Below are 72,089 nucleotides of genomic sequence, written 5' to 3' on the forward strand. Positions count from 1 at the left end.
ATCCCGATGGGGATTGGGGTTGGGGACAAGGATTTATTTAAGAATTGGGGTCGAGAATGGAGAATATGATCACTGCCCCATTGCCATTCCTAATTAAGAATCTAGAGATTTCTAGGGTTTATCACTTTGTAGTAAATTGTTAATGGATGCACTGTCCTATTTCTTGATCTAAGTGAATTAAGTTAACTTGAGAATATGCTTTCTGGGATTTTTGAAATTTGAATTAAGTTTTTTGATAGCTATGATTATAACCCTAGCAAGTGCACTAGTTATCAAGTAGTATAAAAATATCATTACCACGGGGATTTAACAAAATAAGTATTAAAACCCTAGTCTTCCCTAATTATTTGGACATTCGAAATTCAGATTTGAGGGAGCAAGAACTACTGAAAATAAAACTAGGAAAAGAAGATAAAAGCAAGGACAATCAACAACCGAATATGCAAAGGATGAAATCGCTAGGGCTTTAGGTCCGCCCAACCAATCTAATGAAATATTGATGAATATGATTAACCAAGATTAATTGTTATTCCCATAAGCTGAAGTTTTTCCCAATTTTATTTAATATTTTTTCCCAAGATATACTAAACCTATTTCTATCAAGTAACCCCTCGATCCCTCGACTAGAGTTCTCAATAATAGAAATGCATAAAGTGCAAGAAAAACTCATATATTCAAATGAATAATGTGTATATATCCCTATATACCATTCAATTCACACCATGAACTATGTGGTCGAGTATATAAATTCCTTTCCCGATTCATTCATATACACCGAATCAATTAAGAGATGACCACTCCTAATCGCATTAAGCAAATAATTCATAGACTATATGGAAATCACAATCTTGGATAAATCATAATAATAAAAATATATTCATTATCATGGTTCGGCTTTCCACAGCCCTAGCTAAAAACAAATTAATTCATAATAAAGGAAATAAAGCAAACAAGATGAAAGAAAGAACTCATGAATTCGCCCGGGGTGCTGAGATCTCCTCTTTTTCTTGCCGCCACCTCCTTCTTGAAGCTTTCTTGATCTCCTTCTTGAAGTTCTTGAAGACCTTCTTGATTCACTTCAGAGGGACTTCAGGAATTCCTCCAATTGTTGATTGATGATCCCTCTAGTCCGCCCCCTACTTCTTTATATAGCCAAAAGGGGAGGGGGTGGTTTCCTACTCTCTCTTGAAGTTAATCTTTTAAGATTAGAAAGTCTTAGTCTAATCCTATTCTTATCTCTTTATCTTTATGGGATTACATCATAAATTTAGATCTGGTAAGACTCTTCTCAGTTTCTTGTTATTGGATTCGTATTAGACATCCTCTGCGAATTGGGCTTCAGCTGCGGATTGGGCTTTCCTACGAATTTGCCCCGACTTTGGGCCCAGATTTGACTTCGATGTAGGCCGAATCTGCGAAAGCCTAAAACACGAAAGTTGTGGCTTTTTCTTTTATCTTTCTAGTGGGTCTTGAATCAGCCCCATTGGAATTCGGATACACGAGTTAAGCCCAAATTACTGAACGGTGCCGAAACTGTGAAAAATCATCCGAATTGCCTTTCTTTGCTCTTGATTCCTTCTTTTCATGTCCTGAACCGAAATACAAGACATATGAGTCCAATTAAGTACTAATTAGGTATGAAAGACATAAAAAAAATGATAAATTCTACTCTCATCATCTTTTATTGGAATTCTTGTTTATACAACGATTCCAAGTTCTAGTTCAGGATCAAGATCAAGTTAGAATTTTAGGTTTCAGTTCTTGATTTCCTTTTTAGGAGATACCACTTACACCAAGGTCTTTTTCGGAAAATTGGAATTGTAGAAGCAAAACAAGACTACACATTGTTACTTTTAGCAGTTCGAAGAGTTTCTCAAGTTAATCATGTTCACTAGCAAGAATATAGACCGTTCGAAAGGATACTTCTTTGTGATATTTCTTGTTTTGGATTGTTAGTCTCGTGCTAATTGATAATCTTGCTGTAACTATAAAAATGAGAATTTTGTTTTACTTATTCCCTCTTTTTTTCCTCTCTACTTGATATCACAAAAAGATAAAAATGCATAAACTTCCAAGGTGTAGATGTAATCAAATGTCCACATTTTTTGGCCTTAGGTAACTAGAAGTTTGGTGGAAAAAGGATTTGTGAGTGTAATTTTGATACTTAAGCAAGAAATTAAATAAAATTCGTACATAAAACTAAACGTGTAGCTTATTTCTTATTTATATTTCAGTGATTTTCTTTTATATATTGACTTAGAAGATGAGTTTTGTTTTCTTTTGTGTTTATTTGTATGGGGGATTTAGGTAACCTTCCATGATCCATAATCTACAAGGAGGGTCTATGCTGATCCAAGCCCAATTTTATTGGTGGTAGAAAGGCAAACTGTAATTTGGCTTTACTTAGGAAACCTACCCAAGTAATTTTTCCTTTTTGGTGTCTTTCTTTTTTTTCCTTTTATTTATTTGAATATACATTTGATATGTGGTGATTGTTGGGACTTTGATTTTTTAGTCACATTAATTTGCTTTTATAAACATTATTTATTCTATGAATTGAACACTTGTTATCTAGGATGAGTCACCACCCAAACTGAAAAGATATGTCTTTGTTCTTCCAACTGTGCCTACAACCAAGGGAGCATCTTTCACCAAATTTCATAAATGCTCTCGAGTGTCATCAAGATGTAAGGGCAGGAACTATGAATGAAAAATGTAGCATGTTTATTTATTTATTTTTCATAAAGACTGTAGAAATAGGAATGTCTAATGGACCGATCACTAAAGAATTCAAACCTACTCTTATGTGGCTGGAAGAAATTCCATATAAATCTTCTTGGAGACCTTTCGAAAGGATAAATGAGAAACATTTGCAAAGATGGGCAAGTTTGAGCAATGCTTCGGGAGATAACATTGGTTGCCTGCAAGCTACATTGCTCGGTGAAGCTTTACCCTTAGCTATTTCAATGTAATTATTTCTTGTTACTTTTTCTAATTTTCCCTTTTAATCCTCTCTCTCTCTCTCTCTCTCTCCAACATTGATATATATCTTTACGAAGTTTTCTTTCAAAGCCCCCAAAAAGCATTAATTTTAGGCTTTGTGCTTTGGGACTTATAAGTGTTTTGGCTTTAGAATGTGATGTTTTCAGAAGTAATTCTTATGAAATGCTCAAACATGTTTGGATCAACTTTGTTTTTCACAGCCCAAAGCTCAAAATGAAACACTTATACAAACAAAACCTATATTTTTTTTATGTTTATCTAATTTATGTTGATTTTATTTTACATTATTATTTTGTATATAAATATTTGTTCGCATTTTTTTGTTTAAAATTTCTTAGTTCTTATTTAACATCTCTTTGTTGTATTATTTAATGGAAATTTAGTTGTTGGTTGGATGAATACAAACATTAGAAGGATGCTCTCCCTTTATGGATAAGTTAAAGACTTTACCATCAAAGTTGGGCAACTTGTTCAGGTTAAAGGCATGCTAAGACCTTTTCCTTTTTTTTTTTTTTGCAACAGGGGGGGTGGGGGGGGCACAAGCCCAAGTGCTAAAACTAAAAGCCTAATATCTAAGACCTTATGTTAGTCTTTTGACATGATGATATCATCTCTTTAATGTTTGTATGCCATGTATATCAAATTTTTAAGACCTTATGGCACCGTGTTTTAATATTTTAACCATGTATATCAAATTTTTAGTTGTCATAGAGAGAGAGAGAGAGAGAGAGAGAGAGAGAACATCGAAACATTACACAAAAGGGGAATAGTTCTCATTATATCTGAAAGTTACTTGTACAATGATCATGTTATATCCTATCCAAAATAAAAATCTATACCAATAATAAAAATTAATTTCATGTTCAAAAAAGGAAATGATCATGATACAATATAGGCTTAAACTTAGAACAAATATCAAAGCTAGAGGGAGAGGAAGTGGAAGCTCCACTCCAGCCACCCTAAGTAGGGCCTCTAGTTGAGCAACCCACTAATCCATGTTCACTAGGAAGGCAGTTGTTGTTGCATACGTGGGAATGTGCTCCTTGTATCCCTCATATTCTTCGTGAACCTATGTGGCGTGCTTGAACCTATTGCAACTACCTTTCTAGGGCGGTGTTTTGAACTCTGGTCTCTATAAGGGTTCTCCTTGTATCTTGCTGCTTGTTATGTGCCTCTTGGAGCTTTTCTCTTTGAGATATTCTTCTTTGACCTCTCCTTTCTTTACTTCTTTTTTGAGCCTAATACTCTTTGCCTCTGCATGCCGGTTCTTCTTAATCGCATACCTAGCTATCTCCCTCATCTTATCTTCATGCTTTCCGATCCTCTCTTCCCTTTCTTGATTAAGTAGATACCCTCTTGATCAATCGCCTCCTGAAACATTTAGCACCACCTCTAAAAGAAAGGATGTTTCCCTGATTTACTTCTTTACCTACACCTACCATCCTAAGATCATCATCAGCCATAAAGGCTTGCACCCCATTCTTAAATTCAATCCAACTATAGCCTGGATACTTTGAGACCTGTTGACCACTCATCTTTTCCCGTACAGCTGATGCATCATCCCATCTTCCTAAAGATGCATAAATGTTGGACAGAAGCACATAGGGGGCTGGATTCTGTGGGTCAATGCGGAATAGCTGCTCTGCTGCTAGTTTCCCAAGGTTGATATTAGCATGAACTCTGCATGAACTAAGCAAAACTTCCCAGACAATTGGATCATCTATATAAGGCATCTTATTTATAAGAATTTCTGCTTCATTGAACCGACCAGCTCGACCAAGAGAGTCTATAATGCATGTGTAATGGTCTGCCAATGGTTTTACCCCATGTTCTTGCTCCATGGAATTGAAGATCCTGAGGGCTACATCAGCCAAATCAGTATGGCTGCAAGCAGTAAGAACAGAAATGAAAGTTATGCCATCAGGTTTTCCACCTGATTGGATCATATTGTCAAAGAGGTCAACAGCCTCATTCCCACATCCATTTTGTGCATACCCATGTATCATCTCATTCCAAGAAACGATATTCTTATTGGGCATCTCATCAAAAAACTGGCGAGCCAAACTTACATCGCCACATCTTGAATACATATCAATCAGAGCACTCCCAACAAAAACATCATTTATATATCCATCTTTTATTATCTGAGCATGTAATTGTCTCCCATGAGACAAAGAAGCTAGTCTAGCACATGAACTCAGAATAGTAGCATAAGAGAATTGAGTAGGGCTCACACCATTCTCTTGCATTTCTTTAAATAAGATACAAGCTTCCCGATTTAGAGAATGGAGTGCAAAACCTGCAATCATTGAATTCCAACAGACGTCATCTCTCTCATGCATCCTGTCAAAAACGTGCCTAGCCATGTCAATGTTTCCACACTTAGAGTACATGTCAATTAGTGCACTGGCAACAAACATGTCAGCATCAAGAACAGACTTTATTGACACTGCATGGACCTGTTTTCCACCATTTAAAAAACCAATTCCTGCACATGAGTTGAGAATAACAGCCAAAGTAGTATGATCAGGATGGACATTCACAAACTGCATCTTCTTGAAGAATTCTACTGCTTCCGTGTGATTCCCAATTTGGGAGTACCCAGACAATAGGGCATTCCATGAACTTACGCTTGGGCATGCAATCTGGTCAAACATCTGAATGCCAGTTTCCATATCCCCAGACTTGACGCAGGCTCCTAGCATACTCAAATATGTGACTTCATCTGGTTCAAAACCATGCTGTTGCATCATTTGCAGCAAATCTATGGCTCTTTCACTTGTGCCCTGCTGACCATAACCAGCTATCAAAATATTCCAAGAAACAACATTAACATCAGGCATATTTGCAAAAATTATCTCAGCAACATCCATACTCCCACTCTTTGCATACATGTCAAGTAATGAATTATTCACATGAAGATCCATTTCAAAACCGAATTTAATTATGAAGCCATGTACTTGTAGGCCATGGATGTTACACTGAATCCCATATCTTGGACTAGGACCATTTGGTTCTCCACTCCCTCCTCTGGCACAAACACTGAGAATACTTGATATGGAGACAGAGTCGATTTGAATTCCAATTTGATGCATCTTTGTGAACATTCTCAGAGCCTCTTCAATGCGGTTTGCTTGCAACAATCCACCCATAATTGCTGTGAATGCAACTTCATTTGGTTGAGACATTTCACCAAATGCTTCAATTGCATCCTCCATAATCCCACACTTTGCATACATACCTACCAAAGCATTTTCCACATACATGTTACTATCTAGACCAACTTTAATAGAAAGGGCATGACAGCTCATGCCATGTTCTAATTCCATCAAGCCACCGCAGGCACTGAGAACACTCGCAAAAGTAAACTGGGTAGGCCTGAATCCTTCTTTATTCATCATATAATATAAATGCAATGCCTTTTCTTCCAGCTTATTCCTGACTAATGTACTGATAATTGTATTCCACGAGACAGTATTCCTCTCGGGCATTTCAAGGAACAAATGTTCTGCTTCTTGTAATTCACCAGCTTTGCAAAACGAACTAACAATAGCGTTCCATGAATAAATATTCTTTCCAGGCATTTTTTCAAACACGTGACGCGCGAAATCTAACTTACCACACTTCGCATAAAACTCAATTAGCCTGTTGGATAAAAAAATGTCCGAGAATAAACCATTAACGATTACCTGAGCATGAATAACTTTACCCGCTAAGTGGACTTTCTTGTCTATGCAAGTTTGCAACAACTTGGAGAATAGGGTCACCTTGCTTTCCATCGTCACACCGAAACGAGCGCATAAAACTTGCAAAAACGGAGGCTTTGAAGACCAACCGCCATTCATTACCAACAACAGTGAGAAGAAAAAACAAATGTGAAGGGAATAAACTATACGTTTAAGCGGTTCAATCCCGACCTCGTGGGCCCAAGAATGTGGACGCCGAAGCATTCAATTTCAGGGGCATAAACGTCATTGTAACCGGAAAATTAACATTGATATCATTGCTGATCCTTCACACCCTTCTCTGTTCCGTTTTCCGTCATGGAGGCTGGTGGGTCGGATACCGATGGCCGGGAATTCAAGAATGCTGAAGAGATGTGGAGAGAAGAGGTCGGAGAAGGAGACGATCAAAAGAAGACTGAATGGTATCGGAAAGGCGTCGGTTACTGGGAAGTAAGCTTGCTGACGCCTAAAACCCTAAACCCTCGATGCTCATATTTCAGTTATTTATTTATGTTGTATGGGTTATTGCTGTTTCAGGGTGTTGAAGCGTCTGTTGATGGAGTATTGGGTGGATACGGGCATGTTGATGAGGCAGACGTGAAGGGTAGCGAAGCTTTTCTAAAGAATCTTTTGGTCGACCGCTTTGGTTCTGGCTTAAGAAATCGCCATCTCGTCGCTCTCGGTACAAAAAAATGCACACACACACACACTCTCTCTCTCTCGTTCCTCTTGGGGTTTCAGTTTCCTGCATTCTGAATCTCTCTCTCTCGTTCCTCTTGGGGTTTCAGTTTCCTGCATTCTGAATTTTGGTTTAGAAAAGGGTTTGTCATTTGTTGAGTCGCCTTTTTACGGTCACTGGTTTGGAATAAGTTTAGTGGTGGGTTTGCACCACTTGTTCCAACAGGATAAGGAAGTTATACGGTTACGTACTTGACCCATATGCCAAAAGCCATAAGGCTGTTGGAATGCGTGAAGCCAAGCTGTTTAACGTCCTTTGGTTCAGGGAGCTCTCAATTTAGGGTGCTTTAGTTGTAGCACTAAGACTGTGGAGACGCGTCAAACATACCTGTTTAACCCTTATGACCGTAACATGAACCAGTCTCATGGAATCAGTATACTGCATATGATTTCATAATCAAGCAAAATACATGTGCGGAATTGCGGATTCATGTTATGTATATGGGTCCATTCCAAGATTACACCTTCAGAACTAGTGTAACTAATATGTAAGTGTTTTATTTATTTATTTATTTTTGATGGGTAGCTATTGGCTAATTTGTACGCACAGGCCATTGTAATTTCCAGACTGGGCTAGTCAACTTATTGCCCTTCTTTTTCTTTCCCCTAGTAGTACTAAGGGTGGGAACTTTGACAACATCAGTAGCATCCATATCAGTGTTGATACTCTCATACTGTGACTGGACATTAAAAAAATAAAAATTAATTTAATTGCAACTTATCGGGATTGTCGGTTCGAAATCTCAATTTGATTTCAACGGTTGAAGCCTTCAAGCCTCCCAAATTGCTAACTTGAGATACTTGAGAAAGCCTTTTTCTTGTTGAAACTTGAATAAAGTTGAGAATTATAGAATGGAGTATGATAGTGTGTATAAAAGAGTATGAGAATTGGTGTGATGCGAATGGTGGAGGATATGGGTATTTATAGGAATTGAAAATAAATCAATTGCACAAAATACCCTGAAAAACTAGTCATTTTTAGTTATTGGGAGGGGTATTTTGGTCATTACAAAGCCATTTATCACTTTACCCAAATGCCCCCCAAACTAGCTGTTATATAGTTGTTCAGAGGCATTATTGTCATTTTTCTACCCTTCAAAGCCAAAATACATAAATACCCCCTAAAGAACAGTTTATAGTTGTTTCCTTGGGCGGGCTGCGCTTGGCCTGCTACAGGCTTGCAAGCCAGGTCATGCTGTGTGCTGGCAGCACAGCCCACTCGGTCTTGCCGTGCCTGGTGATGGAGAAAAAGGAAAAGAGAAGAAGCGTGGATTTGAAGAGTTTAGTTGATAGAGAAGTAGAAGTTGGAAAGTCCCTAGGTTTATTCTTCTTGGGAGGAGAAAGTCTTGTTAAGAAAGCCTTTGGAGCCTTTGAAAGGAAGAGGAAAGAAGAAAGTTTGAGGAGAGTTGCAAATGTGTTATGTGCCTTAGGCTCAGTTTGGAAAGAGTACAAATGCAAATATGTACAGTGCAAATACATACAAAATAATACAAAATATAAGGTTTTGCACTCTACATATTTGCATTTGTACTCCTTCCAAACTAAGCCTTAGGAGAACTCACCCCTAAAAGCTAGCTGTTAGAGGGAGGGAACCTAAGCGCATATATACCCCACAACAGCATCCCATACTACTGATGTGGGATACCTCACATTAGCATCCCATACTACCAACATGGGACAAATGGATCGTAACAAAATGCTCTTGAAGGAGAAAGTTAGGACTTGGGACGAGGAGGGATTCTACGAATGGTTTGGACTTTGGAGAGAAGGTTGTGATCCACTACCACATTTAGCATATGATATATCAATGCCTTTTATTTTCTTTTGAACTTGTCTTTTGGAGTTGTTGTCTTAGTATGGTTGGAGGTCTTGTAGGGGGGCTTGTGTAGTGTTATCTTAACACCTGTTTCAGATGTATCCAGTTTTGTTTTCTTTAATAAAATGTCTTTTACTTATAAAAAAAAATATAGGATATGAATAAATGGTAATAGTCCTTACAATGAGATCTGCAAAGAGTACACCAGTTGGGAGAAATACAGAATAAGGGTCTTCTCTATTGTAGGTTATCCAAGGTGTTTACTTTCCCATGGAACACTTCCCAACAAAAGGTCATAATCTTAGGGGAAACTAGCCTATACTAGACTTACTTGAAGGGAAAAACCTATTAAAGGGAGGTATAGCAAAGGAGCTTGAAAAAGGAAACATAAGATAAAAATCCCTTTTGCTTGAGGGTCCCAAATCCTCTTATCTGGCTTCAAAGGGTCTAACCAAACCTTATCAAGGAGGCTGAGTAGATTAGATGGAAACTCAACTTCCTCATTCCTTAACCCTCTACAAAAACTAAAATCCCAGTCAAAGCTGAAAGGTTTAACATAGAAGGAAGAAATTTTGAGATCACGGTCACCTCTTTTTTATACAAAATACAGAGAACAAGGACGGAAAGTGGTCTTTTATAGGAAGATCTTCAACCCAAGTGTCCTAGAACCAAACAGAATTTCCAGAACAAACATCATACCTGACACAACTGAGAAACTACGGAAGAAGTCTATGAATTGCCTTCCAAGGTATTGCCAAGTTAGCCTTTGTGATTTACCAACACCCCACCCATTCTCTGAACATCCATGAATACTCTTCACCACTTCATGCCAAAGCCTCTCTCGCTCCAAGGGCCACCACTACAACCACTTCCCCAACAATGCCAAATTCTTTTTAACCACATTTCCTAGACATAATCCCCCTTCCTCTTTAATTCTTACCACAACCTCCCATCTGATTAAATGATCTTTTTTACCTTCTCCTGGTTCCCAGAGAAAGTCTCTCATCATTTTCTCCAACTTCTTCGCTTCCCTAGGCGGTATCCTAAAGACAGAAAGGTAGTAAGTAGGTAGGTTCGCCAAGGTAGCATTAAAGTGATCCTACCACCTAGAGAGATATAAGTCCTCTTCCACAAGGCTAATCTCTTTTCAAACTTCTATATGTTTAGATTCCCAAAACCTATTTTCCCTAGGATTTTCCCCTAAGGCTATGTTTGGTTTGAAGGAAAAGGTAGGGAAAGGAAGGGAAAGACAGGGAAGCCTATACAAGGTTTGTTAAGGTTTCCCTACCTTTCCTTTCCTTTCCTTTCCCTACTCTTTCCTTTAAACCAAACACAGCCTAATAAAATCCCTAAATAAGAGAAAGGCCAAGAGGAGATAGAACACTCAAGACAATCTGCAACAGCCTCAACCTCCTCAATCCCACTATGTGGATCTTTTCTAGATTGATTTTTAAATTGGAAATTCCTTCAAAGCCAAGAACCAATTCCTTTAGGTTTCCTACTTTCTCATTACAACATCCATCACAAAATCATTAAATCATTTGCAAATTGGAGATGACTGACTAGAACTTGGTTTCTGTCTGTTCTCCATCTCCTTATAACATCTTCCCTATCAGCCATAGTGATGATTTGACTGAGCACATCAGCTACTAGGGTAAAAAGGAAAAGTGAAAGTGGATCCCCTTGAATAATATCCCTACAAGTTGGAAAAAAATCCCTTACCACCCCATTAACTAGGATGGAATAATGACAAGTACTAACCCAACCAAACATCCAACTACACCACCTTTGCCCAAACCCACACTTCTTCAAAACCTATTTTAAAAACTGCCAATGCACCGAATCATATGCCTTCTCAAGATCTAGCTTACAAACAGGACCTCTTTGCCTAGATCTCTTCATCTCCTTCACTCGTTCATTGGTAATCAAGATCTGATCAGTTATTTGTTGTCCTTGAATGAAGGTCCCTTGGGCCTGACTAATGATAGAGGGGAGGACTTATTTAATCCTCAAAGAAAGAACTTTGGCTTGGATTTTATAAATACTTAACATCAGACTTCTTTGGGATTAGATCCAAGAACGTAGCATTGATGTCGCGGCTAACTATGTGCTTATCTCCAAATTCCTTAAAGACATCACAGAAATCATCTTTTCGCACCTCCCAACAATCTGGGTCTGGAGCTTTAGATCTATATTAAGAAAACCACCTGTCTAATCTCTTCGTCCTCAATGTTCCTTTCAACCACATAATCTTTTCTTCACCCAGCCTTTGCCAATCCGGGCTTTCCATTTCTAGCCTTTCATTCAGCATGTTGTTTTTGGAGAATGCCCTAATATGAGAATGCAAAAAGACAAATCAGGATCCATATCATCCTTTCAATATCCCATCCCTTAATAGTTGTTATTTGGAAACATTTCATGATAGACAATATATTGTATAAATAATATGTTTCAGGTTTCTTGAAGTTGCCATGTCAAACTCCATATGTCTGTGTTCTATAGGTTGGTGTCCTCATTATAAAGCTTTTATTAAGTCATGCATATGAGTATATGACCTTTTATATATTCGAACAAATCTTTCATGCCGGTGTTTACTAAATTTTGATGGATGCTTGATTCATAATCCAGGGCAATCAGTTTGAGGGTGCCTTTAGGAGGCATGATGATGGGATAATTCTGGTGCGTTGGGGTCCCATTGAACATGGGAATTCTATTAGAGATGATATTGATGTATTCAATGTGTTTTAATCTTGTGGAGGTAAAGGAGACCTTTAGATGGTGATTGGCTAGATGTGTAGAGTAGGAGATGGTGCATAAGTCTTTTATTACCATATTAAGACAGCTCGATCTTTGGCATCTAGAGTGAAGTTCTTGTTCAGGTGGATTCCAAGGAAGACTTTTTCTTGGAACTAGGGATAAGATTGAAGGAAGTATTGGGATGCTAATTATTTTGGGTTTATATTGTGCATAGAGTTTTAGTTGTTTACTTGTTTTTAGTGGCTACTCCTATTGGGATATTGTTCTGTTTTTTTTTTTTTTGTTGAATGTTTTGTTTCTTCTGCTTGGTGTTCCTATTTGCCTGTGGGTTTATCTTTAGTTGTTTCCACTTTTGTTTTATTTAATGAAATCTTAATTGTTCATTCAAAGAGAAAAATTGATATATTGGCAAGGTTAGTGCAGGTGGAAACTGATATATACTTTTATTTTCTTATTTTTGATGAGGTGAGCCTGGATAAAGATAGAAAATTGCAAATGCACCTGTTGGAAGTATGGTTCTTTTGTTTAAGATGTTTTATGGGTCAATGTTATTTTAGGGTACTAATTATGCTATTTTTTGTGAGCTAAAGAGTTCATATTTGTTCTAATGTAAGTAAAAATATGCACTATACCACTTCAAGGTTCTCTACTCAAAGCAACCCATTAAAGATTTTGATATTCAACACTGGATAGAATATATTCAAATTAGAGCATCTGTAGTCACATCATTTTCCTTTTTAACATATTTACTTTGTCTATTGAATGTAATGGGTTTCTTAATTCTTATAGAGGGCATAACTGTTGCAGATTGTGGTTCTGGCATAGGAAGAATCACTAAGAATCTTCTTCTCAGATATTTCAATGAGGTACAGATTGATTTCTACTTTTTGGAGTTTATGCCTTGATTTCTTAGCATATAAAGTTTCCAAATATATAATTTTAGCTCTTAAGGACTTATAAATAAAAAATTCTTTGGGAGGTCAATAGGATCTGTTCTCACTCTCATGTATATAGTTAAGGCAGTTTGGCAACTTTAGCAAAACCTAGGAATTTTGGCCTGTGATGGTGAGTTGATGTTTTTATTTTTATTTTTATTTTTTTTAGTTCTTCAGATCAGTAAATGACTAGATACGTAGCAAGTTAGCAACCAGGCACACACCACTTATAATATAGACATACATGCATACAGCCATATATAATATACACAAACACAGAAGCACATTTGGTCATGTACAGAGACCATCTACAGCAACAGTGCAGAGATGCATTTCATAGGTGGAGAGGATTTCACTAGGACCATTGCCTTTAAGGAAGTCTGATGCGGATTCTGAAGATATATTTCAAAATTCAAAGGTTGAAGACAGTCATGAAGGCCAGGGATCAGCTGGACTTGTAGGGATGTCAATGGAAACCGTGAAGATTTGGGTGCAGGTCAGTTGTTTGAGAAGACACTATGTTGAGTTGGGAACGATTAATGAGGAATGCAAGGATATGATAGAGTTCAGGAAGGATACTCTTGTTGTAAGAAGATTCCAAAGTCAGAGAAAGCACAAAAATATTTTGGTTTCAAAAGTTTTTGGTAGACTAAAGTTTTATTTTATGGGGTAAGTACAGGATTTAGGCCCTATGGAGACTGCGCTGTAGACGCAATAACCACAACATGCTCATATCCTTTTTTTAGAAGCAACATAAAAATTAATTCATTAAATTAGAAAAGAGATAAACAAGTTGTGGTAAGAAACAACATACCCAAGGAATTAAACCGTCCCAATTATTACAAATAAGCAAAACATGGATTGTCTATAAATCCCTTGTTTAGCTAAACCATCATCCATATATATATATACAAAATGAGTAATTTATTAATGCTTGAAAAAAGTTTACAGATCCTTGCTACACAGTAGCCCAAATACAGCAGAAACCAGATTAGCCACCCTGATTACCCTGCCCCTTTTTACTATTAAAGATACAGCATTGCTCAAAATAGAGTGGATCTGTCCACTCCCTGTTTTGCGAGAATACCTGCCAGTCCATTTGCTGTTCTTTTTACCCATCCAAAGCTAGTGTTACAACTTTTTGCAAGGTAGTCAATTTCTCTTAAGGCAAATTTATATTTCCAACGAGCTGAGCTAATTTGTTTTGCCCAAGAAATAACCAATAAAGAATCTCCTTCCACTTCAAGCTCTCTAACACCCATCTGTGTTTCCAGTTTTAGTCCACCTTGTAAGAGAGCCATTGTCTCGGCCTTAACCGAGTTGCCAATTCCAATTGGCCCAGAGAATAAGGCCACAACTGCACCTAGATGGTTTCTGAAAACTCCCCCTATACCTGCCCTCCCCGGATTACCAAAGGAGCTCCCATCAAAATTTAATTTCAATTTGTTTGGCCTTGGAGGTTTCCATTCCATTATCACACTACTTCTTTGTGTGTATCTGTTTGTACCACTTCAGACCATTTCCATAATAAGTCATTTGTGGAAACATCTCTAAACAATTCCAAAATTTTAGCCCAATGTGCAGATCTGATCCTTATGGATTCAATCAGTTTCTCCATTGACCTATTCTTTTCTTGGAAGATTCTTGTGTTTCTCTCCTCCCAAATGATACCAAGGCTGCTCTTGTGATTTTCCATAGAGATCTTCCCCTTTTCTTCTGTTTCCTTAAGAAACTAGAGTTAAATAGGCTAGCCACATCTTGAGGGGGTACCCATCTGCAACCAAAAAGAGAGCAGCAGCCCAAATACAAGTTACAAACAAATAGGAAAGTAGTAAACGAGGAAGGGTTTCACCACTGGCCTTGCAAAGGAGACACATGAGAGAGACAATTATTTGGCCTTCTTTTCTGTAGCACATCACAAGTATTTAACTTCTCGAGGAAACTTTCCCAACAAAGAGCCTGCACATAGGAGGGATTGGTTTTCACCAAATTTATATCATTGGGAGAGATGTAAATCAGTCCTCAAAAATAGGTGTAAACTTGAAAAATTAGAGAGAAAAAGGAGGAAGAAAAGTAAGAGCAACAAAACAAGAGAAGAAGATGGAGAAAAGAGGAGGAAGAAAAAGAAAGGTTCGAATAATCCTTCCCTCCCTTCTCTAATCCTTTTTACTAAAAATTAATGTTAAAATAATTACAAGTATGCCCTTAAGTGGGCGGCCAGCTAGGCAATAACATAAAGAGATCAAACAAAAAGAAATAACAGGCCCATTAAGAGAGGCCCATTAGCTAACAGGAAAATAGAAAAAATATTACAAGAGAAGATACTAGGACCCATTCGAACCAGTCTCTTTACACTCCCCCTCAAGCTGAGCATAGATGTCAATCATGCCCAACTTGCTTATATAGTGTGTCATTTTCCCTCTCGGAACTCCCTTGGTCAAGATATCAGCCAAGTTCTGATGTGATGAATGGAAAACAAACTTCTCCTGAGGAAACTCTTTCCCTTATAAAATGTCTATCAACCTCAATGTGCTTAGTTCTGTCATGTTGAACAGGATTGTGTGCAATATTGATAGCTGCTTGGTTGTCACAGTAGAGCATCATTGGCTTCTCATAGTTAACCCCCAATTCTTCTAAAAGGGATCGTAGCCATAGTAATTTTGACACATCATGTGCCATTGCCCTGTATTTTACTTCAGCTGAGGATCTAGCAACTACAGACTGTTTCTTACTTCTCCATGAAACAATGTTCCCAACGACTAGAGCACAATAACCCGAGGTGGATCTCCTATCATCAATACATCCTGCCGAATCAGCATTAGTGAAAGCTTCTAGCTTCATGTGTCCATGTTTGGAAAATAGAATACCTTTCCCTGGAGTACCTTTTAAGTAACACAGAGCCCTTTCTGCAACAACTAAATGAGCATCTCTGGGAGAATGCATAAATTGACTAATAACACTTACTGCATAGGAAATGTCCTACCGAGTCATGCAAAGATATAACAACTTCCCAAGTAGTCTCTGAAACACTCCCTTATTAGATAGAAGTTCACCATCTGTAGCAGAAAGCTTATGATTGGGATCAATAGGAGTGGAGATTGGTTGAGCTCCAAGTTTACCAGTCTCAGCAAGGAGGTCAAGGACATATTTACGCTGAGAAATGAAGATACCATCCTTAGATCTAGCAACTTCAATGCCCAAAAAATACCGAAGATCTCCCAAATCCTTGATCTCAAATTCAGAGTTAAGAATTCTTTTGATTTTACTGACCTCTTGGGTGTCATTACTCGTGACCACAATATCATCAACATAAACTATCAAAAAGGTCACCAGAGAGCCATTTCTCTTCAATGACAGAGTATGATCAGATTGAGTTTATGTGTAACCAAAGGAGACAAGAGCAGCTCTGAACCTCTCAAACCAAGCCCGAGGAGACTATTTGAGACCATAAATAGATTTCTGCAGTTTACACACCTTACCTTGCATTTCCTTCCCATGCACCCCTAGAGGCAAAGACATATAGACCTCTTCATGTAGGTCTCCATTCAAGAAGGCATTTTTAACATCAAACTGGTGTAGGGGCCAATCAAAAGTAGCAGGTAGAGATAACAAAACCCGGACTGAGGTCATCTTAGCTATAGGAGCAATTGTCTCAAGATAATCAATACCAGACATCTGAGTGTAGCCTTTAACAACCAGCCTAGCCTTAAACCTCTCAATAGATCCATTAGAGTGATATTTAATGGTAAACACCCATTTACAACCCACTGGTTCCTTCCCTTCAGGCAAATCGACAATATCCCAGGTATGGTTCTTATGCAAAGCATCCAGTTCAGCCACCATAGCATCCCTCCATTCAGGTTTAGATAAGGCTTCCGGTACGGACCTGGGTATCACATAGGAAGAAACAGAAGCAAGGAAAGAGTAGTGGGAAGGAGATAGAAGGCTATAAGACAAGTGTTTGGAGATATAATGGGCTGTACACTTCCGCTTGCCCTTGTGGAGAGCAATAGGAATGTCAAGGTTTGGGAAAGATGTAGATGGGTCAGAGGAAGGCTGACCTGTTACCTCAGTAATGATGGGAGGAGCAAGAGGCTCTTCTGTAGGGGTGGAAACAACTTGCCCATGTCTGAATCTGTGCCTTTCGTACCACCTTTAGAGAACAGGATGAGGAGGAATTATAGGAGAATGAGGTGGAGGAGGAGGAACAGGAATATTGGAGGTAGGTCCAGTGGGAGAAGTGGACACCTCATGAGAGGACTCAAGAGGAATGGGAAGAGGAACAGCTGGAGACATAGCAAAGGGTTCTTCAGATTTCTCCCCCTTAGGAGAAATACTAAAGAAAGGAATTGACTCAGCAAATGTGACATCCCGAGATACAAAGTGGGTGCCACTAACTGGATCAAAACAGCAATATCCCTTCTGTGTGGAGGCATATCCCAAAAAAACACATTTACGAGCCTTAGGTTCAAATTTGTGCCTTTGATGGATGTGAACATGCACATAGCAAGTGCACCCAAAAACATGGAGAGGACTAGAAAAAAGATCCTCATCCGGGAAGAGAAGGCTAATGGGGGTTTTGAAGTTAAGAACTCGGGAGGGCATACGGTTGATCAAAAAGGTAGCAGTAAGAACAACATCTCCCCAAAATTTTATAGGAACATGGGATGCAAACAGGAGGGATCTGGCAACTTCAACCACATGTTGGTTCTTCCTTTCCGCCACTCCATTTTGTTGTGGAGTGTAGGAACAAGAACTTTGATGAATAACCCCAAAAGTTTCAAGATAGGCGGAGAGGGTTTTCTCAAAATACACCTTAGCATTATCAGAACGAAATATTTTGATCCGAGTGTTAAGCTGGGTGAGGACAAGTTCATGAAATTTTTGCACAATTGTTGGTACTTCATCCCTGGATTTCATGACATAAATCCAAGTGTAACGAGAGTAGTCATCAATAAAAAGGATAAAGTACCTGTAACCCCTCATAGTTGGCAAATGATATGGCCCCCACACATCCGAGTGAACAATATGAAAAGGAGAAATAGATCTTTTATTGCTTACTGAATAAGATTGTCTACAATGTTTTGCCAGTTCACACGACTCACAATGAAGACTCGATAAAGACACTCCCTTAAAACATATCTGGAAACAAATGACCCAAAGCAGAAAAAGACAAATGACCAAACCGAAAGTGACATAACAAGACTTTGTCAATAGACTCTGACAAGACTGACTCTAAGGCAACTCCATGAGGTGGTCCAAGAGCTCTATCCGGTGTGTCCAACAAGTATATTCCATTCGCCTCATGGCCACTCCCAATCATCCTCTGAGATTGCAGGTCTTGAAAAACACAATGAGTGGGAAAAAAGGTTATGCTACAATTCATGGATTTAGTTAAGCTGCTAACAGATAAAAGGTTTGTATTAAGTTTAGGGACATGAAGGACAGAGGATAAATAAAGGGTGTCAGAGGTCTTTATATCCCCTTTACCAGAAATGGGAGCAAGAGACCCATCAACAAGGGATATTTTCTCTTTACCAGAGAGAAGGTGGTATGAGCAGAAGAGATTAGACAGGCTGGTCATATGGTCTGATGCACCGGAATCAATAATCCAAGGGATTTTATGATTACCTGAAACTGAAGCATGATTTGCAGGAGCACGAATACCTGAGTGAGCAAATGCTGCTGATGATGATGTGTTGCCGGAAGAGTGAGATGAAGAAACAATAGCCTCCAAGTGATTTAGCAGCCTCCCATACTTTTCAAAATCCGCCTTCATTGCTGCCAATTGCTCAATGGTTGATTTTTCTTCACTCTCCTTATTTCCTCCTCCAGGTACTGTAGCAACATTAGATGTCTTAGGCTTTCCTGTCTAATTGCCCTTCTTAGAACTGTTGTTATTCTTAAACCTATCGGGTAGAAGCTCAGGATGAAGCTTCCAGCAAGTGTCCTTTGTATGCCTCGGTTTCTTGCAATATTCACATATCTACTCCTTTTTCTCAATAGGACCCTTTGGCTTTATTCTAGCATGTGTAAAGTGTTCTGTAGGTGGACTCTGTAACTGAACTTGTCGCCTACTCTCCTCACTGCTTATCATAGCATATGCCTGGGAAAGAGTTACCTCATCTTTGGCCAGGATATTTTGCCTAATGATGTCAAACTCAGGGTTGAGTCCAGTAAGAAATTCAAACACTCTATTTCTCTCCACCAACTTCCTATACATTTCAGCATCATTCTTACTCTCCCATACAACTGTCTCCGTAACATCAATTTCTTGCCATAGGGATTTTAGTATATAATAGTAGATTGCTACACTCTTCTCCCCCTGTCTTAAGTTTTTCACGTCACTTTTCAACTTGTAGACTTTGGCTATATTCAACTTCTGTGAATAGGTCTCAGTAACACTGTCCCATATCTGTTTGGCCAAGGACATCCAGAGGTAATGCTGACTTTATGAAGTTGCATAGAATTGACCAACCATCCAATGATTATATAGTTCTCCTACATCCATTTCTCAAATTCAGGGTCTGTCTCTTCGGGTTTCACTTTACTACCTATGAGATACCCGAGTTTTCCTCTACTATAGACATAAATTCTTATAGACTGTGCCCAAGCAAGATTACACCACTTTCTTTGGTGCGCTGTTGTTGTCAAGAATGTCCATCGCACCACACCAGCAGGCATATTCAGCCTTTCGTGCATGTCTGTCTTCATAACCAACAAAAAACTCTTTTTCTCATCTCCTCTTCTTTGGTCATTACACCAATACATACATCACGTACGTTATCCACATCGAATGCATATGGGCGCTATTCAAAGAAATCTGTAGTACGTATAAATGTCTCTATCGCCGCCATGGTGAATTTCTTTCTTATCCACACTGCAGTTTATTCAGCGCTTTCCGTGACAAGGTAAGAACTTATCTTTTTTTAGAAGATAAATAAAAAAATTTTATTGCTAAAAGGGAAAAACATTACAACATAACTAGGTGACAAGATGTCACCCCTCTTGAGTACATCAATAAAAGCCACAAAACAAAGAACAACTTCCAAAGTCTCTTTTCCGCAGTCCTTGAAACTCTGGAAGCAATTGCACCCAGCCAATAACTGTTGAACTAATAACAGCTACCAATTCTTCCATTCTTTTTTCTTTCCCCTCAAAGCACCTTCTGTTTCTTTCCTTCATATTTCCCAGCATACAGCAAAAGGAATACATGTCCATAGGATCTTAACTTTGATTCCACCTTGAATTCTTGGCCAGCTGCTGAAAATCTCAGTTGGATCAGCCAAAGTACTCCTGCTCACCTTGAACTTAACTTGCCTTTCCCCTTCCTCTTCTTGACCTGCAATCCTGACAGTGAAGGGCACCACAACGTGTGGGATCACGAAATCCAATGATCTCTTATAGAACTGTATGAAAAATAAAAGGCATGAAAATCTAACAATTCACCCTCTTCATGTTAGGGTCCAATATCTGATGGATGGTTGCATTGGACTGATCATAGAGGTACCCTAAAAACATGGACAAATATGTAAGCTTGTACCCGACCACCATTAGAACCGCCATTAGTAGCAGGGTCTCCCTCACACCGAAGTCAGGCTTTCCATCTAATAGAAAACGACATAGGAAATACAAGATGAAGGCCACTAAATGTTTCTGTCCCCCATCATTCCTAATACAAGTTTCTCCCTTCTCTATGCTGTACCAAAATTTAGACCATTTGTTGAAGGGAAGCTTTCCCCGCACACCTGTATTGGTGAAAGAAAGACGGAATGCGCTGATCACCCCTTGCATCTCCTCGAATACTGGAACTAACTCTTGGGGTTGACACCCTACATTAGCCAATTGCAATGGAGTGAAAGTCCCCCTTGGAGTTCAGTGCAAGGAGTGAAGGAACATCTTCCAAGGAGATACCAAAATCCCCAAAATCTCTAAGAAAAGTGTGGGTCCTTGGACTCAAATGAGCAAAGAGGGGCTCCGTGTATTCCAGCCCCCTCCTATTGGCCATCCACCTAAAGCAATCCATGGCAACCAACAAACCAATGGATTACAAAAACTTGTAGAAAATAGGGCTGCTCAAAACCCAATCGGCCCAATTAGTATACTCAGTGATTTAAAAGGCATGCCTAGGCGCACAGGCGAGGCGCATACTAGGCACAGGCGAGGCGCATTTCAGGGTATGCGCCTCGCCTAGGTCCTAGGCGCAGCCCTTTCCAAAGGCGTCTGCCTTTTGAAAATTTGGCGCTTTTTTGCTTTTTTTGCTCGCTCACCGAAGCTCCAAGAGACCCCAATTTGTTAATGTTGTTGTTCATTCATTCATCCTAATAAAATGTCTTCTTAAAAAGCAATTAAAACTATAAAATCATTATTTTTTTGTGTGAAAACTAAGAATTTAAGACCTAACGTGAACTTGTTTGGTCTTGCTTTGAGGGGCATGGCTCAAAGGTGGCTCGTAGAATCAGGAATGTAATATGTTTTACATTACATTAGCTATGTGAAGTATTGCAATTGAGTGAAAAAAGAGATTAGAGGTTTTACATGCTTGAAAATGTTTTATATGTTTGATTTTATTTTTAAATTCTCATTTGAATATGCTTTACATCCTATGTTTATGTATTTTAATTTTAGATTATAGGTTTTTTAAACATTACTTTAAAATTTTAGTTTATATTTTTTATTAATATTATGTTTTATATATTTTTTTATTTTTTGGCTTTTTTTGAATTTTCTGACATTTTTTTTATTTTTAGCTTTTTTTTTTTAAATTTTTGTGCCTTGCTTCAAAAAGGCGTGCGCCTCACCTTGTGCCTTGCGCCTCAGGTGCAAATTGACCTCTGCGCCTTGTGCTTTTAAAACACCAAGTATACTCTTCATCGTCAAACTCACAGCATTGGATTCCTTACCAAATATATCAAAGCAGAGAAAAGAGTCACATGATATGATATCGTACTTGCCATTCTCTCCTAGTGAAACCAGCACAGGAGGGTGAAACCCTCACCCCATCTCCTTGTTCTCTAAGGCCATGGATTTGGGACACTCTAGACAGGGCTAGTCTATTGGTGAAAAGAGGATTTCAGATGTTCCAAACAAAATGAGTTTAAAGTTTGCAAGGGAACTTTATGAGCTAAGGCTCATGATGAAAGGGTTCTTATGGCACGATGTTGAGCCTTGTTCAGGGGAGCAAAAAGAAAGAAGTGGTTGAGGGAGAGGAGGAAGGAGAAAGTGAAGCTGGTTCTATAGAGTTTAGAGAAGAGGGTGGAAAGTTGAACATATGAACAAAGGAAGAAGATGATGAGATGGGGGTGGAGAAGGGATGAAATTAAGGAGAAGGAAAATCAAGAGATTCATTTCAGAGTTAAAGATGTACAGACATAGGTGGTGGGGAAAGGTGGAGGGGATTCGAATGAGTGGGGCCCACTTGGTAGCGACAGTTTGAACAAAGCCAACATGGACTTTCAGTCAAATTGGCTGAAAATTTGGAGGGACAAGGGCTTTATTTGTAAAATACCAGTAAAATTTGGAGAAAGTGAAGCTGGTTCTATAGAGTTTAGAGAAGAGGGTGGAAAGTTGAACATATGAACAAAGGAAGAAGAAGATGATGAGATGGGGGTGGAGAAGGGATGAAATTAAGGAGAAGGAAAATCAAGAATTCATTTCAGAGTTAAAGCTGTACAGACATAGGTGGTGGGGAAAGGTGGAGGGGATTTGAATGAGTGGGGCCCACTTGGTAGAGAGCAGGAAAAAGGGGTTGGAAAGGATTGCTAGGCTTGATAGGGTGGAAGAAGAAGAGTGGCTGATGAGGGAGGACCAACTGGAAAGGGATGGATTGAAAAGAGAGTTGAAAAGGATTATTTTAAGAGAAGAAATAAGCTGGAGGCAGAAATCAAGGGCTATTTGGCTAAAAGAAGGGGACAAAATTCAGCATATTTCCATGCTTTTGCGAGTGCTAGGAGGAGAAACCTCATTACAAGAATTCTGGTGGGGGAGGATTTGGTGGATACTTGGGATGAGATACAAAGGAAGGTTGAGGAATTTTACAAGGGTCTGTATAGAGAGAAGTGCTAGAGTTGGGTGGGCCTAGGACATTGGAGCCTAGGAAACTAGGCAGTTTTTCTGCAAATTAGTTGGAGAGGGAGATTGAGATCGAGGAAATAAGGGAAGCCTTGAAGAAGATAGATGGGGATAAAGCCCCAGGGCTGGATGGGTTTAATTTCAATCTTATTAAGGCTGGTTGGAGCTTTCTGGAAGAAGACTTTCCAAAGATGATTAAAGAATTCTGTGGTTTGAAAGAGCTTGATAGGAGAAATAATATTACTTTTAATTTCTACCCACCAAAGACAGGTACTTTGCGTTCCAGCTCTCTAACCTCTTCTCCACACTCGCAATTATTGGTCTGCAAATCCCAGTTTTAGAGGCTTTAGACCCCACTGGCAAATCTAAATAAAGGAAAGCTAGCTCCCCAGTTTAGCATTCAAACATGACAACAAATTGATCCAGATCCTCCCTTCCTACCTCCCCCATCCCATTTATCATGCTCTTAGATAAATTAACTTTCAACCCTTTGAACATTCAAAGTTAGCCAAAATGGACCTTAGATTTAACACTTGTTCCACTAAAGCATCCGGAAAGATGAGAGTGTCATCAGCATACTGGAGATGAGAAATGCAAGGTCCCTCTAAGCCCACTTTGAAGCCTTCAATCCAACCCAACTAAGTAGCCTTAACCAAAAGCAAATTCAGCACTTCCATAACTAGAACAAACAACAATGGGGAAACTGGGTCCCCCTGCCAAAATCCCCTAGAGGCCTGAAAGAACTCCAATGAGACTCCATTAATCAGCAAAGAGAAGGAAACAGATGAAACACAGGCATACATCCAGCCCCTCCACCTCTCCCTGAACCTCATTATGCTTTGCAACTCTTCCAGGAAACCCCATTCCACATGGTCATAAGCTTTCACAATATCAATTTTGCACATCTACTCTGGTCTCCCACTCCTTAGCCTAGAGTCAATACATTCACCAGCCATCAATACCCCATCCAAAATCTGCCTGCCTTCCACAGAGCCTATTTGAGTTTCTCCCACCACCTCACATAGTTTTCAAGGTGCCAAGGCGAGGCTAGGCGACTGGGGGGCGCCTTGTCGCCTAGTCGCCTAGGCGTTGCCTAGGCGATGGATTTTTTATGTTAAAAATATAGATCCTAGGGTAGTTCCCTAGGTGTACCATAACCATATTTCTTTAATAATTATTCATGATTTTCATAAGAAAAGTATAAATTTCATATTAAAGTATAGAAAATCAACATATTCATGAGAAGAAAAGGAAGAAGGAAAATAAAATTCCAAAAATATAGGGGCTGAACCCTTATTGGTAGAAGAAGAAGAAGAAGAAGAAGAAGAAGAAGAAGAAGAAGAAGAATATATGGAAGAGGAAATTGTGCTGATTTGATAAAATTTTAAGTTCTTCCTTACTTATTGGTTCAGGTTTTAAGTCTTTGAGGGTTCAATACAGCATTTAGCAATGTTTGTGTTGATTAAACCCTAATAAATAAGAAAATAATAAAAAGAAATTAGTATATAAACACACAAAATGATTATTTTAGTTTAATAGTGTTAATTATAATCTCAAAAAAGAATGAATAAGGTAGTATTTTATAGTAGGAAGTAGAAAACTGCTAGGCGATTAGGCGAGGCGAGCCTCAAAGGGCGCCTTGTTGCCTAGGCATCGCCTTGACAACTATGCCTCCCCATGAATTACACCTCTCAACCTCCTGGATAACACCTTGGCCAAGAGCTTGTAAGGGCTGCAAATTAGACTTATTGGCCTGAACCCTTTTAACTTCACTGCTCCATCTTTCTTCTGAATCAAAGTAATAGAACTTATATTTGAATCACTTTTTAAACATTCTTGAGGATAAAGAGACACAAAATGCAAACCCGGTTGCAATGTGAATTTACCATCACCAAGAAATCAGTATACTATTTGAAAAGTAATTGAAATTGAAATAAAAACATGCTAAGGGTTGCCAGTGGACTGACAGATGAATGATGTGGACGCGTATTGGGAGCAGCAGCAGCAATTATCCGGTGTTTTCATCCTATCCAATTCGGCAGCAACAGTCTTATCCATTCGGCAGATTAGATTAGACTATCTTGTTATTCTTATCTTATCTTATTAAGTTAGTAGATTAGATTATCTTATCTTATTAGATTAGGATTAAGAGAGACTTATCTTATCTTATCTTATCTTATTAGATTAGGATTAAGGGAGACTTATCTTATCTTATCCTATCATATTAGATTAGGATTAAGAGATACTTATCTTATCTTATCAGTCTTATCTTATCAAGATAGAGCTGGAGGTCTCCCTATTCAGCAAGGAGTCTCCCTAAGAGCAGGACTCTTGTAATCTTCTATTTAAGGAGCCACTATTATTGAATGAAGGCATCGAAAATTTCAGTCAAGAAAGAGAGCAAGGAGAGTTAGGTGATCTATTGGACAAATCACCATTAAGGCGCCAAGATAGGTTCATCAAGAGCAGGGAGGAACAAGGGAAAACAGGAGGTTTTCCCCGTGGACCGACCCGTGACGAGATCCTATTCTCGGGCCCATAACAATTTGGTATCAGAGCAAGGCGTCATGGGTGATCTGGAGCAGCTGCCGCCCAGGGTCCATGAACTCGAGCACCGGCTTGTGGAGACCAGCTTGGAAGTACGGGAAATCAAGGATGAAGTCAGGGAGCTACGGCGTCTGATGGAGTTATTCCATTCTAGCAAGGAGAGGAACATAGAAGGGGCGGCAGCCACTAGTGGCCGCCGACCGGATCTGTCGGAGTCTTCCGGCGAGCAGCAGATCGTCAACCAAGGGGCCGCGGTCATTCCCAAGTACAACAGGTTGGAATTTCCGTCGTACAACGGCAACGGAGATCCCTTGGGTTGGCTGTACCGGTGCGAGCAGTTTTTTTGCAATCAACGGACAGACGACTGAGACAAGGTAAGCCTAGCCGCCTTTCACCTAACGGAGGAAGCGCAACTCTGGTTCTATCGATTGGAACAGGAAGAACCTGGACTCAGTTGGACCCAGTTGAAATCCTACTGCTTTCTTAGGTTTGGGCCCCCACTGACAAGCAACCCCTTAGGTAAACTGATCAACCTCAAACAGACGGGAACGGTGGCTGAATACCAGCACCAATTCCAGACCCTCCTTGCCAGAGCAGCTTCGGTATGACCGGACCAGCAGGTAGACATGTTCACCCCAGGGTTAGCAGAACCCTTGAGGGTGGATGTGGAGATGCAACACCCCCCTAACCTGGTCACAGCCATGAATATAGCTCGTGCTTTCGAACGCAAGCTACAACTCAGCCGCAGAACCGTCAGTATGGGGCGGCCTCCATCAGCATGGGCATCCCCGGAACCACTCGGAATGGCTCCATATTCAGCAGCCAGCCAAGAACGGAAGCCACAGACGAGCAACAATTCCAGATCAGTATCCAGTGTGGGGATCAGCGTCGTTGCACCCCCTATTAAGCACTTGTCCAGGGCTGAGATGGCGGAACGCAGGGCAAGGGGACAATGTTTTAATTGTGATGAACTCTACCCTGCAGGGCACAAGTGCAAGAGACTTTTCTGCCTCTTGGTAGAACAAGAGGAAGATGAGGATGAACCCTCTTCATTGGAACCCGATCCAGGAGGGCAAAGTCATTCCACCTATCCGGGATTCCTTTGACTATGTTTCAAGACACCCATCCTAAATTCGAGCAGGACAAGCTCGTAGTCCAGGAGGGGAGTAATGATGTGGACGCGTATTGGGAGCAGCAGCAGCAATGATCCGGTGTTCTCATCCTATCCAATTCGGCAGCATTAGTCTTATCCGTTCGGCAAATTAGATTAGACTATCTTGTTATTCTCATCTTATCTTATTAAGTTAGTAGATTAGATTATCTTATCTTATTAGATTAGGATTAAGAGAGACTTATCTTATCTTATTAGATTAGGATTAAGAGAGACTTATCTTATCTTATCTTATCTTATTAGATTAGGATTAAGAGAGACTTATCTTATCTTATCAAGATAGAGCTGGAGGTCTCCCTATTCAGCAAGGAGTCTCCCTAAGAGCAGGACTCTTGTAATCTCCTATTTAAGGAGCCACTATTATTGAATGAAGGCATCGAAAATTTCAGTCAAGAAAGAGAGCAAGGAGAGTTGGGTAATCTCTTGGACAAATCACCATTAGGGCGCCAAGATAGGTTCATCAAGAGTAGGGTGGAACAAGGGAAAACAGGAGGTTTTCCCCGTGGACCGACCCGTGACGAGATCCTATTCTCGGGCCCATAACAATGAATTAGCAAATCAAGGGGAAGTAAGGGATCAGTTAAATTGGGGCCAAGCTGGATAGGAGCTAATGTATTTTCTTTGTATGGAGGTTTGCTGAGGCGCCTTCTATTTGGGTTTTCAGCTTTGCTGTATTCACATTTTATTTCTGATTAATAAAACTCAGTACTGTTATTCATGAGAAAAAGTAGTAAGCATAAAAATAAATTTATTAAATGCATTGATTTGTTAAAAATATTAAGTATTTTAATAAGTAGAACATTGGAAAGAGTGTTGTTTGAAATGAACTGAGCATATTAGCAAAAGGCTTCCACTTATTGTGAAGGAAAAATCAGATACATAAGGAGAGAGCTTCCATGTCTTACCTTTCCATTGGATCAGAAGTTTGCTACATTGGCAATTAAATATTGTTGTTGGACTACAATGATCACTTATTGTGTTTTTATTTTTCAATGTTGAGATATTGGACTACAATGTTTTTATTCTTTGTGGGCTTTAGTTATTATGGGCCTCAGGCCCCTTTTGTTGTTTTTATTTCTTTGTTTCTCTCATTCTTATTAACAGCCACCCTACTAGGTGCATTGATGTAATCTCCACTTTATTTTATGATAGATTGAATAAAAGAGAGAAAGTGGCTGGGAGAAAGCTACAATCTCTTCTTCCAAAACCTTCTTTTCTTCTTCTCTCTTCTTCTTCATTGGTGTTTTAGATCTGTTTTCTACTGTTTTTACTTTGATTAAACATACTGTTTTACAGCATTAACTGTCAACTGTCAATAAATTTTGTCCCAAAAATAATGATAAAGAATCTAAAAAAAGGCATTGAGGTGATCTTTGGCTTTCTAGGAAAACTAAAGAATACATTATTTTTTTTATCAAGTTAAATGCCTTATCATCTCAAATAACACTTAAAATTCTAATGATCCTCTCGACCTGCTATGTTTCTCCACACAATATAAAATAAATTGTTACTGTTTACATTTTGTCTGCTTTATTGTTAATTTGCAATGTCTGGAATTAGGTTGATCTTGTTGAGCCAGTATCACATTTTCTGGAGGCTGCCCGTGAAAGCTTGGTTCCTGAGAACAGTACAATTTCAGATATGCACAAGGCAGTAAATTTTTATCTACTTCCACTTCAGGTAAACACTATGCAAGTTCAATCATGCTCCCCCTTCCAAAAGGCAGTCATGGACACCTCAAAAGAAGTGCCATGAGCACACATGCAGGAAGCGAATATGTAATTAATATAAGATGATTACCAAGAATTCCTCGATGTTTTACAAAATGCAGCATTATTTTATCTGTCATAAAACTGACTGATGGTGCCCAATATTTTAAATCCCAGCATAGAGGTTGAACTGCTTTTCTCTCCGGTCAATGGGTCAGCAATTCAACCATTTGGGTCAAGAGGTCAATTCGTGATATCATTATTATAAAATTTTCAAAAATTTGAAAAGATCAATAATCCATTGAACTGGTCAGATGGGTCAGCAGTCAATTGTCTGGGTCAATGGTTCATTGACTGAGTCAATAGCTTTTTTAAAACAGCAAATTAGAGGATGACAAAAACTGGGTCTTGTGAACCATTTCGACCCCAAAAATGATCTGATTTTTTTTTTTCTTTTGAGAAAGAAATGATCTCAATGTTCAATCCTCACTCTGCTTACTATATCAGAAGATAGCAGAACAGGAGAGAAAGATGGGTGCACAGCAAGGGTTTGAGAAGAAAATCCTAGCTGCCAATTGGTAGAAAAGATTAGTCTCCCAGTTGGTCAGCAGGTATTTATACTTATATATGATTTAAGGACAAAATTACAAGAGTAACCCTGTTTAGTAAAGAGTACATAGACTGACTAAACCACCCCTACTTAAGTTAAAACATTAAAAGACTCAAATAACCCTGTTCCACACAACTGAAATAAAAGAATCAAACAAATGAATAAGGTAGAAACAAGACAAAACACAAACTAATAGAAAGACATGGCCAATCACAATTAAAATGAAAAGTAACTACATTAAGAGGTTTCACCTTGAATATCAACGTTTACAAATTAAATAGAAACAGAAAAAGAAAATCAAAATCCACCTTTACAAAGATAAAGTGACCCTCAATAAAGCTATTCAAATTCCAGATTAGTGTTCTTGGATGCATATGATGCATACACCTTGATGTGTGCATTGAGATGAGATTTCCTCAAAATGTTACAAAGTGCAGCATGTGCTTACGTTGTGCCAAATGAATGCTTTGTAGCTCAAAGCATATATGAAGAATACACATCAGAGATGCTCCAACCCTGAAGTATACACACTGCCAATACTGCCCTTCTTTATGAAAGATATGAAATTGAAAAGAAAAAGAAATTGAATGTAGTGAGACATACACACACACAGAGAATTATCAGAAAAATGAGACAGATTTTTACTATTTTCATCTTTTGTAAAAGGGTGTTGAACAGAGAGGGGAGAGTGATTCAGTGATAACAATGGAGAAAAGGAAAGGAAACTAAGAAATTATATACCTTTTCTTTTCTCCTTTTCATCTTTTGTAATTATATTCCTTTAATTTTATTAGTACTAGGATCTTACTTTTTCAAAAAAGTGTTAGCACTTGGATAGATGATAACATATTGCTCTACTGATGCTTGTCATAATTACATATTAATTCTATGGGACTGTAAAATTGCATCTTTGCCCCTAGAACCATACAAAAACTAATTAAACATGAATTGTGAATAAAGTTTATCTATTTATTCACATTTAAGGGATGGTATCCAAAAGATGCTAAAAATAAAGCAATAATTATCAAGTACTAAAAACTGTAAATTACAGGAATAAAAACTGTGCATGTTTAAATCAAATAAAGGAGGTAACTACTCATTTATTTATTCATGAAATATATTCATACTAGGCAGGCTTGCACTGAACACCTTAATCCTTGTGCCTTAGGCTAGTGAAGCACCTCGCGCCATGCTTCATCATATGAAAAAAGTGTTCAGGATGGATGAACAGTCAATCCACAATCAGCACACAATTATCAGGCACTAATCCTCTACTAGAGTGCCTTTTCCTTCAAACATGCTTCTTTCTTTTCAAATGCTTCAATGAATTAGAAATGAAACCATACTCCAATAAAAAGGATAGATCAATTTGCTGTGTTCAACCATCCCATATCGTTTTTTAATGATTGATCAGAAGAATTTTATTAGATCTCATGATAAATAGTACAAAGTGTTGCGAAATATAGAGGGAGAGAAGAGGAAAATTTTCTTTGTTGATCAAAAACATATTGAGCATACAACTTAAATAAGAAAAGATAGGAAAGACAAACCCCCAGAATCTCTCTCAATCAGGGATTGACTAAATCTTTCCCTTAATCCTAGGATATGACTTTCCTAAATTTATTCAAATCTAATCTTTCCTAAATTTATTCAAATCTCTTAATCAATCAAATCATATCTTTCTTAATTTGCCACAAATCATATCTTTCTTAATTTTCCGACACTCCCCCTCAAGTTGGTGCAAAGATATCTATCATGCCCAACTTGCTAACTTAAAGTTCAAATGGCTGTCTCAACAAGCCCTTAATCAAAACATCTGTAACTTGCTGCGTGGTTGGTACAAACGGAGTGCAGATTATTCCTTCTTCAAGCTTCTCCTTTATATCAACATGTTTAGTCCTGTCATGTAGAACCGGATTATGAGCAATGCTGATAGCTGTCTTGTTATCACAATACAGTTTCATAGAAAAACTCACTGGTCTCTTAAGATCAGCACCCTCTTTAGCCAAAGAACCTCACACACACCTTGAGTCATTGATCTGAATTCAGCCTCAGCACTACTTCTAGCAACTGCACTTTGCTTCTTGCTTCTCCAAGTAACTAAATTGCCCCAAAGAAATGTGCAGTACCCCGAAGTTGACCTTCTATCTGTGATCGATCCTACCCAGTCCGCATCTGTATACACCTCAACCCCTCTCTTCTCATTTTTCTTGAAGAAGAGTCATTTTCCTGGTGTGCCTTTTAGATGCTTAAGAATTCGATACACAACTTCAAGATGTTCTTCGTACCGGGAGTGCATAAATTGACTCACCATGCTCACAGCGAAGGCAATATCAGGACATGTATGTGATAAGTAAACCAATCGTCCTACCAGCCTTTGGTATCTACCCGTATCTACTAGAACCCCATCTGTAACTTCTCCAAGTTTAGCATTAACTTCTGTCGGAGTGTCTGAAGGTTTGCATCCACTCATTCCAGTTTCTTTCAAGAGATCTAGAATATATTTTTGTTGTGAAACCACATTGCCCTTCTTTGATCTTGCCACTTCCATTCCAAGAAAGTACCTTACTTGGCCCAAGTCTTTAATCTCGAATTCCTTGGCTAAGCTCTGCTTTAGTCTGCTCATCTCTTCAATATCATCTCCAGTCAAGATTATGTCATCAACATAGACAATCAGAACCGAAACCTTGTCTTTGGTGGATCTTTTTGTGAAAAGAGTATGATCAGGTTGTTCTTGACTATATCCTTGACTTTTGAGGAACCTCGTGAATCTTTCAAACCAAGCTCTGGGAGACTGTTTAAGTCTATATAGAGACTTTTTTAGATTGCATACCTTAGTTCCAAACTTCTCAGTGAAACCAGGTAGAGGCTCTATATATACTTCTTCTTCCAAGTCTCCATTCAAAAAGGCATTCTTCACATCCAGCTGATTCAGTGGCCAGTCAAGATTAGCTGCAACAGATAAGAGTATTCGAACTTTATTTAGCTTCGCCACTAGAGAAAAGGTCTCAGAGTAATCCACTCCATATGTCTGAGTAAAGCCTTTAGCTACTAGGTGAGCCTTGTATCTCTCCAAGGATCCATCTGAGTTGTACTTCAGAGTGAACACCCATTTACAACCAACAACTGTCTTTCCATATGGCAGATCCACTTTCTCCCAAGTAGCATTCTTTTCCAAAGCTCTCATCTCCTCAAAAACAACTTCTTTCCACTCAGGAACATTTAGAGCCTCCTGGATACTGTTAGGAATGGATACACTAGACACTTGTGAAATAAAGGCACAATATGAAGATGAAATATTTTTGTAAGATACAAAATTTGACAGAGGATGTTTTGTACAAGACCTAACACCTTTCCTAAGAGCAATGGAAAGATCAAGCTGACTGGAAGAATTAGAATTACTTGGAGGAATATTTTCAGGAATTTTTGGAGAATTATCATGAATTTTTCATGATCCAACCTCAGATCAGATTCTTGTTGATGCTGTAGAATAGTGCCTCTCCTTTTCTGTGCTAGATATTCCCTTGAATATACAAGGCCTTTATACTGTTTCGCACGCATCTCTGTTGTTTCAGCTTTTTCATTTTGAGATGGCATCACCAAAGGTTGTTCATTTTCAATATTTAATTCATTTGTTTCCACTAATTTTGTATTTTTCTGCCTCACTTTCTTTCGGTGACTGGTTGTGAGGAACATCATTATGGACAACAAATTCAAACATTAAATCAGAACCATCTTCACTAGTGTTGCTCTCCCCCTGAAGATGGGAGTTGCTGTAGTACGAGGTTCCTTCAAAGAATGTGACGTCCATAGTCACAAGCATCCTTTTCAAAACTGGATCAAAGCATTTGTAACCTCTCTGATTAGTGGGATAGCCTACAAAAATACATTTATGTGCTTTTGGATCAAGTTTTGAAGTTTAGGATCATGGTTATGAACAAAGGCCACACTTTAAAAAATTTTTAAGAGAATGTTTGTCACTAGCCGAGAGTTTGGAAAACAGTCAATGAAGACCTGTATGGGTGTTTTAAAATCCAAAATTCGTGTAGGCAGTCTGTTAATCAAATAAGTGGTTGTTAAAACGGCTTCTCCCCAAAGATACTTAGGAACCTTAGTTTTAAAACTTATAGCTCTAACAACTTCAAGGAGATGTTTGTTTTTCCTTTTAGCCACCCCATTTTGTTGAGGTGTATTATTACACGAACTTTGGTGTACAATTCCTTTCTCAGCAAAAAAATTCCCTAACACATTGTTAAAAAATTTCTTTCCATTATCACTTCGAAAAATTTTAATTTGAGTCTGAAATTGTGTTTGAACCATGTTATACAAATTTTTTAACACAGTTTCAGCATCAAATTTCTCTTTTAAAAGGAAAACCCATGTGACCCTAGTATGATCATCAATAAAAGTAATGAACCAACGTTTTCTAGAAAGAGTTGTTACTCTAGAAGGACCCCAAACACCACTGTTAATCATGGTAAATGGTTTTGATTTTTTATACGGTTGAGACTGAAAAACCCAAGTGACCCTAGTATGATCATCAATAAAAGTAATGAACCAACGTTTTCCAGAAAGAGTTGTTACTCTAGAAGGACCCCAAACATCACTGTGAATCATGGTAAATGGTTTTGATTTTTTATATGGTTGAGACTGAAAAACAGCACGATGATGTTTTGCTAATTCACAAGATTCACACTTGAAAACTAAATGATTTTTATTCATGAATAACTTGGGAAATAGATGCTTTAAATATTGAAAGCTAGGATGTCCTAATCGATAATGCCATAACAAAACTTCATTGTCACTAGAAACAGAGATAGAACTGAAACAAGTCTGTCGGTCTTGCCTTCCAAAGGTCGATCCTTTATTAAAGAGGTAGAGACCACCATCCTGTTTAGCACCCCCAATCATCTTCCCCGAGGTTAAATCCTGAAATTCACAACCAAAAGACCAAAAATTAACTCGACAATTATGATCAAGGGTTAGTTTGCTGACAGATAAGAGATTGTATGATAGGTTAGGAACATGCAGAACATCTTTGAGGTTTAGAGAAGGAGAAATAGATACAGTTCCTTTCCCAACAACAGTAGCAAAGGAACCATCTGCAATCTTAACCTTTTGATTCCTTGCACAGGGTATATATGAAGAAAAGAATTGCAAGGTGCCGGTCATATGATCAGTGGCACCTGAATCCAATATCCAGGAGCCATTAAATTTGGTACAAGCAATGGCTGCAGTGAAAAAATTACTTGACTGAGCTAGAGAACAGGATGGGTTAGAATTTCTTAACGATTGAGATTGAAACATTTTATATAAGTGCTCTATTTGTTCCTTTGTGAAAGGAAGAGACTCTGAGGATGATTGTTGCCCTGGATCCGATTGCTTACTTAAAGTGCGCGGACATCTCCCCCTGACTTGTTGTCACTGCCTGATTTTTTCTTCCAACCCGCCGGTTTCCTGTGCAACTTCCAGCAGGTTTCCCGAGTATGCCATGGCTTTCTACAATGATCACACCAAGGCCTCGGCTTTCCTCCTCGTTTATCTTCGTCTAAGTCTGCACCTCGGGCCACAAGAGCGGACCCTTCATTCTCTGTTTTTGTTTCACTAACATTCTTCAACATCACTTGCCGCCGTGCTTCTTCTCTACGCACTTCTGAAAAAACCTCTCTTATAGTAGGCAAGGGCTTTCGCCCTAAGATACGTCCCCGAACCTCATCGAGTTTTTTGTTCAAACCAGCCAAGAAGACAAAAACCCGGCCTCTTTCTATCTTCTTTTTGTACCGAGCACCGTCACTCGGACTTTCCCATTCTTCTTCTTCAAATAAATCCAACTCCTGCCAAACAGCCATCATCTCATTATAATAAGCTGTTACTTCACGTTCACCTTGCTGCATCTTCCACATTTGGGTATTCAGTTTGAATAGTTGTGAATGATTGTCCAAATCTGAATAGGTTTCCCTAACAGCTTCCCACACATCGCGAGCCGTCGGTAGGAACATGAATGGTTTTCCAACCACCGGATACATAGAGTTGATCAACTAGGCGGTAACCATCGAATTTTCAGAACGCCACTGCCTGCACTTTGGATCATCACTGGCTGGCGGTTTCACTTCGTCGTTCAAATAACCGAGTTTCCCTTTGCCGTTGATCACCAACCGCACGGACTGAGACCACTCAAGATAATTTTTTCCATTCAATTTGTGAATGGTAATTTGAAGGGAATTCTCAGAAAGAGAAATAACCGTTGATTGAATACCTCCCTCCGAAGACGTCACACCACTAGTAGCATCCGAAGATGCTGAACCAGAGCCAACTATGGCGGCCTTAAAATTCATGATCGAACCCTAAAGCTCTGATACCATGTTGCGAAATATAGAGGGAGAGAAGAGGAAAATTTTCTTTGTTGATCATAAAACATATTGAGCATACAACTTAAATAAGAAAAGATAGGAAAGACAAGCCCCTAGAATCTCTCTCAATCAGGGATTGACTAAATCTTTCCCTTAATCCTAGGATATGACTTTCCTAAATTTTTTCAAATCTAATCTTTCCTAAATTTATCGAAATCTCTTAATCAATCAAATCATATCTTTCTTAATTTGCCGCAAATCCTATCTTTCTTAATTTGCCGACACAAAGTATATAGTACTATGTTTTCTTCTAGAAAGGAGAGAAGAGAAGGAGAAGAAAGGCTGTTTGGGAGCCAAAACTTAGGCTGGCAGCACCCTAGCTCTCTATTTATAATAATGAGATTAAAAAGAAAAGGCAGAAATTGCATACTTGCCCTTGGTGGCACACCCTAATAAAAAACAATAAGAAAAAGCAAGAAACAAGCTGAGTTATAGAATAACTATTTAAAAACTTCCTATCCTTGATTTTCATCACCCACATACATCTCAGCCCTGCTAACCCATTCCCTAGCATAATCATTAAATTTTTTACCCTGAGTATATCCTTGGTGGAGCCCATTGAATGAAACTCTCTAGTCCTGCATGTACCAAGTGCATGACCGAGGACCAAGTACTCAAGTAATTTTTCAGTTACACATGATTGGTATGTCTTGATTGTTTCTTATTCCATGATATTGTAGGAATTCACGCCAGAAGCAGGAAGATATGATGTTATATGGGTCCAGTGGTGTATTGGGCAGCTTTCAGATGATGACTTCGTATCATTCTTTAAGCGAGCGATGGTAAATTGCTTAAAAACTAGCATTTACTTTCTTGCAGTAGTACCACCTATATAAGGCACACAGGCTAACAGAAAGTGTAAGAAGTTATCATTGAATGCCACATGTTGGTGTTCATTGTTCTATGCATGGGTATATGCTTACTGTTCTTGATGGCTATATATTTTCCTTGGATTTTTACTTTTATAGTTGCCTTCTTTTTGAACTGATGCTAGAATATTTGCTGTCTGGGAACTAGTTATTAAATTCCATTGTGTTTAATAGAAGATGCACCAGTAAGATGAATAACAATGTAAAGGAGGATTACACTGGTCAGAACTCTGTCCAGGAGGTTGTTCTGTCTTGCATATTCTGAATAGTTGTGTATTATGATACCTGGACCTGTACAAGGTTGCTATATTGTGTTGGATACCTAAAATTTTAGTGTAAATTTTGTATCTGATAGCATATCCAGCTGTGTCTTTGCCATATGTGGTTAACAAAGTTGGCCAACTATTTAATGGCTCTGACCTGAGGTATAGATAGAATTTTAGTTTTGACTGTCCCAGTCTGTTGTGTTGCTGGAACTGTCTGATTAATTCAAAGCCTAAGCTAAAGTTTTCTTCTAGAGAGTTCTATTGATTAGTGTAACACAAGGGTTTGACAGTTGCATGATAGAAAATGGAAAATATTTAATTTTAGTCTACCAAAGTTTGGTTGTTGCTGGATAGATAAAAGAAGTACTATAGTGTCATTGTATGACTCCTTTTCTTTTTTTTTTAAGTTCAATTTCGTATTTATTTTATTTCTGTGCAGTCCCTACTTCTCATTTCATTCTCCACAGAATGGTTGTAATTTAGGATGCTTTCCACCCTTTAAATAGTCCATCTACTTGCACGGAAGCAAATATTGTATATGGATTCAATATTTTAATCAGCAGTCCATTTTCTGAGAATGTTGCAGGCTGGCCTCAAACCTGATGGATTCTTTGTCGTGAAGGAGAATGTTGCAAAATCTGGTAAGACTTAGCAAACAAAGTTGTTTTTATATCTCCAGTAAAGCCAGTTGATCTCAAAATAAGGGAAACAGCTTGTAGAGACTTGCATTTAAAACCATTGGTTGTCGTAAATGTTAATTTCAGGGCATGCTTTAAATGTTTGGGTGTTAAAGAAAAAATATCATGACTCCTTCGTTGCAAAAACTATTAATTTAAGCTTCTACCTTGAGAACACTTTTGAGCTATAACACTTAGAAGTGCATAAGTCTGTCCTCCCCATTCTGCTTTAGCCAAGCTTCACATTAGTAATTTCTTTACAACTTTCATGAAATGAACATAATAATTGCTCTTCATCTACTCAAAGAGTTTTCTTTAATGGAGGAAATCCAAAGTGCACTAAACAGAACAGAATGGCAAAAAATGATTATTGTAGCCAACTCCATATAATTGGGACAAGGCATGATGATGGAGGAAACCTAAAAGGTAGAAAAGAAATGTCTAAAGGCACATTTGTCAAGTCTTCTCAACCAGCTTTTAGAAGTCAATTTGGGCCTGTTTAACCTATAATTTGGCCCTTGCTTACACAAGACCTCAAGATCTGCATCTATAAGTTATAGCCACATCTATAATTCCGCATCAGATCTTCACTTGGTAAAACTTCTTTGTGCCCCACCTTTAAATCATTTTTCATGAAAATAGACTCAATTTGGTTCTACTTATGTGCACTTAAGTCTCATAATGCAAAAGAATATCTATCACCTTCCTTTTTTCTAACTTCTTTACCGAGCACAGTATACAACACCAAACTTTATGTGTTAGTATGGAATTACTGAGAGGAAAATTAGACACCATTTGGAAGTTACTAGAACTTCTCTTATCCAAATATTGGTTCCTATGTCCTTTCAAAGTGTTGATCTTATTGCATGCTACTTGATAAATCATATTCCCTCATCTAACTTCGATGGATATGTTGTTAATGGGTTTGATGGATGTGCCGTTAATGGGTTTGATAAAGGTCCTTCCTAATAATGGCCCCCAAATGGGTATGGGGCACTATTTATAATGTTTTGGACCTCCCACTTTCCAAAATCTTCCTATATATTGTCTTTGCCTATTTTTCCCTTTAGTCATTATTCCAAAAAAATCTAGTACTTGATTGCAAATAAGTTTCAATTAAGTGAATAACTAGTTTGAACCAGTTCCATCTGGCTCAAATTTATGTCAGGTCAGCCAGGTTTATATACTTGTATAAATCCACTGTTTTACATGAAGAGCAATGGGAATGTCAATATCACAAGAAGGTTCAGAGGTACCTGAAGGATGATTGGCTCATGGATCTGCCTCATGAGAGTTTAATGGCAATGGCTGCACTTACTGCTGGTTCTACACCCATATTCAATGGTTGCTATGACAAAGGACCTTTTTTATGCTGCCAAGTATGATGAGAGAAAGTATGACAAAGCAGCAAAGGTGGCAGAGATTATTGCTGAGACAGTTGAGGCTAGGACTGAGAAGAGAAAGAATGTCTCACCTCACCACAACTCTCCCCTGAGGTGAGACAGTAAAGAAAGGACGTGATTCAAAAAACAAAACATCAATAGAGATGTAAACTTTGTGAGACACAGGGTCAAAACACTTATACCCCTTATGACTGAAAGGGAGCCAAAATACACACATGGAATGACATGAGGGTCCAACTTACTATATGAGGGAGAAAGATTCTACACAAAACATTGACAACCAAACACACAGGGAGGAATGGAAAAGGAAGGAGATGAAGGGAAAAGCAGCTAATGTGGGGCCTAACAGAGCAACGGTCTCAATGGTATACAATTAATTATTTCAGTTGTAGTGAGAACTACATCAGCCCACAACTGCTTTGTAACGTTCATCTTGAGAAGCAAACCACAAGTAACTTTCAATAAATGCTTGTTCTCTCTCAGCAACATCATTTTGTTGTAGTGTTTTAGGAAAAGGGCCTTGACATAGTATACCATTATCTAGAAGATAGGTATTGACATCCTTAGTAAAGTATTCTTTTGCATTATTTGAGCGGATAACTTAAGTATCGACATGGAATTGAGTATACACCATATGATGAAAGTTCTTTACGATTTCAGGAACTTCATCATGAGATCGGAGCAGATATATATCCATGTCTAGCGTGAGTAATCATCAATGGAACTAATAAAATACCGATATCCACCTTCAGTCACAATAGAATAAGGGTCTCACACATTAGAATGCAGTATGAAAAGAAAATTCGGATATTTTATTAATAGAAGGATATGAGCCTCTCAATTGTTTCCTTAATTGGCAAGTAAAAGAGATTAGTATCCTCAAAGAAATTTTAATGACATGCTTTGTCCCTCATATAACTCGAAAATTAGGTCATTCGAACCCTCTCTGTGACTTGAACAAGCTCCACCTCCGTCAAGCTCTCTTTGAACCCTCTCTGTGACCTGAACAAGCAGCTGCGGTTCTCTCTCTCTCTCTCTCTCCTATCTTCTCGCCACCACCACTGCAACTTGTAGTGGTAGTTGCAGCGACGATTCTCTCTCGCTCTCTCGCTCTCTCTCTCTCTCTCTCTCTCTCTCCCCCTGTCCTCCTGCCACCGCCGCTGCAACTTGCAGCAGCAGCGGTTTGGTGAGTAATAATAATAATAATAATAATAATAATAATTATTAATTATTTTAATATTTTTTATTAATTTTACTTATGTTATTTATTAATTATTAATTATTTTTATTAACTAGTAATTTTTAATTATTTCATTAATTTTTAAAAATTATTTTAATTTTTATTTTTGTAAATTTTTAATTATTTTAATATTTTATAGTCATTAATTATTTTTTTTTAATTTTAATCGTTTCATTTATTAATTAGTAATTTTTAATTATTAATTATTAATTTTTTATTTTTTATTTGTATTGTTTCATTATTATTTTGAGGTTGAAAATTATTTTTTATGAGATAATGCAAATTGAACTCAACATTTCCAAATAGTATGTTCTACGGGTAAAATAGTAAAATCAGTAAATTTCAGATGGTAAAGGGTTGATCCAACACAAACAAACTTATGGATTCAGAGCCTCTAAAAAGTAGAAAAGCACATATGCTTCTTTTCAGATTTCAGACTATCTTTTTAGCTTTTCAGATCTGAAATTTCAGATTTATCAAACACCACCTTAGTAATGCAGCTAATATATAGGAGATTAAGTGGCATCTTTGGAACGTGGTAAACATCAAACAAGCTTAGGCCAATAGGAAGGGAGACAACTCCTTGTCCAGCAATAAAATAACAAGAGCCATCAAAAAGTTTAACTGTCTTTTCCAAACAAAACATGATAGGAAGAGAAAAAGAAAGACTTACCAGTCATATGGTTTGTGTCACTTGAATCAATGACCTAGGAAGACTGAGAAGGAAAAAGAAAGACTTACCAGTCATATGGTTTGTGTCACTTGAATCAATGACCTAGGAAGACTGAGAAGGAACTAAGGAAACATGGCATTGGCTTGGTTACCTGAATTTTCTGCATATGAGGCAGATGGAGTAATAGAAGTTTCCTCCAACTATCTAAGAACAACCCAAATTGCTCAAACTAATCATGCATGGTACTTATAAGAACTTACTTAGGTACAAAGACCACAGGCTGAATTGTAGGTGTTATGCCTTGACTAGGCTGCTGACTATCCTGGCTAGTGTTGGAAGAAGTGATATTAGTTGTGTTAGGTCCTTCGTTCTGCTTCCTTTGAAACTTCTGAGGATTGCCAACTAAATCCCAGCAAAACTCCTTTGTGTTCCTGTTACAATGAGTACACCAATATTTGTATTTGTCACCTCTTCGATTCTTTTGTACCTCACCCATCTTGCTGGCACTCTTAGCTAATAATAAAGCTTACCTACTCGTCAGGAGGATGCATAGCATCCCTCCTAACTTGCTCAGACTGCACCAAAGCAAACACTTCCTCAAGGCTTGCATGCTCCTTATCACCCAAGGCTTGTAGTGATCCAACTCCTTCCACACAGAAAGAGCTGAATAATAGGCTGGAAGAGACTTCTCCCCTTGATTCAATGCAGCTGATTCTACTAGGAGTTAATTGATCCAAGCAAAGTGCCTTTGTTCAGAGAATGTGAACTTTACTTGGTCCCAATTTTCCTTTGTTGTTTCAGTCCACATAAATTTCTTTCTAAGAGCAGGTTAAATTGAAGATGTAAGCCATGACTTGATAAGGTAGTTTTCTTGTTCCCACTTCTCATACTCCACTAATAGGCTTCTTAGTCTTGCTAGTGGGGTATCCCAACTAACCTTTGGCTCCAAGAAACATCTTCACACCCTTGGATCATTCCAAGTAATTTAGTCCATCAAGAAGAACAATGGATACAGGAAAACCAACATTGTGCATCCCACCACTGGAACTAACAAGCTCACCAGAAGAGTTTGAAATGACAACTCTCTGAGGACATTGCTGAAACACAACTATTAGATAATCCAAACTCCCAAAAAGGTCAAAAAACAAACTTTTTCTGGGCACACACAATCACACGATTATAACAGTCCAAGGTAACAGCATGAAAACTGGACTAGGATGGGCTGTTATAATCATACAATTATAACAGTCCAAGCTGCAACAACCACTATCACTGGTTGACATGCAAACAACCCTTTGGTTTTCACTTGGCAAACAAGAAACATAAAGCTGGTCACTTGAAAAAAAAATTCTAATAATAAACACCTTCCGGTCAAGTTCAATAACCTTGAGCATAAACAGCCTTCAACCAATCTCCAAACATAGTCCAGACCAAAAAAAACAGGAAAGAACTTTCCTTATATAACTTGTGTAGTCCTCTTACATGCTTAGGTCACTTGAGGATCAACCTGGAAATAGGAAAAAAAAATACTTGGTCCTACACCAAGGAAGGAAAAGAAGAAGCTTGGATGTAGCGATCAGATCAAGGAATATAACGGCAAACCCCCTTGCACCCACTTAACCCTGTTTTACTTTTATAAATAAAACAGAGAAGTTGAATGGGTTAATAGTAGCACCCACTTAACCCTGTTTTATTTATAAAAGTAAATTATTACAGAGTGATCCTTGAAAGAAAGGAATATAACGGCAAACCCCCTTGCACCTGAAACATTCACAAAAATACCCCTGACAACATAACTGATATGATATGGAACCTTCTAGATTGGGAAGGGTTTCTATTTTATATTTTAGTTTACTGATTTTTTCTTTTCTTAGTTCCTTTTACAAATCACAATGAGCGTGTGCACAACTAGGAGAATTGGTGAGTTGGTCACACCACGTCAGCCCTATTAGTTGTAAAAGGGTCATATGGGTCATACAAGTATCCTTTCCTACGCCCACACATCTGATATACGGGAAGCTGCTGGCTTTTGCACAGGATAGCTGAATTTTGCATGCTTTATATTAACAAAAATGTGACTTCTGCATTATTTGTGCTTTACTGTGGACTTTCATAAGTCCATGCTCTTATAGATGGAACAATAAAAGTAAATAAATAAAACAAATTTTATGGGAATTTTTTAAACATCTCAATTCAAAGTAATGTGAAAGCTAATGTCTCAGTCTCACTGCTGATTTTATTTTGGACATTTATCGCTAGAGCTTCCCCATCCCCACCCACCCATTAAAGGGGAACTAGACATAATATAGAAGATGTTTTGGATGTATTGCTGTTATTTTCAACCATTAAACTATAATAAATTTTAGCTCATCTTTCTTGTTGGAGTTATGAATGAAAAACTAAAATAAGAGAAGGAAATTAACAAAAATTCTACTAGATATAGCTATTTTAACCCAGTTTTGGGGTTTGCTGAACTGAAACATTCTGTAAAACATTAAAAAGAAAACCAGAAAAAAGGAAATCATCTTCTGAGCTGTTGAAAACCCATAATTATTTTGACTAATGAACACACTTTTGCAGGATTTGTGTTGGACAAGGATGACCAAAGCATTACGAGATCTGACTTATACTTCAAGGAACTTTTCAACCAATGTGGTCTGCATCTCTACAAATCAAAGGTTAATATTTCAATGGGCCATTGAACCGTGGTCTATGTTCTCTATTCTTTTATCCATTTATTGACAAGTAAATCCTAATGAAAAGGCAAGAGAATGATGGAATGGTGCAATGTCTATGTGATCTAAGGAGAATCAATTTCTTACTTAGCCTTGAAGCTTTTAAAAATATCATAGCATAGATCCTAGAAATGCCAAAGGTTATAGGTCCATATCCAATCCACCTCTCCCAAGACCCCAGATGGCTGGGATTAGTATTGGGTAATGACCTTTAGATGCTGAAAATGATGTGTTATTCAATTAGCCTGGCCTTTCTTATATACCACTTGAAAGAAGAAGAACTGTTTATTGTATTACAGGTTTGAAGAGAAGAAAAGAGAGAAAGAGAGAGAGAGAGAGAAAAAAAAATGAAGAGGAGAAAAGAAAGAAGGGGTTCAGTGGTGAATGATCTGCTGCCCCATACACTCCTTTATTTATAGCTTTTAGGATCCTTACAAGAATAGGAAATAAACAAAAATTAGAAACAATAAGGCCAGCTGGCCCAACTTAATAGAAATTAGAAACTTCTAATAACAGAAATTAGAAACTTCTAATAACAGAAATTAGAAACTAAAGAAATTAGAATTACTAAAAAGAAATTAGAAACTACTAATAAAAGAAATTAGAAACAACTAGGTGTGGGCATGAAACCACACACACTAGAGCCTGAGTGTGGGTATGGAACCCCACACTCATGGCTAGCCAACTATTTCTTCACTCCCCCTCAAGTTGGGAGGAGATATTTGTCATGCCCAACTTGCGTAGATCTGTCTCCAATTTGCCTTTTGTGACTGCTTTGGTGAAGAGATCAACTAACTGCATGTCTGAGGCAATGTAAGGAAGGCATACTTTTTGATATGCAATTCGCTCTTGGATAAAATGTCTGTCAACCTCGATATGCTTAGTCTTGTCATGTTGTATTGGGTTGTGGGCAATATTAATTGCAACTTGATTATCACATAACCAACCTCCAACTCATTAAGTCAGGATCTCAACAATAACACTTCTGCAACACCGTTGGCCATGGATCTGTATTCCACTTTTGCACTAGAGCGAGCAACAACATTTTGTTTCTTGCTTCTCTAGGAAACAAGATTTCCCCCCACAAATGCACAATATCCAGAGGTGGACTTCCTATCATCAACACATCCAGCCCAATCCGCATCTATATAAACTTCTATTTTCATATGACCATTATTCTTGTAGAGTATACCTCTCCCTCGACATCTCTTTAAGTAGGCAAGGATCCTTTCTACTGCAAGGAGATGGGTGGTCCTAGGAGAATGCATGTACTGACTGATAACACTGACGGCATAAGAAATATCTGGTCGGGTTAGACAGAGATAAAGAAGTTTCCCAACCAGCCTTTGGTACATAGCCCTGTCCTCAAGGAGTTCTCCACTTTCTGCACTTATCTTATGGTTAGGCTCAATGGGAGTATCAGCGTTTCACTCCTAACTTGTCAGTTTTTTCCAATAAGTCTAGAACATACCTCCTTTGGGAGATGAAAATGCCATGCTTAGATCGAGCTACCTCAATTCCTAGGAAATAGTGTAACTTTCCTAGGTCTTTTACTTCAAATTCCTTACGAAGGTGTTGTTTAAGGGTTTCAACTTCACTAGTGTCACTTCCTGTTATCACAATGTCATTTGCATAGACTGCAAGTAGAGTCAGGGAATGACCTGTCTTCTTAAAGAAGAGGGTGTGATCTGACTGAGCCTGTATGTATTTGAATTTGCCCAAAGCTAGTCTAAACCTATCAAACCAAGCTCTCAGGCATTGTTTCAGCCCGTACAAGGCCTTTTTCAAAAGGCAAACTTTCTTTCCTGCTTCTCTACTATAAAAACTAGGGGGTAACTCCATGTATACTTCCTCTTGCAAGTCTCTAGTGAGAAAAGCATTCTTAACATCCAACTGAAATAGTGGCCATGAGAAATTTGCAGCAACGGATAAAAGAACTTTGGTAGTGTTCATTTTTGCATTAAGTGCAAAGGTTTTTATATAGTCTATGCCATAAGTTTGTGTGAATCCCTTTGCAACCAATCTGGCCTTATACCTCTCTACAGTACCATCAACATTATATTTCACAGTAAACACTCATTTGTATCCAACAGGTTTCTTCCCTTCAGGCTAGTTAATTAGTTCCTATGTGTTCTTGACAAGAGCATCCCATAGTTTTCAAGGCGCTAAGGCGAGGCTGGGCGTTAGGGGTAGGGGTGGCAACGAGCCAAGCTTTTCACGAGCTGCTCGAGCTCGGCTCGGCTCGGATTCAGCTTAGCTCGAGCTCGAGCTCGAGCCTACTAGAGCTTGGCTAAGGCTCGCGAGCCGGCTCGAATATATATATAATAAAAAAATTTATATATAATTTTTATTTTTATAAAATATTTTTTCTAAATATTTTTATAAAATATAAGCCGAGCTGAGCCGAGCTCTAGCTTATAAACTCTTGACTCAAGCCGAGCTCGAGCTTGAGCTTTGTAGAATAGTCTTGAGCCAAGCTCGAGCCTAGTACTATTCAGCTCGGCTCGGCTCGGCTCGGCTCGAATCCACCTCTAGTTAGGGGGCACCTTGTCGTCTAGTCTCCTAGGCGACGGATTTTGTTATATACAAAACATAGATCCTAGGGTAGTTCCCTAGGTACCATAGCCATATTTCCTTAATAATTATTCATAATTTTCATAAGAAAAGTATAGAGTTCATGTTAAAGTATAGAAAATATGTTGATTAGACAAAATTTTAAGTTCTTCCTTACATATTGGTTCACGTTTTAAAGTCTGAGGGTTCAATACAGCATTTAGCAATGTTTGTATTGATTAAATCTTAACAGATAAGAAAATAATAAAAACAAATTAGTATATAAACACACAAAATGAATATTTTAGTTTAACTATGCCTATTTTAAAATTATAATGTTAAAAAATAAAGAATAAAAAAGTATTTTACAATACATAGTACAAAGCTGCTTGGTGATTAGGCAAGGCGCCTAGGCGTAGCCTTGACAACTATGGAGCATCCATCCCTACTTTTATTGCTTCCTTCCATTCAAGTATCAAAAGAGGTTCTTGCACTTTTTTGGGTATAGGAATAGAAGAAATAGATGCCAAGTAAGATCTATAGGATTCTGAGAGACAATTATAGGAAAGGAACTTGGAGATGCAATGGGCAGTGGATGAGGTGCAATGGCACTTCCCTTTACGAATAGCAATTGGAAGATCAAGGTCATCTGTTGATGAAGGCTGAACCTATGTAACAGTGGGATCAACAGCGGGAGCAGTAGTGTCTGGATTTGGAGTTGTAGAAGATGTTGGGACTGGCCTGAATTGCTGTTGAGTATGAGAATCAACTTGCCTCCACCACTTTCTGTAATACACCCTCAACTCCCTGCATTTTTGATAACATTCTTCACAACTCTCCCCCTCAGTAACCGGGACAGGTAAAGGAACTCTTGGAGCTAAAACTGAAATCCCTTCTTCATTATTCTCCCCCTGAGGAGAAGCCTTATGATAGTAGGGCATATCCTCAAAGAAGGTGGCATCCATGGACACAAAGCGCTTCCCTGAAATTGGCTCATAATAGCAATATCCCTTTTGATTTTGTGCATACCCAAGGAAAATACACTTAGTGGCTTTGGAATCACCTGGAAAGATGAGGTCCAAGGATTTGAACAAAACAAGTACACCCAAAAGTTTTGAGGGGAATAGTGAATAGGTCCTTATCTGAATATAGAAGACTGAACGGGGTTTGTATGTTTAGGACCCATGAAGGAACCCTGATAATGAGGTATATGGCTGTACGGATTGCATCTCCCTAGAAGCGTATGGGAACATTAGATTTGAGCATTATGCTTCTGGCTACCTCTAAAATATGTTTGTTTTTTCTCTCAGCAACCCTGTTTTGCTAAGGTGTGCGACAATAGGTGCTCTGATGAATGATCCCATGATAAAGGAGATAGGATGCCAAAGGTTTTGCAAAGTATTCCTTGGCATTATCAGATTTAAGAATCTTGATCTTGATTTCAAATTGAGTGAGGATCATCTGATGGAAAGCTTGGGTCAGAGGGGAACCTCATCTCGACAGTGCATAAGATAGACCTATGAAAAACGAGTATAGTCATCAACAAATAATAAGAAATATCTGTAGCCCCCCATGGTGGGAGTATAGTAGGGCCCCCAAACATCGGTATGCACAATCTCAAAAGGAAGGTTGCTTCTTTTATTACTTAAAGGATAAGATGATCTACTATGTTTTGCAAGTTCACAACTCTCAGATTTTAACCCAGACTCTTTAAAGTTTGGAAAAAGACTCTTTAAAGACCCAAAAGATAAATGACCTAAGCGGTTGTACCAAAGCATAATCTTACTACAAGACTGAGAAACAAACAATTTCCCTGCTTCACTCTGCTCTCCTTATGAATGTTCCAACAGATAGACTCCATTCATCTCACGGCCAATCCCAACCACCTTCTTCGTTTCCAGATCCTGAAAAATACACTGATCAGGGAAAAAAGTTACCGAATAGTTTTGATTTTTAGTAATACTACTAACTGAAAGTAAGTTAGCACTAAGCTTGGGAACATGCAAAGCTGAGGATAGGGTGATGTTATCTGATAATCTGATTGTTAGACAGTTTTATATGCCCTTAGCTTCAATCAGAATGATGTACTTTATGAGTTTATTGTAAATGAATAAAAGTGCATATTTGATTCATGTTCCCTTGGTATGTTTCTATGTATTACCCATAAACTGGACACTTAATGAGACTCGTGTTAGTTTAGAATGTTCACAGCCAGTGGGTCGGTCTGGGGAGACCTATCCTGACAAGGCTGACACTGTGGTGCCACCAAGTCGGTTGGGGTGGCCTGTCTCAGCTACCAGGGTGAGACCCTAAGCACATACAGTGTAGGATTAATTGAATCTTTGAACTGGACCAGATTTTCAGTATTGCCCTGGACCTTAGAGATTGATGGGCAAAACTAGAAAGTTACACCCGACCCCTAGACTCGATTATGATACTGCACTAGGTGTCGGATTGGGCTGTTTTTGATGTACCAATCAGTGAGATCCTTAGCGGGAGTCAAAACCTGGGTATGTTGGGACTGTCCGAGAATTCATCTGAGTGGGTGATCATAGTGACAGGATCAGCTCCTTTGTCGGACAAAGGTAATGATCGGGGATGCACTCTCACTGATGGAAACCAAGACTGCCGGCAACCGATTTCAACCGTTGAGATTTGTTTTGCAAAGTATATTTTATATGAGATATAAAAGTATATATATTATGGTTTCTAAAATGTTTGCAAGAAGGTTTTAATTCCCGGGATCCATATAAGTAGAGAGTGCAACACTGTTCCTTGCAGCCAAGGGAGAGGTCATCTCTTGTCGGGCAGTGTATGATCATTATGGGCTGAGAGGTTAAGTGTAAGACCATTGAGGATAATACCTGATGGGCTAATCTTGCATCTGCCCACAGTCCTTGGGTGTTACAAGGTGGCTTGGCCCAAGGACCACTTAGGGTAAGTATTGGGCCCATAGAGCCCATTCGATGGGTTTCAGGGGGTGCACTGTCTTTAACAGTGTATTCGGCCAGGCCTTGTAACAAAGGCTGGGCCGAACTCATGTGGCTGATGTGTAGATTATTGCTTGGGTCCCACGCCATACAAGGAAACCCAACTGGGCAGCAGTTAGGAAGGACAAGTGAGCACATAAGCTTAATGGGCCTAAAGCCCATTTCGAACTGGGCTATTTATTTGGTTAATAATGGGGCGAATTCTGAGATGGATTAGCAGATAGGATAGGGTCTTGACCCTATCCACTCAGAGAGTCCAGATCTGAATGTGATTCAGATTTAGAAACCTCCTAATGAGATTAGGAGAAAGCTAATCTAATCTGCAGATAAGATAAGGGTTTATCCTTATCACCTGAAGAGAAGGCTGATCCAAATATGATTTGGATAAGCAGCTCCTAATGAGATTAGGAGCTGATCTTTCTAGGTTAAAAAAAAAAGAAGGGGGCGGCAGCCTTTAGACACATCATCAGATTTTCTTTAGTGCTGAAATCAAGAAGAGAGAATTCTGCACCCTGCGAATATTCTCTTGCCGCCTCCCTGTTCTTGCCGCCCTATTTGCCAGTTCGATCTCCAGTTGTGGGAGAAGTCAAGATTGGATCTTGACATCAGTTCTTTGAGAAAGGATTGAAAGGAAGCTGTGCTCATGTACCATTCTACTGATTCTTGCGAAGGACAGAGTTCTTGGGGAAGAACACTATTGATTCTGCTCCATCTTGCACTGCGCCATCTTTAGTGGGAGCAGTCTTTGGATCCTTCCTTGGGCGTGAACACCTTCGTTGGGAGATATTACTTCTCCGTATCAGGTATAATTCTCTCTTACTCCTTTTGGTTCAGATCTGGTTCAGTTTAAGGTTCAAGAATGATCCTTAAAAATATGATTTTCTAAATAGGGAATGTGATTCCCAGTTGAAGGGAGAGAAAAATTTTTGAAATTCGCCCCTTATTCCGCAATCCTTGGGCGTCCATGGGATGGATCTCTCATCCCCTTCACTGATGTCTCCCTTGCCAGAATTTGGTACTAGAGAGCCATCAACAATAGAAACTTTGTCTCTCCCAAAGGATAAACAATAGGTGCTAAATAGAGTAGATATGCAAGTCATATGATCTGAAGCACCTAAATCTATTACCCAGAAAGGTCTAGTATTACCTAGGACAGAAGCATGACAAGCAGTAGCTCTAGTACTATGAGCAATGGCTGAAGTAGGCTGTTGAGCTGATGTAGGTTGAGTTGAATTGTTAAATTCATTTTCTTATTGAGTCAGAGCAGCTCGGACTGCAGCTAGGGTATCTAGAGGAGTGCCTCTTGTGCCTGATGAAGTTGTACTATCAGTGTTGACAGCCATATATATATATATATTTATTTAATAATTAGTGTTGACAGTCATATTAGCATTCCCTTTCTTATTTTTGAGCTTTGCTGGAACTAGATGAGGGTGCAACTTCCAATAGGTGTCCTTAGTATGTTTAGGTTTCTTGCAGTGTTCACATACTAAGTGCTAACTGCTACCAAGGCTGATTTGGAGGGTTGTTGCTGCAACATAACCTTTCTCCTGGTTTCTTCACTATGCACTAGGGAATAGGCTTGTGATAAAGTCACACTATCTCTTGTCAACAACTGTTGTCTCACAATGTCACATTCAGAGTTCAGACTAGCTAGGAACTCAAAAACTCTATTAGTTTCAACCTGTTTTTTATATGTTTGTGCATCTTTCTGATCTCCCACTCAATTGTTTCAAGATGGTTAATTTCATACCACAGGGATTTTAAGGTTGAAAAGTAAACAGAGACCTGCTTCTCTTCTTGCCTTAGATTTTTAACCTCACATTTTAGCTCATAAGCCCTAGCAACATTAAGAGGCTGAGAGTAAGTTTCCTTCATCACATCCCATATTTCTTTAGCTGTTTTGGTCCACAAATAGTTTTGGCTGATGTGTGGCTGCATAGAGTTGCACAGTCATGTCATCACCAAAAAATTTTCTTGGACCCACTTAGCATAAGTAGGGTCCTCCTTGGAGGGTTCCTTCACATCCCCTAGCAAGAAGTTCAATTTTCCTCTACCCCCAATAGCCATCGTGGCTGATCGGGCCCATTCCAAGTAGTTTGATCCATCAAACTTAACAGTTGTAAGCTGAAAGGTGTTTTCAGTCATGTTACTTGAACCACCAGTCCCAAAAGCACATTCCCCTTGGTTCTTGTACTCCATTCTAAGTTAAGAAGAGGCTTTAAACTACTGTGACAAGAAAAAACTGTATTTCAAGGCTGATAACAGCCGACCTAGGACAATGATTTTGCAGTTAGATAACAGTCAACTACTATCCTGGGATTGATATCAGTCCTGAGATTTTCTATCTGTACCTCTTTGAATGAATAACAAAGTCCTTTTGAGTATCAATCTCAGGAAAATGTACTTACTTTATGAGGAAAAAAGCCAAGAAAACTGATTGCTACTTTCAGACTTCAAACTTGATCAATCGATTACTGTTAGCATCCTAAATCTTGATCAAAGAGCCAAGAAAAAAAACTGATTGGCACCTCCAATCTTGATCAAGAATTGATCTTGATCACTCAATTCCTACTTGATTCTTCCTAATTACAAGAAGCTCTCTTCAATCTTAGGACAGCTGCTAAAGCCTTCTTGCAACCTCCAAGAATCAACCGAAATAAGGATCTTTCTGAACTTTCAGCCCTAAACAATTCTCATGTGATTGGCTGAATTAAATCCACATGAGAAACCCTAGATCTAAGGCTCCGATACCAACTTCAAAGTAGAAGAAGAATTGTTTACTGTATTACAGGTTTGAAGAGAAGAAAAGAGAGAGAGAGAGAGAGAGAGAAGAGAAAAGAAAGAAGGGGTTCAATGGTGAATGATCTGCTCCCCGATACACTCCTTTATTTATAGCTTTTAGGATCCTTACAAGAATAGGAAATAAACAAAAATTAGAAACAATAAGGCCAGCTGGCCCAACTTAACAGAAATTAGAACTACTAAAAAGAAATTAGAAACTACTAATAAAAGAAATTAGAAACAACTAGGTGTGGGTACGGAACCACACACACTAGAGCCTGAGTGTGGGTATGGAACCCCACACTCGTGGCTAACCAACTATTTCTTCAATACCCATTTAGTAAAATTAAGATACTCCTTCCTCCAATTAGGGGTGTCAATTGGACAATCCAGTCCAATATGAGTCCAATTCAATGTCTGGACCATCCAACTGGATTGTCCAATATGAGTCCATTACAGATGGACTAGGTCCAATCCAATCCAATCTGGACAATTTTGGACCAGTCCAATTCAATGTCTGGACCATCCAATCTGTTCGGATTGGTTTTAATTTAGATTGGTTCCAACCCTAACCTGGTCCATTGACACATTCTTATTTTCTATCAATGGACCGAATAATGGTTCTATCCGACCCAATCCAAATTCCAATATAAATCCATCACAGGTGGACCAAGTCCAATCCAATCCAATAAACACTTTGGACCATCAAGTCTGAAGTGGTCCAATTCAGTATGTCTTGTTAGTCCATCCAATCCGTCCATATTGATTTTGATTTGGATGGGGTCCAACCCAAAACCGGCCCATTGACACCCCTACCCCCAATGAACCACATTCTATGACCCACAACTTTTCCCTCTGAAAACTCTAGCTGCTGTTTCTGCAGTAGTTTTGCCATCTGAACCTCTGTTTTGTAATTTTGTTGTCTTTGCTTCTTTTAATATTAATTTTGTTTTTCAGGATCAAAAGGGATTTCCTGAAGAGTTATTTGCCGTGAAGATGTATGCACTAACCAGCAAGCAAAAGAGAGTGACCAGATCCAAAGTACATTCAAACAAACCTGCCATCATCAAGTGAGTCTCACAGATGGAATTAAATGTATCCTAATGCAAACAACTTCCGATTGGAGATCCAATGGGCCTCCCTAGAATACGAAGGTGTTCTCATCTTTTTACCTCCGCCCCAATTTTTGTGTTGTAACAGGCTTGTAATTCTAATACAAAAACATACATTTATAGATATTTGTGCTTGTTTTCTGGTAATACCACAGAAAAGTTGCACAGTTTTCAGTTGGAAAGTGGTTTATAAATTCTCCCTTTAATTTGGTTGCATAAAAAGTAAAGAAGGAAAACAAGGAGAATAGGCTAATTGTCATAAGCGGCGAACTTCACATGCAGGATAATTCTTGGAAGGATATCCCTTCAATGATAATAAATAATGTGGTACTTCTATTGAAAAATTATCAAATCAAAAAATAAATAAATAAATAAGAGTTTTGTTAGAAACTCACCATACCCATCCAGCCTGGCCTAACCACTTAATTTTCCGGCTTGGGCGGTCGCATTTCTGTCAAACCCAGCTTGGCCGGGACCAATATCAAGTCAGCACAGAATGCAGTCTGTGCCCAGGACAAACAAGCCTTGGGTCCAACGCCTGGAAATTATTTGATAATATTTTAGTATCTTACATGCATGGGGTAAATACTTGTAGTTTACCATCATTGGGATTACGATGAAGACGTCAAAGGAAAAGCCATATGGAGGAATCCCGATCAGGATACTCCTGCAATGGTACAAAAACACTATTAAAATGATGGAAAGCTCATACATCTGCAATGAGCACAAATAGCCATTTAAGGCCTGCGATGAGCAAGAAAACCTCATGGGACCTGCAATGAACAATGAGCGTTGCCTAAGACTTGCAATGAATATAAAATGACATCGTCAATCTAAGACAAACTCAATACACTAATAGCACTTTGTGATGAATATGAAATGATAATTCACGTTGTAAAGAATGGCAGATAGACCTCGAGGCCGGCGATATCTGCATATGGGAGATTAGCATTCCTTCTGAGCACAATGAGTTATGATAAGGCATCTCGAAGGCGATTGAGCAAATGCCCGAGCACGCCAGTCATATTCAAATCTTGTTCTTAACATGTGACCATAGGAAAAATCGTAAAGGGATGTAGCCTACACGTACCACACAATAATCCTTAGGAGAAAGGAAACTGTCTTTAAACGATCTCACTAGACATGTGAAATCCTAATGGTGTTCCCTTAATAGCCGACATAAAGATAAAGATCTCATTTCCTAATAGGAAATGTTTTTTCTTAGATCATTTTCCTTACAGCCTTGGGGCTTCTCTTTAAAAAATGGAACAACTCTCCCCTTTTCTAATAGGAAATGTCTCTCGCACACTTCTCTACTTTTCTCCTATTGTCCTCTACAACCATTATTCACCCTCATCTCTTCTCTTCCTTGTCATCCTCTTCGAACCTTCGGAAGCTTGACCAGCCACTTATGTTCCATCTATGGAGGCGGCAAAAGTACAATGAATTGTTTTTATTGATTTTCATATCAGCCACTAGCATCTATGGAGTTCTCCATCCTCTCTGTTTGTTTGCTGTAGAATTCTTCAATTGCAGTTTTGGGGGAAACTTGTCATTGCCGACTCACTATTTAATCCTGTCTCAGATCATCCTTTCCTCTCTATTGAGAGTGGTGGGCATCTTACGCAAAGAAAAGCGGTTTGTGTTAAGTGCCGCAACTTGTTTACTGATTGGATCAGGGTAATCAATTAGGCTCAAATTAGAACCCATCAACATTGAACAAAATCACACCCTAGGACGAGATCATCATTGGCATTGAACGAGAGTCACAAGTAAGGGTGTCAATGGACCAATTTTGGATTGGACCCCATTCAGTTCAAAATCAATTTAGACGGATTGGATGGACCAATAAGACATATTGGATTGGACCAATCCAGACCAAAATATTTATTAGATTGAAATGGACCCGGTCCATCCGTAATAAATTTATATTGGATTAGGTTGGATTAAGCCAATATCTGGTCCATAGATATAAGATAAGAATATAGGTGTTAATGTATCAGATTTTGGTTGAAACCCTTCTAAATCAAAACGAATTTAAAGAGATTGGACAGTCCAAGCATTGAATTGGACTGGTCCAAAATATTTATGAATTGGATTGGACCTGATCCATTTGTAATAGACTTACATTGGACTGGATTGGATTGGACCAAATCCAGTCCAATTGACACCCCTAATCGCAGGCAAAGAACAATTCCACTTCATGTTACTAGAAGCTCAGTCAAACATGTCGACAAAGTCCCAAGATTATGGGATTTAACAGCACAAAGGACCCGTACCCATCTTCATGCGGTTTCCATTCTCTTTCGGGGCAAGCGAACCCTTACCAGATCAAGTTCCAATGCACTAGATTCTATTTTCATTCTTCGACTGAAAATTTTATCTTTCAGATGCGTGGGTCCAGGTAAGAGAAAACCCTATTACTATTTACAACTGAAAAGTTCCATCTTCTTCAATTGGGATTCATAGATGATGTTAAGGTGTTTTTTTTTGAGTAATTCTTGCTGATATCTAGATATTTTGTTTCCTTGGCGTCAATTCATTGAGTATAATAGAGATTCATTTAATACACCACATTCTATAACTACCACGTTCAATACTAAGAATCCCAATCCCACCAAATTGAGTGGGCCAACAGAACATATTCTTGATCATTTAAACGGAGATATGTGTATATTATATTTTGTTCCGAGCTATAATGGTTTGGCTAAACTTGTTAGCAAAACCTGCCCACGGTTAGACTTTCTGTGAATGTTAGAGCTTCAGTTGCAACACAACCCTCTAGAGCAACTTACGGCCAAATCCATGAACACCCTATGAGCACCGCCCCAACTAAAACGTATCCAATTGGTTGGATAAGAAACTTTTGCATGATATTTGTTTTGCCACAGTTGCTTGTTGGTAACACATTCCCCACAGTAAAGATGTTAGTAGGGAGGTAATATGTTATGCACTGCTTCCCTGTGTTATCCTTGTTTCACTTGCTTTCAAAGCAAAGAGAAATCGGACACCTCAGGGTAGAGATGCATAGATAGTAGGGAACATATCGTATGTGCAGTATCAAAGGCCTGAAGGATGAGATCAGCACCAATGCTCCCTTCATGTTGCTTTAGAGAAGAATTTGCAAATAGTCGACAAGTGTGTTGTATTTACTCATGATCCCCCACTTACTGAGGTTATTGATTGTTTATATAAAGCTTTTCAAGATTTATTACATGCCTTGTTACCGAATGTAAGGTGGTGCCGAGAACGGAGAACTTCTATATTCTTCTTATTGAGTTTCAACTAGTATTTATAATTACAAAGATAGTCTCGGTTGTGGTGTAACAAGTCATCTGACTGGACTACAAGTGCGCCAAGCGGTTAAACTGCACGTGGGCCTGAGACTCTAATCCTAACACCCCCTTCAAGTTGGAGCGTCGGAAGGCATCAAAACACCCAACTTGGAGAGGAGATGGTGAATTTTTTCTGCGAGACGAGCCTTTGTGAGAAGATCAGTTGGCTGAGAAGAGCTCGATAAGTGATGAGTTTGTAAAGAGCAATTTTGCACTTGTTCACGAACAAAATGACATTCAATTTCAATGTGTTTCATTCTTTCATGAAAAACCGGATTACTGCTATGTGAAGTGATGCTTTGCTGTCACAATGTAATTGCATATGTGACGAAAGTTGAATGGTGAGATCAATTAAGAGACGTCGAAGCCAAACTAATTCAACTGTGACGGAGGCCATTGCCTGCCGAGGAGCGAGAAACAATTAGTTGCTTCTTGGTTTTCCAAGATAGAGGAGACGAGCCGAGTAAGGTGATGTAGCCAGTGGTTGATCGTCGGATGACAGGACAACTAGCCCAGTCAGAATCGGTGTATCTATTGAGAATAAGGTTGTTGTTGCTCAGAAGAGATATGCCATGCAATGGAGTGCCTTTGAGATATCGAACAACATGTAAGGCAGCGTCAAGGTGCTCTTGGCGAGGTTCATGCATATGTTGATTGAGGCTGTTTACAGCAAATGAGAGGTTGAGCCTGGTGACTGTGAAGTAAACTAAGCGGCCCACCCAGTCTTCGATATGGTGATGGATCGGACAAGATGGGGCTAGAAGTGTCATCAAAATGGCATTTGGCCTCCATGGGTGTTGATGAAGGTTTGCAGTCTTGCATCCCAGTATCAAGAAGAATATCAGTTATGTATTTATATTGACTGAGAAACATGCCTTCAATAGAATAGTGGACTTCAAGGCCCAAAAAATATTTTGGGGGGCCAAGATCTTTGATTTTAAACTTGTCATCCATGATCTTCTTGAGTGTTGTGATGCGTATAGAATCATTTAAAGCAAGGAGCCCAAAAAATATTTTGGGGGCCAAGATCCTTGATTTTAAACTTGTCATCTATGATCTTCTTGAGTGTTGTGATGCATATAGAATTGTTTCTAGCAAGGAGAACGTCATCAACATAGACTAGTGTGACTATAAAGGAGTCACCCGATGTCAATGTAAAGAGAGAATAGTCGTTATGAGATTTCTTGAAGCCCAAAGGGAGAAGGGCTTGAGTAAATTTTTCAAACCACATGTGGGAAGGCTTGTTTAAGGACATAGAGGGATTTTTGCAATTTGCAAACTCTGTGTTTTTCTTCACGGGCAAATCCTTGAGGAATAGTCATGTATACTTCTTTATGAACTTCACCGTGTAGAAAAGCATTATTAACATAAATTGATGAATTTCTCAATTTCTTATTGCAGCCATTGCCAAGAGACACCACACTATGATTAATTTTGCTATTGAGGCAAAAGTGTCATGGTAATCCAATCCTTCAACCTAGGTATAGCCCTTGGCCACAAGACAAGCTTTGAACCTCTCGATGGAGCCATCCACTTTGTATTTGATTTTATAGACCCATTTTGAACCAATTGGTTGCTTTCCTAGAGGTAAGTCCACAAGAATCCAAGTATTGTTGCGCTCTAGGGCTGAGACTTCATCTACCATGGCTTGATGCCATCGGGGATCACTATTGGCTTGAGTAAATGTAAGGCCCATTTGGCGCATCTTTCCACGCGGTCTTTTGGCTATTTACAAGTCGAGAAGACTAATTTTCGGTTTATTTCTATTTGGCACATAGAAGATCTAGCCGCCAAAAGACGGAACGCCGAAAAATGTGAAAAGCCCACTTTGGGCTGATTTCAGGAAACTCCAAATGAAGCTTCTCGTGTATTTTACGTTTTATTCTCGCACGAAAAGACTCACGTCTGCCAAACGTGTTTCAGGCTGCTTAGATCAACATGCAAAAGCTCAATGCATCTTTTGACTGTTAGAGCTACTAGAAGATCTTCCCCAAAAGACACGCCAAACGGGACCGTAGTTGGTTTAGATTCTATCTGTGGAGAGACAGCTGGGTCTTGTGAATAAAAGTGGACTAATGTGCCAAAGAAGGTGGTAGGTTAATGACATAGTCTTGGAGGTGGGTGGGGGGCCTGGTTGAGCACTTGGGTCGGGACAGTGTGCCTATAGTATCATGCTAAATGTTAATAGTATTAGGCAATGCAGCAGATGGCTTATTGCTGCTTATGGATTGGAGGTCAACGGATGATGGATTGGGTAGTGAAATGGGTTGTGTTTTGTCAAATGTTTGCATGATAGTGGGTGGACTTCAATTTGTGGAGTGTTAGACAGTATATGCCCTTAGCTCCAATCATATTGATGTGCATATCCATTTATTGTAAATGAATAAAAGTATATAATTGATTCATGTTATATTTGGTATGTTTCTGTGTAATTACCCTTAAACTGGGCACTTATGAGACTCGTGTTAGTTTAGAATGTTCTCAGCCGTTGGATAGACTTAGGGAAGTTTATCCTGCCAAGGTTGACACTAATGTGCTGCCAAATTGGTTGGGGTGGTTTGTCTCAGCTGCCAGGGTGAGACCCAAAGCACATGTAGTGTTTGTTTGTTTGAAACACTGAACCCAGACCATTTTCTAGTTATGCCCTAGACCTTGGAGATTGGAAAGTTACACTTAGCCCCTAGACTCGATTATGGTATTGCACCAAGTGTCAGATTGGGTTGTCTTTGTTATGCCAATCAATAAGATCCTTAGAAGGGTCAAAACCTGGGTATATTGGGAAAGTCTGAGAATTCATTCGAGTGGGTGATTATAGTGATAGGATCAGCCCCTTTGTCGGACAAAGTGAATGATTAGGACTACACTCTCTCTAATGGAAACCAAAACTACTGGCAGTTGATTTCAAACTTGATTGAGATTTGTTTTGCAAAATATATTTATAATATATATATTATGTTTTAAGAAAAAGGTTTTAATTCCTAGGATCCATCCGAGCAGAGAGTGCAACACTGTACCTTGCAGCCGATGGAGAGGTCCTCTCTTGTCGAATAGGGCTTGATCATTAAGGGCTAAGAGGTTAAGTATAAGACCATTTAGGCCTGTTATACCTGATGGGCTAATCTCATTTAAGACCATTGTCCTTGGGTCTTCATAAGATGGCTGGACTCAAGGACCATTTAGTGTAAATGTTGGGCCCATTAAGAGCCCATACCGATGGACTCAGGGGTTCACTATGCTTAGCAGTGAATTTGGCCAAGCTTTGTCACCAAAGCTAGGCTGAACCCAAATGGGCTTTTGTAAAGTCAATGTTGGGGTCCCACGCCATACAAAGATAGCTTGAAGCAGTCATGTGACATGGGTGAATTTGGATATGAATATGGGCTTGGATTAGCAAATAGGATAAGAGGATAAGTCTTATCCACTTAAAGAGTCTAGATCCAAATAAAGATTTGGATTAGGAAGCTCCTAATTGGATTAGGAGAGCTGCTCTTTAAGGTATTTAAATAGAGGAGGGTGAATTGCTCCAGTTTTTATACACTTCTATCAGTTTTCTCTCTCCTTCTGCTCTTGCCGCCCTAACCCTAATTCGACCTTGAACTGATAGAGATCAATTCTGATATCTTATTTTTGCAAGAAAACATTAGATTTATTTCGTGTTCATCCCCCTTGCTTGATCCAAGTTGTTGGGTTGTAGTTCTTGCTATAGGACTGTGTTGCTGAATCGGCTTCACCCTAAGCTGCTCCATCTTCAGTGGAGGCTGGTTTTGGTACCCTCTTTGGGCGTGAACACCCACTTTGGGAACTATACATGTGGAATCCATATCAGGTATTCTTCTCCCTTTCTTTTGGTTTTAGATCTGGTCCAGTTCGGTGCAAGAACGATTCTTGAAAAATGCAGTTTTTTTAAAATTGTGAATACGATTCCCGGAAGGGTAAAGGAAATTTTTGAAATTTCGCCCAACCACCTAGATGATTGATTGTTGCTTATGGGTTGGGGATCAATGGATGATGGACTAGGTAGTGAAATGGGTTGTGTTTGGTCAAATGTTTGCATGATAGTGGGATAGACTTCAATTTGTGGAGGTGGTGGAACAACTGTGTCGTCAAATGTGAGGTTAGGAGATGGGAAAAGGCATGGATCAAGGATGGTGGTGGGAGGTTGTTGGTTCTTGAAAGGGAATTGAGACTCATAAAGTATAGCGTCTCATTCAGTAAACAGTTGGCGTGACTCAAGGTCATATAATTTGTATCCCTTTTGGCCATTGGGATATCCTACAAAGGCACATCAAATGGCTCTACTAGCAAATTTATCATGAGGTTTGGGGTGAACCTATGCATAGCACAGACACCCAAAAGATTTCATGTGATCATAACAAGGTGGTTTTTGGAACAAGACTTCATAGGGTGACTTGTTCGAGAGCAAAGGGGTCGGTAAGTAGTTGATAATGTAAACTGTAGTTTGTAAGCACGCACCCCAAAATGATATAGGCATGTCGGCATAGAATGGAGCACTCACCCCATTCTGTTAAGGCGTGTCAACACAACTACGTTGGAATTCAATCCCTTGTGCAACAAGAAACTCTTGCAAGGGGTGTGAATGGAATTCAGACCCATTATCTGAACGAAGAACTTTGAGTGTGTATCCAAACTACCAAGGGATCATTGAACAAAATAAAAGTAGAAAAGATACATCATCTGATTTAATACAAAGTAGATAAACCCAAGTACATTTTCTAAAATCATCGACCAATGTAAGGAAGTATCGGGCTTCACTATGAGATGGTGTCTTATAGCCTCCCCAAATGTCATAATGGACTAATTGAAATGGTTGAGAAGACTTGGACTGGCTGATAGAAAGCGGTAGCCGAGTTTGCTTGGCTTTGTGACAAGTGTCACAGTAATGCTTTGAAGAGACAAGAGGTATTCCAAAAATGAGTGACAGGTGTTTGCGAGATGCATGTCTTAGGCGTTGGTGCTATGTTGTGGAATTTGTGGTGGAAGTGATGTGAATAGATGCATGTTGTGTTAGACAGTTATGCCCTAAGCTCCAATCAGATTGATGTAACTTTTGACATTTATTGTAAATGAATAAAGTACATAATTGAGTCATGTCATTGTGGTGTGTTTCTGTGTAATACCCTTAAACTGGACACTTATGAGACTCGTGTTAGTTTAGAATCTCCACAACCCTTAGATAGATCTGGGGAGATTCATCCTGCCAAGGCAGACACTAATGTACTGCCAAGTTGGTTGGGGTGGCTTGTCTTAGCTACCAGGATGAGACCTGAGGTACATGCAGTATGGGTTTTCTTGAAACCCTGAACGGACCAAAATTCCAGTATTGCCCTGAACCTTGGAGATAGATGGGCAAAACCTTATGAGACTCGTACTGCCAAGTTGGTTGGGGTGTGTTTCTGTGTAATACCCTTAAACTGGACACTTATGAGACTCGTGTTAGTTTAGAATCTCCACAACCCTTAGATAGATCTGGGGAGATTCATCCTGCCAAGGCAGACACTAATGTACTGCCAAGTTGGTTGGGGTGGCTTGTCTTAGCTACCAGGATGAGACCTGAGGTACATGCAGTATGGGTTTTCTTGAAACCCTGAACGGACCAAAATTCCAGTATTGCCCTGAACCTTGGAGATAGATGGGCAAAACCTGAATGTTACACCAGACCCCTAAACTCGATTATGATACTGCACTAGGTGTTGGATTGGACTGTCTTTGATATACCAATCAGTGAGATCCTTAGAGGGGGTCAAAACCTGGGTATGTTGGGACAGTCCGAGAATTCATCTGAGTGGGTGATCATAGTGATAGGATCAGCCCCTTTGTCGGACAAAGTGAATGATCGGGGATGCACTCTCTCTGATGGAAATCTAAAACTGCCGACAATTGATTTCAACCGTTGAAATTTGTTGTTTGCAAAATATATTTATATAAAGATATACATATATATTATGGTTTCAAAATTTTTGCAAAATGTAAGACCATTGAGGGTAATACCTGATGGGCTAATCTTGCATCTGCCCACATTTCTTGGGTTTTCATAAGGTGGCTGGACCCAATGACCATTTAGTGTAAATGTTGGGCCCATTAAGAGCCCATGGTGATGGACTCAGGGGTTCATTGTCTCCTACAGTGAATTCAGCCAGGCGTTGTAACAAAGGCTGGGTTGAACCCATCTGGCTGATGTGTAGATCAATGTTTGGGTCCACGCCATACAAGGAGAGCCAACTGGCAGCAGGTTAAGAGGTTAAGTGAGCATATAAACTTAATGGGCCTAAAGCCCAATTCGAAGTAAGTTAATTAGATTAATTAAATAGGGGAAATCTGTGTTTGGATCAGTAGATAAGGATAAGAGGATAAGCCTTATCCACTTAAAGAGTCGAGATCCAAATAAAGATTTGGATAAGGAAATTCCTAATTTGATTAGGATCAAGATGATCTTAAACTGTAGATAAGATAAGAGATTATCCTTATCACTTAAAGAGTCCAAATCCAAATAAAGATTTGGATTAGGAAACTCCTAATCAGATTAGGAGGTTGTCTCTTTAAGGCTATAAATAAGAGAGCAGGGCGGGCATGCAAAAGACACAACATACATTACAACAGTCTGCAGAGTTCTCTCATGTTCTTGCCGCCCCTACCCAGTTCGATCTCCACTTGTGGGAGTGATCAAGAATTGTTCTTGATATTGCTTCTTCGTAGAAGAGGCAATTTGAAGTCGTGCTCACCAACCCCCTACCCCATTCTTGCTGAAGAATTTGGTTCTTGCTGAAGAGTCGTCCTGTTGATCCTGCTGATCCTCACACAGTGTCATCTCCAGTGGAAACAGTTTTTGGATTTCTCCTTGGGCGTGAACACCTTCATTATGAGTTATTGCTACTTCGTATTAGGTATATCCCTCTCCTCCCTTTTGGTTTCAGATTTGGTCCGATTTGGTTCATGATTGATCCTTAAAACTACAGTTTTCTAAAATAGGGAATGCGATTCCCAGATGGGAGAGAGAAATTTTTGAAATTTTGCCCAACCTTCCTGCAGGGCTCGGCCATTCATATGATGGATCTCTCATCCCTTTAGTGGTATCAAAGCTATGTTCAAATCTTGAACTGAATTAAACCAGCTCTGGATCTGCGCAAATGGGCAGAAGGCGTTCTACCCGATTTGCGCAGTTAACGTATTTCTGGGAAATTGGTTCCCAGTTTTTGGGCGAATGATCTGAAATTAAATATTTTTTAATATGATTTATATTTAGAATTGTTCTATATATTATTCTTGGATTATGGGTTGTTCGTGGTGGAGATCTGATTCTTTTATTGGCGTAAGAAATCTACACACCTGCTGATTTATTTTTCTTTTCATTCTTGGTCTGTAATTAATTTTATTTTTTTTAATTTTAGAAGGAATGTATAGGAATTTAAATCTGATGTAATATTAATAGAAAATAGGTTCTCTATTTTATTTCATTCGAAAATGAAGCAGAAAGCACAGAGGAGAGATTTTCGCAGATTTGGGTTCAGCCATCTACGATTTGCAGTTTCTGGAAATTGCATACTACGATCTAACCATGGTTTTGCAGGGTAGCAGTCTTACGAATAGCCCTCCTACTGATTATTGATTGTCTTGTGTCAGTTGTTTAATTTCAGATCATCTTCTTGAATTAAACATCAAACCCTATACCCATTCAAACCAGATTGGACCAAATTGGTTGGACCGAATCTATGGTTCGATAGGGGGCTGTTCTCAGCCCTAAAACTTTCTATATAGGCCAAGGTATTGATGGTTAATTGCAAGATGCAATTCGGCCCACATCTGTAAAACCCAGTTTTAATCTGTTAAAATTGCTTTAGCCCAATTCAGCATAAATGCTATATGGCCCGAAATGCTCTTTGCAGTTTTTTAATCCCTCCATTAAACATAAGTGCATGTGATAGGGAATTTCATATGATGAATTCTCTAAAAGCCTTCCATAACTATTTACAATGATGCCATTAATGAAGAGCTAACTATTCTCTCTTATTTTTTTGCCTAATTATTTGTATACTTATTTTAAAAAGTTGAAAGATTTTGTTGATTTAATTTACTAGATTATTTAATTATTTCCCTCTTTATTACAGCTCTGTGTCCAACATTTAAAGGTTGTCTATGGGTGGGGTTTGTTCTACGTAGCTTGGATATTTTCTATATTTTATTAAATTAAATTATTCATTTATATATTTTACAAAATTATGTAAATTATTATCCATAGATTTCTATTTATTTAATTTAATAATTTATTCCATTAATTAATAATTTATGAACTAGTTAGGGTCTGAGTTGGGATTAAACCTATTCACAAGTAGTGGCATGTTCGGGAAGGGCTTTGTCTTTATATCAATAGAATATATTGAAGCCCAACCCAACCATCAGGTCTATCTCTTGAGTCGAGCCCAGCGAGAAAATTGTTATTCTTTAGTACTCTCTCATTTCCTCACCAGTTAATTTATATATTTAATTTAGTAAGTTAAAAATTTTATTTATTTAATTTTATCAACATATTATTTCCCTCTATCTCCCCCTCCCTAAGTCCATTATTTTGGGTTGTCAATGAGTTGGGCTTGGTTTTAGATAGTTTGTATATTTACTTATTTATTTATTTATTTATTATTTTACTATATGAATTAAATCTTTATCTACAGATTTTATTATTTAGTTTAATAAATTATATAATTAATGAATAAATTATACTATTAACGAATTATTTCTCTCTCTCTCTCTCTCTCTCTCTAGATCCTTATTTTTTGGGCTATCAACGAGTTAGTGGGATATGTACCTATCCTGTCCCAATAATAAATGACTTTTTATTTATTTATTTTACTAAACCAAATTATTCATTTATATATTTTAATACATTAGATAAACTATTATGTATAAATTTTTATTTATTTGATTCAGCCCAACACCCAATAATAAATGAATATTTAGTTATTTTATTAAATTAAATTATTGATTTGTTTATTTTACAAAATTAAGTAAAATATTATCCATAGATTTCTATTTTTAATTTACTAAATTGTTCAAGTAGTTAATAATTTATTAAAAAATTAAGTTATTTCAATCTCTCTCCCCGAGCCTAATATTTAGGGCTATTAGTAGGTTAGGTCTCATTTGGGATTAAAATTATTATTGGGTTTGGTTAGGTTTGGATTGGGATTTGCGTTTATATCAATAGAATATATTTAAGCCCAAGTCTGAGTCTGGATCGACCTTCGGGCCTAGATCTTGAGCATGAGCCCGACGTTCTCATAATGGTGAGGAAATTCTTTGTTTCTCTCTCATTTTCTTACCCAATTATTTATATAGTTATGTTATTAAGTTAAAAAAAGTTATTTATTGAATTTACTAAATTGTTTACTCTATAAACAAGTTTCTCTCCCTACCCGAGTTAAATATTTAGGGTTGTTAACGGATTTGGTTAGATATAGATAGCTTGGATATTTATTTATTTTACCAAAAGTTAGTATATTATTATCCACAGATTTTACTTTTTTACTTAACTAAATTATTCAATTAACTAATGATTTAATTTATGTACAAAGTATTTCTCTTTCTCTCTCCCTTTTTAAGTCTAATGGATTAGTTTATGTTGTTGGATAGGCTATACATGTCTTGTCCTAGTAATAACTAAAATTTTATTTATTTACTTTACTAAATTAAATTATTCATTTATTTGTTTTAATAGATGAAATAAATTATTCTCCATAAATTATTATTTATTTAATTCAACTTGTGACCAATATTTATGGTTTCCAATGGTGCGAGTTTGGTTCTAGATAGCTTGGACCAGTCTTGCACCACTAATTAGTGAATATTTATTTAGTTATTTTTGTTAAAGTTAATTATTGTTTTATCTATTTTACAAAATTAAGTAAGTTATTATTCATAGATTTCTATTTACTTAATTTACTAAATTCTTTAATTAATTAATTATTTTCCTAACGAATTGTTTTTCTCTCTCCCCAAAGCCTATTTTTAGGGTAATCGATATGTTTGGTCAGTTGTAGGATAGGTTGTACATGTCCTGTCCAAATAATAAATGAAATTTTATTTATTTAATTTACTAAACAATTCATTTAACTAATAAGTTATTTCTCTCTTTCTCTCTCTCTCTCTCTCACTCTCCCCTAACCCAAGCCTAATATTTAGGGCTATCAATAGGATAGGCTTCGGTTGGGATTACACCTTTTCATTGATCAGGCCACATTCAGGTCGGGCTTTGCTATTATATTAACAAAACTTATTAAAGCCCAAGTCTAAGCCTAGGCCAACCATCAAGCCTAGCTTTTGAGCTTGTGCCCGACCATCATATAAAGCTCAGATTGCGATAATGAAATTTTTATTCTTTGTTTCTCTCTCATTTTATAGAAATCTCTCTTCCATATTTGTTGCTGAACATGTAAATATTTACAATGATACCATAAATAAAGAGCTAACTATTCTCTCATATTTTCTTGCCTAATTATTTATATACTTATATTAATAAGTTAAAATATTTTGTTGATTTAATTACTAGATTATTTAATTACTAGAAATCTCTTTCTTACCTCTCTTTCTTTGTTTCTCTCATTTTCTCACCTAATTATTTATATAGTTATGCTATTAATTAAAAAAATATTTATTGAATTTACTAAATTATTTACTTTATCAAGAAATTATTTCTCTCTCTCTCTCTCTCTCTCTCTCTCTCTCTCCTTCCCACCCTCCCTCCCTCCCTGAGTTAAATATTTAGGGTTGCCAACGGATTATGTTTAGATCTAGATAGCTTGGATATTTATTTATTTTACCAAATGTTAGTAAATTATTATCCATAGATTTTATTTATTTACTTAACTAAACTATTCAACTAATTAAAGATTTAATTTATGAACAAATTATTTCTCTTTCTCTCTCACTTTTTAAGGCTACCAATGAATTAGTTCTGGTGCCGGATAGGCTGTACATGTCGTACTAATAATAGCTAAAATTTTATTTATTTATTTCACTAGATTAAATTATTCATTTATTTGTTTTAATATATTAAATAAATTATTTTCCATAAATTTTTATTTATTTAATTCAACCCATTCCAATATTTACGATTGTCAATGGTGTGGGTTTGGTTCTGGATAGCTTAGACCAGTCTTGCACCAATCACAAGTGAATATTTATTTATTTATTGTTAAAGTTAATTATTGATTTATCTATTTTACAAAATTAACTAAATTATTATCCATAGACTTCTATTTACTTAATTTATTGAATTCTTTCTTTATTTAATTAATTATTTTCCTAACAAATGTTACACAGTTATGCCCTTAGCTCCAATCAGATTGATGTACTTATTGACATTTATTGTAAATGAATAAATTGCATAATTGATTCATGTTATTTTGGTGTGTTTCTATGTAATATTGGACACTTATGAGACTCGTATTGGTTCAGAATCTTCACAGTCATTGGATAGATCTGGGGAGATTTATGCTGCCAAGGCTAACACTATGCCGCCAAGTGGGTTGGGGTGGCTTGTCTCAACTGCTAGGGTGAGACCTGAGGTACCTGTAATGTGGGTTTTCTTGAAACCCTGAACTGGACCAAATTACAGTATTACCCTGGATTGTAGAGATAAATGGGCAAAAATGGAATGTTACACATAACCCCTAGACTCGATTTTGGTATTTGCACTAGGTGTCGAATTGGATTGTCTTTGATATGCCAATCAGTGAGATCCATAACCGGGTCAAAACCTATGTATGTTGGGGGCAGTCCGAGAATTCACTTGAGTGGGTAATCAAAGTGATAAGATCGGCCCCTTTGTCGGACAAAGTGAATGATCGGGGAATATGCTCTCTGATGGAAACTTAAACTACCGACAGTTGATTTCAAAGTGTTGAGATTTGTTTTGCAAAATATATTTATATAGAGGTATACATATATATTATGGTTTTATAAAATGTTTGCAAAATGTTTTAATTCTTGGAATCCAAATGAGTAGAGAGTATAACACTGTACCTTGTAGCCGAGGGAGAGGTCATTTTTGTCGGACAGTGTTTGATCATTAAGGGTTGAGAGGTTAAGTGTAAAATCATTGAGGGTTATACCTAATGGGCTAATCTTGCATCTGCCCACAATCCTTGGTCCTTCATAAGGTGGCTGGACTCAAGGACCATTTAGTTTAAATGTTGGGCCCATTAAAAGCCCATACTGATGGACTCAGGGGTTCACTGTGTTCTGCAGTGAATTCAGCCAAACCTTGTAACAAAGGCTGTTCTTCTGGTTGATGTGTAGATCAATGCTAGGGTCTCATGCCATACAAAGAGAGGCAAACTAGCCAACATTTAAAGGGTAAAGTGAGTAGTGTGACTTAATGGGCCTAAGGCCTATTTCAAACTAGGCTTAAGTTATTTAATTAAATGAGCGAATTTGGGTTTATAATCTGACTAGGATTAGCAGTTGGATAAGATAAGTCTTATCCACTTGAGAATCTAGATCCAAATATAAGATTTGGATTAAGAAACTCATTTCTAATTGGATTAGGAAGCTGATCCAAGGAAGGTTATAAATAAGGGGGCGAAATCTACAGAAAGATCACTTCTTTTTTGCATTCTTTTTCTCCCTTTGCTCTTACTGCCCTACCTAGTTCGATCTCCACCACTTGGAGTGACCAAGAACTACTCTTCATATTGTTTCTTGGTGAAATAACAATCTGAAGTTATGCTCACACAACCCTACACGATGTTAGACAGTGTATGCCCTTAGCTCTAATCAAAATGATGTACATTATGACATTTAATGTAAATGAATAAAGTACATATTTGATTCAAGTTATTATGGTGTGTTTCTGTGTAATACCCTTAAACTGGACACATATATGACTCGTGTTAGTTTAGAATCTTCACAACCATTGGATAGATCTGGGGAGATTTATCTTGCCAAGGCTGACACTGATGTATCACCAAGTTGGTTGGGGTGTCGGATTATGATACTATACTAGGTGTCGGATTAGGCTGTCTTTGATATGCCAATCAGTGACATCCTTAGAGGGGGTCAAAACCTGGGTATGTTGGGACAGATCGAGAATTCATTTGAGTGGGTGATCATAGTGATAGGATCAATCCCTTTGTCAGACAAAGTGAATGGTCGGGGATGCACTCTCTCTGATGGAAACCAAAACTGCCGGCAGTAGATTTCAATTGTTGAAATTTGTTTTTGCAAACTATATATATATACACCTGAATGGATAATCTTGCATCTGCCCACAGAGTTTGGATTTTTATAAGGTGGCTTGACCTAGGGACCATTTAGTGTAAATGTTGGGCCCAGCCCATGGTGATGGGCTCAGGGGTTCACTATCTTCTACAGTGAATTCGGCCAGGCCTTGTAACAGAGGCTGGACTAAACCCATGTGGCTGATGTGTAGATCAATGTTTAGGTCCCACGCAATACAAGGATATCCAACTGGGCAGTAGTTTGGAGGTTAAGCGAGCACATAGATTTTGGGCCTAAAGCCTAATTCGAATTGGTTTAATGAGATTAATTAAAGAGGGGCGGTTCTGGGATTTAGATCAGCAGATAAGATAAGGAGTTGTCCCTATACACTCAGAGAGTACAGATCCAAATAAACATTTGGATCAAGAAACTCCTAATTAGATTAGGAGGGCTGATCTTTATCTGCAGATAAGATAAGGGATTATCTTTATCTCTTTAAAGAGAGTCCAGATCCAAATACAAGATTTGGATTAGGAAACTCCTAATGGGATTAGGAGATGCTCTCTTTAAAGGCTATAAATAGAGGAGCAGGGAGAACCTCCAACACACAATTCAGTTCAGAGGTTACACAGAGAGAAGAACCTGTAGTTTGACTGCTCCAGTTTTCTGCTCTCTCTCTTGTTCCTGCCGCCATACCAGTTCGATCTCCACTGTGGAAATGATCAAGAAAAGATTCTTGATATCACCTTTTGTCAGAGAAGGTGATTGAAGTCATGCTCACTCGCCCTCCATCAGATTCTTGCTGAAGAATCAGGTTCTTGCTAAAGAGCCATCTTGCTGATTCTGCTTCATCCTACACCGTGTCATCTTCGGTGGAAGCAGTCTTTGGATCTATCCTTGGGCGTGAACACCTATATTGGAGGTTATTGTTACTTCGTATTAGGTATAACCCTCCACTCCCTCTTAGTTTCAGATCTGGTCTAGTTTAGGTTCAAGATTGATCCTTGAAAATGCAGTTTTCTAAAATAGGGAATGTGATTCCCACATGGGAGAGAGAGAAATTTTTGAAATTTCACCTAACCTACCTACAAGGTTCGTCCATCCATATGATGGATCTCTCATCCCTTTAGTGGTATCAGAGCCAGGTTCAAATCTTGAACCAAAATCGGCCAGAGCTGGAACTGCACAAATGGGCAGAAGGCATTCTACCCGATTTGCGCAGATTATCGATTAACTGGGAAATTGGTTCCCAGATTAAGGGCAATTGATTTGAAATTAAATCTTTTTAAATCTGATTTATATTAATAATTGTTCTTTGTATTTATCTTGATTTTTGGGTTGTTCGTACGGTGGAGATCGAAGTCTTGATTGGTGCAAGAAAATTGCGCACATGCTGTTCTATTCATTCTTGTCTGTAATTATTTTATTTTAATTTTTAGAGAGAATGTATAGAAGTTCAATTTGATGTAATATTAATAGAAAATTAGGGTTTTCTATTTTATTTCATTCAAATTTGAAGCAAATCGTGCAAAAAGAAGGAGTTTCACAGATTAGGGTTCGGCTATCTGCGATTTGCAGTTTGAGAAATTGCAAACTGTGAACTAACCTCTATTTTGCAGGGTAGCAGATCTACGAACAGCCCTTCTACTGATTCTTGAATGTCTTGCATCAGTAATTTAATTTCAGATCAAAATCTTGAATTAAAAATCAAACCCTGGACCCATTCGAACCGAATTGGACCAAACTGGTTGGACCGAATCTGTGGTTCGACGGGGGCTGTTCTCAGCCCTAATTTTTCACTCTTGGGTCCAGGAGTTGATGGTTAATTGCAAGATGCAATTCAGCCCACACTTGTAAAACCCAGTTTTAATGTGTTAAAACTGTTTTAGCCCATTAACTGCATAAAAGCTATATGGGCCGAACTGTTCTTTGCAATTCAGCCCAGATACCTAGATAATATTAATCAACAATATTATGGATAATTATGGGCTTTAATTATGGGTTTTACAGATATTAATTGATTGGATCAATTCTGTTTTTCATGCATGTGATGTATGGATGTGTGATGTGCAACATTCATGGGCCAAGTCTTGGCCCATGATGATATGATAGTGGCTCTTACGCACACCATGGCTGAATGCACATCATTGCCATGGTGTTCTTAAGATCATTGGATGATCTCCCTTCATGGTGGGCCCCACACCAGCTTCCCCCCCAAGAGGAACCGTGCGGAACCCTATCCGTTTAGGGCCCATCTAAATATGGCTTTATGAAAGTCAGTGGGAGCCACTTTGGTTTGACCTAAATTAAACTAGGGCGTAATATTTCGTTACCTCCGCTAAAATATGAGTGCATGTGATAAAGAGATTCATATGATGAACTCTCTAAAGGCCTTCCATCATTAGCATGAAGATGGGTCTTTTAGTAATGAGGAAACACACCATAAAATTGGGTTATCCATTTGCTGTTGGATCTTTTGGAATGTTTCATAAGATGATAGGGGCGTCATAGACCGATGTGGGAGGGGCCTATCCTAAAATGGAAAACTCTCTCATGGTACTTTGGCGTTCACGAATATGATGGGTGAGCACTCACTGGACGGAAAGGTTTAACCTAAAATGGTAATGAACTTTGTTTGACAGAGGCCAAAGGGAAAATTCATAAGATGAGTGGATATGATCCTTCATAGAAAGGTGGTGGGGTTGTGCAGCTGAAACAGTTGGCTCCATG

At 38.3% G+C, this 72,089-nt stretch overlaps 2 protein-coding genes across 3 annotated transcripts; one reads left to right on the forward strand and one right to left on the reverse strand.

The window, feature by feature from the left end:
* Positions 1-3,754: 3,754 nt before the first annotated feature.
* LOC104587867 (Pentatricopeptide repeat (PPR) superfamily protein) lies at positions 3,755-6,953 on the reverse strand. Its single transcript, XM_010245622.3, has one exon. The coding sequence runs from the start codon at positions 6,951-6,953 to the stop codon at positions 4,344-4,346; it is 2,610 nt and encodes an 869-aa protein (XP_010243924.2). The 3' UTR covers positions 3,755-4,343.
* Positions 6,954-7,043: 90 nt separating this feature from the next.
* LOC104587869 (alpha amino-terminal protein methyltransferase) lies at positions 7,044-52,976 on the forward strand. Of its 2 annotated transcripts, none has more exons than XM_010245623.3 (8): positions 7,044-7,178; positions 7,266-7,410; positions 12,829-12,905; positions 28,324-28,443; positions 36,173-36,274; positions 37,214-37,268; positions 43,201-43,298; positions 52,640-52,976. In XM_010245623.3, the coding sequence occupies exons 1-8, from the start codon at positions 7,047-7,049 to the stop codon at positions 52,754-52,756; spliced, it is 846 nt and encodes a 281-aa protein (XP_010243925.1). In that variant the 5' UTR covers positions 7,044-7,046; the 3' UTR covers positions 52,757-52,976. The 2 variants fall into 2 exon arrangements, with proteins under 2 accessions (XP_010243925.1, XP_010243926.1); XM_010245624.3 differs by having other exon boundaries at positions 12,847-12,905.
* Positions 52,977-72,089: the final 19,113 nt, after the last annotated feature.

The sequence above is a fragment of the Nelumbo nucifera genome, chromosome 7 (assembly GCF_055504915.1).
Source record: "Nelumbo nucifera cultivar China Antique chromosome 7, China Antique-T2T, whole genome shotgun sequence".
NCBI classification, from domain to species: Eukaryota; Viridiplantae; Streptophyta; class Magnoliopsida; order Proteales; family Nelumbonaceae; genus Nelumbo; species Nelumbo nucifera.

What these genes read in the sequence shown, in the direction of transcription:
- LOC104587867 (XM_010245622.3), bottom strand. Translation starts at nt 6,953, where the DNA reads ATGCTTCGGCGTCCACATTCTTGGGCCCACGAGGTCGGGATTGAACCG.
- LOC104587869 (XM_010245623.3), top strand. Translation starts at nt 7,047, where the DNA reads ATGGAGGCTGGTGGGTCGGATACCGATGGCCGGGAATTCAAGAATGCT. An exon ending in AAGGCGTCGGTTACTGGGAA is followed by an intron (nt 7,179 to 7,265) that starts GTAAGCTTGCTG and finishes TTGCTGTTTCAG; the next exon opens with GGTGTTGAAGCGTCTGTTGA. An exon ending in TCGCCATCTCGTCGCTCTCG is followed by an intron (nt 7,411 to 12,828) that starts GTACAAAAAAAT and finishes TAATTCTTATAG; the next exon opens with AGGGCATAACTGTTGCAGAT.